Here is a 51,761-nt window from a genome sequence, read left to right on the forward strand (position 1 = left end):
AAAATTCGTTTCGTTTCGTATCATTTTTCGTTTCGTTTCGTTTTGCTTTAGTTTCGTACTTTACACGTTCCCCAGTTATTTCCCAATATCATGCTAGGACCGTTATCTATATAAGGTAGCTCAATATAGATTATGCCACATTGTCCTTGATTTTGAATTAAAGTACAGTGAACCTGTCAGTAATATATATACACGATCCTGACCACATTAAAGACTGCTGAACAAAATAATAAAAAATAGCACACGCACCACACGCATGCAGCTCGCACACAGGGGAGGTCGGTAAATATTACCATAAATGTTGATAAGGCTTTAAACAATAGAAATCAAGTCGAACACAACATATGTCATCTATTTCATCATCATCAAGATTTATAAAAATAACTAAATAGATGTGAATATGACAGTTTACAAAAACCACAATGTTTTCGTGTTTGGTGTTCTTAGACACCATAAACATGTAGGGCGTATGAATGTTCTCCCCTGTGCGGAAGTCCTTGTGATCTGTCCCCTTGCACACCAAAGTCTCTGGAATGTTAGTTTTCTACTCCTCCTTAGTACTCATCATTTAAGGAGTGGGCGACTGATTCACCCGTTGCCAGCATCATATGACTGGGTGGGATGTCCTGCTTGATGTCTTCGGCAGTATGTTTCATTGAGCTAGCACTATAATGTCGACATCAGTTTCGCGTAATCACAAGGAGACATGAATGAATATACCAACGATTCCCAAACACACACACATACACAACGCAAATGCATCTCGCATAGGGGAGACCGTCCTATAATGATCATAGCTGTTGATATGACGTTAATCAATACAAACCAAAGCCTTCAGTATGGCCAATGCTCGGAGTTTAACGCCCCTGTAGTTATGGTTATTATTAAGACGGACATATGTGGCAACACAAACAGAAGAAAAACCAAAAGACCATATTGTTGTAATAAGCAGATAGATATTGTCCTTTCACAACATGTCTCATTATACGCCCCTCACCTCACGCCTATACTCATGCCGATATGACAGAAATTACCAAACTCATTTTTTTAAATCTTCTTTTTTTTTGTTTTGTTTTGTTTTTGTTTTTATCGAAGTTATACTTATTTTAATAGCTCAATCCACATTTGCTGGCGTTATATATGTTTATTATTATCCCATGTTTGACCGAAGAGACGATTTCAACATTGTTTTCAGATATCTCACTTAACAGACGGATTTCAATATTGGGGAAGTATGTCTCATTCAACAGACGGATTTCAATATTGGGGAAGTATGTCTCATTCAACAGACGGATTTCAATATTGGGGAAGTATGTCTCATTCAACAGACGGATTTCAATATTGGTGACGTATGTCTCAAGCAAGAGACGAATTTGAATATTATCAAATGACTCACTCAAGACATGGATTTAACTATTGGTGTCATATTGTTCACTAAGGAGACGGAGGGACTTCAATACTGTTAAGAAAATAACTTGTCTTGCATTAAAACCATATTTACTCTAATTCAAAACAGCCATGGTCTTCGAATTTACAAAACGACAGATGTTCTCCTCACACTAAGGTGCATGCTTTTGTCCACAGTCTAGATCTCGATGACCGCCTTATCTTGTCCTTGCAGAGTTAAGGTCATCACGCGACTGTAAAATCAGCTGATTGGCTGATAAATAATCGTATATAGAACCATCTCGATGTTGGCAGGTATTCGGAAAATACATCTCTGAAGGTAAGTAATGTCAAAACGCTCTTGCGAAACTTATGTTTCATTTCACAGCGAAAAGAGATTGAATTGCTTCTAATATGAAGAACGGACTAAACGGACTCATTATATCACAATTTAAAAATGGGAGGATATGTTAAATTTATTTTCAGAACATTTTAAATATTATGTACATATGGTTTAAATATACATTTATTAATATAAATACTCACTGAACGTTTGGCACATACATGCAATTGCTATATATCGTATGGATATACACAGTTAACGTAAGGATGATTAAGCGCACGCACTGAAACTAGCAATTAGCGCAAAAATATTTTAGCGGAAGGCTTTAAACTAAATAAAATTACCACAAAAATACGTGTTTTTTACAGTAAACAAGTGTATATATATGTGTTAATATTATATATACATATATTTTACAACAATTGTTAAACAAATTATGGCAACATTTAATCATCTTCGGCCCGGATGGGAGCGAAAGAGATGTCTTACTGTGGGAGGAATTCTGAATATCCGAGAAACCCACATTGCCCTGGGGAACCCACATTGCCGGGCAGGTGACCCCATACTTTTTCATGTCCGCCTCGGGAAAAACTTGTGATTGTAAATCAATAGTATAACACATATGAAGCTACGGATAGAGTCTACTTGATGAATGTCAGCCCCTCCTGTTGAATCACGCTGTTAATTTCATTACAGCATAATGAATCTGTTGCTGGTTGTCGCTTGTTTGGTGTCGGTGAACGCCGTGCCATTGAAAAGGTACGTATAGTCAAGGGGAGGTCGAATCAAAACACTGCAATGGCGTATGCCATATACATATATGTAAATTCTGCTGGATACCTTCCCGTCTCTAATGATATTCGTCAATATATAAACAATATTCATACTCTTTCCTCGCTCCAAACGACACAAAACGCTATCAAGGAAGTTCAGTTTGGTATTATTTAATGTTTCCGATCAAATGTACGGATATGATAGATAAAAAGAAATTGAAATGGGTTTTTGCTTGTTCAATTTATACCATAAAACACTACATCTTAAGCTGTTACAGTAACTTAACATATTTACATGATAGGTGTGATTACGATTGTGTGATGAGCCTGGTGGAACATGCATACCACAGCCCGACCCACTTAGATCCTATCAGTACGTATGGCGTTTATAATGTCATGATATCCACTCACTGACAGTAATTTTTATAATCATTTTAAGCAGTACAAGTACATAAACGCAAAATAAGGTAAGACATTAATATTAATTTCACAAAAAATGAATGATCTCCCTTTCTTAATCAACAGGTGGATATCCAAATACCTTTGGCAAACGGGACATAAGGTAGGGCATTGTGTCGATATAGTTAACAGGCTTACACTGTATATCATTTTCAACGATATACCCTGTATGTTTAAAGATAAACATTTGTTCCAATTCAACAAATGAAATTACAAAAATACTGTTTTGATGATACACCTATCACCGAATTGTCAACACATCTGTTCTTTACCATTTGTGATATTTTCCTTTTGATGATAAGATCTTCTGGCCTTTGTAAATTGCAGCGCCTTGCTCCAGTCTTTGCAATCGTCTATTGCAAATGTTGGTACTGCCCTTCAGCAGACGTTTGGTGCTGTTCCCCAACATGGCTCCGAGGCTCTGTCTTCCATTATCCAAACCGGACTCCATCCGATAGCCGGACTCCTTAACGGTATGAATCATTCGACAATGCTCTGTGAAGGCGAAAACAGGGAATACAAGTCCTGTTTGGGTAGAATAAAATGCAGTATTTTATTTCATGCGAATTCTAAAATACAAACACTTACATATCAGAGAAATAGCGAGAAGTTTGTTCAATATTTTATATATATTCCTTGTTTTTGTATGTATAAAACACATATTGCTCAAATGATATATGTTTTAAATATGCGATTTTTGTTTAATAATATTTTAAGTAACATCATGTAGTAAGTTGTTAGCGACGAATGGCAGCTCCGGCTGTATGCATCCCATGGTGTTGAGAAACACATTGACTGGTTGACTGGCTAAATTACCACGGATAACAATTTGTGAACTGCTTTAAGTAGTTGTTATGATATGTTGCTAAATATGATCTTCAAATTATCATTATGATCATCATTATGTAATATATTCATATGTTACAGGTGTTTTGGACGGATTTCAGAAAGTCGACATGGTGGAACCACAAAAACGTGGAGTCAAGTAAGCTAACGGTTAAAGAATATTCTTCCTATCGCAAAATTATAAGTGAGGTGCAACGGCAGATGAGGTCACTCAATCGCGCTGTTTAAGTGTTGTCACACTATCATATCATTGATTTGACATGGTAGTATGAACCCCAATGCCATTAACTGATACTAGTTTGATAGTCGTATCAAGTTAAACGTCAAACATATAGCAATACCTATCCTTCTCATAAACTTTCCCTTCTCAATTTCCACACTTATGATACCTATTACCAAGAACTGTATAGACCATTTTCGTTTCACGCTTGTTGATATACCGGGACAATATAAGGTGCTTTTATTTATTCCTTTCGGTACATCATCAAGTTAGATGATTTGAGTCCTTTTCCTACAGATGAAAAGACGCCAATATCAGATTTTTTTTCTCTATTTTTCCCGGTATGGAATTATTTGAGGAAAGCTGTATAATTTTATTCCCATATTAGAAACTGCTAAATCGCACATTTTGGGATATATTTTTAAGAATCTTAGAAAACTTATTTTAGATCTTCAAACGGTTATGCTTTATTTCAGGGACTTTTTCTCCAACCTTGGACACCAATTGTCGTCCACGTTCACAGATATCGGTCACGCCTTCCAAGACACATTTACAGGATTAGCTCAAACTGCTGCCCAGCAAGGAACGGACCTCCTTAGCCAGGCCCTACAGGGAGGTGCCATGGTCGTCGCTAACGGCGCAAACAGTAAGCATACTAGCTTTATATGGTGTCTACACTGCATCAACTCTATATAAATGGAGCGTAAGGCGCCGTGAACGCTTTTCATTGTGTTTCACATCCTCGTAACTATCATCTTCGGGAAATCCAAAAGCTTTATCAATATTTTGACATAGAATAAGTTGCATGTAAGTGCCCCTATCTGGTGGGAAAATATGACACTGCTATGTACCCGTTAGATTAAGACGATACTATCTACATACTGTAAATGCTGATATTTTCGCGGAGGTTAATGTCGCGATTTAGATATGTATACTATACGCGTGGGGGTAATTTTCGCGATCAAACCACCTTCGTTTGTAGCTCGAGATTACACAAATTGATATCAAAATAATACGCGTGGGGGAAAATTTCGCGATCAAAGGACTCCGCATACTTAGCGTAAATTTCCTCCTCGCATAAATTAACACGTTTGAAGAAGTGTCCTGTCGATAAATATGCTACAATCATATTACCGGCTATCTTATCTAGTCAACTTCTACAGTTTTTTTTTTATCAAATCGTTGTGAAACTTTGTGGAAGAAATGATCGCACACTAACTAAAGCTGTGCATCTGCAATTATTTGTTTCGTATCCGCTATTCTAAGGTATTGTAAGGTTTGCTTGTAGACTAAATCTTGTCCGGCAAACTTGAAAAGTTTTAATCTAAACTGTTTGCTGATGAAGCCAGCACACACTTTCCAGCTTTTGATTTAACCATACATCTGGCAACTATCCTTCATTGTCTATGTTTGTTAACAGAACCCTGTGCAGACAAATTTTCCAACTTTTCATTAGAACATTTCGGACTTACAGTGTACGCACTCAGTATATATGTACACTGAAGTTGTATTCATATTGTTTAATCTCATGAACAAGTATGAATGTCATCATGTGAATGTAAATGAGTTGGAATCAGGTGTAGGATCGGGATTGGGGAGCTGGGAATTAGTCAACCATCTTCGCGACAGTACTACTTTAAATTCCGTTTACTGCAAAATCAAGCACGGAGTTGAGTTAAGATACAAGCCGTTGTCTACGTTGATGAGCATTTACAATCCACGTGGGTTATCTACAATCATATGTGATAGGGCGTGGTGTCATGTTGTCACGACCAGGAAAGACATTTCAAAGCGATTGCATTGTTCGTCCATCAGACGCGCCATCAGCACAGGACGACATCTTCAATTGTCCTAATGATGATGTAAATAAACATTATCCGCCACAATAAAGGAATTTTGTCATATGTTTATCACTCTGGAGGAAAACAATGATGTATTACCGATTCCCGATGTCCTTTTCCGATATATATATATTTTACTTTACTTTTATTTTGCTGTTATATAGTATATTTTATAATACAAAACTTATATACATGTGTGTTCCGTTTCAGCCCTTGCTACCAATCTTGCACACACAGATGCCCAGAAAAGGAATGCTCAGTGAGTGCATTTAAAATTTTAATGTTTTTATCTATAAAGATACTGACCTTTTTTCTTCACAAAAAGAAAAAAAGTGAATAAACATTGTATTAAGGTAATGCAATGGGTTCGATTTCGCATAGTTCCTCATCCTAATATATTTATGATACTTACAGCACATTGTTTTACTTGGAATAAATGTTAGCGATGACTAGACTATTACAAATGCTATGGTATAACAACCCTAATCTCCCAGTTACAGGTGAACCTATATATCGTATGAAGGTTTGTAGTTATGTCTTCCCAGGTGCGGTTGTACGTTTGCACATACTACCAAATATTGTATTTGTCTTACTGTTCTGTTGTATCTTTAAACAACATTTTTGAAATTGCATTGTTTCACTTACCACAATATATAGTTAGGCTAAATATTAAAAAGGTAAGAATTCAAGAGAAAAAAAAGAAAAAATATATAGATGTATTTTAACATTAACCCTATAGATATTTGTCGAATAACGCACATATACCACCCGCGTTAAACTTTTAGTTTGGTTGAAATCTGTATGAACTGATACCAATATCAGATTGATAACAACTTTTCTCAGTCTGTACATATATACTTCAGTGACTTTTTCGCAAACCTTGGACACCAACTGTCGGAGACGTTCACAACTCTCGGTCAGGCTTTCCAGGGCACATTTCAGGGATTAGCTCATGCTGCCACTCAGCAAGGCACGGACCTCCTTAGCCAGACTCTACAGGGTGGAGCAGTAGACAGTAAGTCTGGTATTATATATTCAGTTGTTTTCAGGACGACGTCACGGGCGATTAGTAGGTATTTCACGTGAAGTCAAACTGCCGTACGGTATGGAACGGATTTTGCAAGTCAGGTTCTAAAGGACGAGTCAAAGATTGTCGCAAACAGTTGCAAAGGTAATGTTGATTCTCGTATCCCTCAATGTCCCTTACCAGGTACATGGTATTATTATCGCAGTAAATGCTAGTTTAAGAAGAATTTGATTTGACCTGTCGACTACATTGGCCACATAGTATCAGTGATTCTGACATCAAGATTGGTTTACTCGACGGTTATATCAGGATTAGCCAAACAATATTAAAGTAATATGGAGTCAATGAAATAAGAAAAAACCTTGTCAGAGAGCAAAAAGAATGTACCTGTTGTATTATAACTACATGTTGTGCGCGGAGATTAATTTAGAGAGACGATGCAGGGTTTTTAATTATGAGACGCACTACAGGGTTAATTGCAAGACAAATTTCAGGGTTCATGACGGGGTACATTGTAGGGTTACTAACGTGATACAGTGCAGGGTTAATTATCGGACAAAATGTGGGGTTAATAAGGACACAGTGCAGGTTTGATTACGGGATACATTTAAATTTAAGTACTTATTTAGTATTCAGAGGAATAGCAAATACAATGCGCTATCTTTCACACCAATAGATGTCATGTGGTTGCCATTGCCGAAAAATGGGGAATAGTGGGGTATTAGTTAGCCATTGGTTCTAGTTAATTTCTGTGGTTTATTTTCCTTGATGTCTCATTTACACCCTTAATGTTTTCTCCGACGAAAAAACTTAAAATAATTACAGCTTATAAAGGTATTGACAAATTAAAGCAATGAAAACGAAACAGGATACTCACAAGCACGGACACGAAGACATATTTAATTCTTCACCTCTATTTTAAGAGGAAATACCCACGAAAAAACGAATTGGTATTATGTATATACATAGCTGATAAACAAACAGGCACAATGCATGAAGGCAAAAAACACTCAAGGACACAAGCCATGTTAATGTTCGCATTAATCGCCATTTATTTTCTGTCTTGTCCTGTACGTTATGCTCCAAACACATACACTTCTGAGAAAGAACGGATTTTTCAGAGGACGCTTAAAATATTTCTTTATACATTTATCAATTGAAATTATGTTTCAGCCCTTCAGCCTGCGCAGAAGAGGAGTCTTGGGTGAGTTTATACAGGCACACGTATTTCACACTGTACACACAATGAAAATATTCCTTCCGTCCATCTTCCGTAACAAATAAATATACATAGATAGCATCGTTTTCGATTGATCTTGAAAGCCTCCGCTATGAATGAATAACAATAAAGCTATCCCTTCAAAATACAATAATCATACGAGTCATTTAACAGGTTTCTTAGATTCATTCTATTTTCCTTTGACTCTTTTTTCAGTGATGTTTTGGGCGAATTGCAGCATCAGATTCAGCATCTTGGTGAACTCCTTAACCCCTTAATTCATCCTGACAGTAAGTATTTTGAATGTTTGAATGACATCTTACATTATTTTAATCCCATTATATCGTTTATCATTCTAATACTGATTTACGATACTTCCTTTTATATGCAATTTTTTCATGATGCTCACAAGCACGGACACGAAGACATATTTAATTCTTCACCTCTATTTTAATGGGCAATACCCACGAAAAAAACGTCATTTATCTCCAGAAATGTGTTTTCTTGTCCAAGTAAACAAATTCTTATTATGTATATACATAGCTTATAAACAAACAGACACAATGCATAAAGGCAAAAAACACCCAAGGGCACAAGCCATGTTAATGTTCGCATTAATCGCCATTTATTTTCTGTCTTGTCTTGTCTTCTACGTTGGTATGCTCCAAACACAGACACTTCTGAAAAAGAACGGATTTTTTAAAGGACGCTTAAAATATTCATTTATGCATTTATCAATTGAAATTATGTTTCAGCCCTTCAGCCTGCGCAGAAGAGGAGTCTTGGGTGAGTTTATACAGGCACACGTATTTCACACTGTACACACAATAAAAACATTCCTTCCGTCCATCTTCCGTAACAAATAAATATACATAGCATCGTTTTCGATTGATCTTGAAAGCCTCCGCTATGAATGAATAACAATAAAGCTATCCCTTCAAAATACAATAATCATACGAGTCATTTAACAGGTTTCTTAGATTCATTCTATTTTCCTTTGACTCTTTTTTTTCAGTGATGTTTTGGGCGAATTGCAGCATCAGATTCAGCATCTTGGTGAACTCTTTAACCCCTTACTTCATCCTGACCGTAAGTATTTTGAATGTTTGAATGACATCTTACATTATTTTAATCCAATAATATCGTTTATTATTCTACTACTGATTTACGATACTTCCTTTTATATGCAATTTTTTCTAAGATAATCGATATAAAACAATTCAAAACAAGATAATTCAACGAATTACAGTCCCCCACCGGGTTGTTATCTCGAGATCTTTATAGTGTAGGAGATAGAGCCCGGACAAGGTATTTGTGTAACGTAGGTCAGAGGTCAAAATATAGGTCACTGTGACCCGGTTTTGTTACGCGACACACCGCCTTCCCACAGGGAACTATACTACCAAGTACAAAGTTATAATCCTTAATAGTGTAGGAGATAGAGCCCGGACAAGCTTTTCTTTCTTTAATGTAGGTCAGAGGTCAAAATATAGGTCACAGTGACCCGGTTTTGGTACGCGACACACCGCCTTTCCACGGGGAACCATACTACCAAGTATTAAGTTCTAGTGCTTTATAGTGTAGGAGATAGAGCCCGGACAAGCTTTTTCTTTAATGTAGGTCAGAGGTCAAAATATAGGTCACAGTGACCCGGTTTTTGTACCCGACACACCGCCTTCCCACAAGGAACCATACTACCAAGTATTAAGTTCTAGTCCTTTATAGTGTAGGAGATAGAGCCCGGACAAACTTTTACTTTAATGTAGGTCAGAGGTCAAAATATAGCAAAATAAAGGTCACAGTGACCCGGTTTTGGTACGCGACACACCGCCTTCTCACAAGGAACCATACTACCAAGTATTAAGTTCTAGTCCTTTATAGTGTAGGAGATAGAGCCCGGACAAACTTTTACTTTAATGTAGGTCAGAGGTCAAAAAATAGCAAAATATAGGTCACATTGACCCGGTTTTTGTACGCGACACACTGCCTTCCCACAGAGAACAATACTACTAAGTATTAAGTTCTAGTGCTTTATAGTGTAGGAGATAGAGCCCGGACAAGCTTTTTCTTTAATGTAGGTCAGAGGTCAAAATATAGGTCACAGTGACCCGGTTTTTGTATGCGACACACCGCCTTCCCACAGGAAACCCACACACTAAGTATGAAGTTCCAGTGTCTTATAGTATGGGAGATAGAGCCCGGACAAATAGTGTGCGGAAGGAAGGACGGACGGACGGACGGACGGACGGACGGACGGACGGACAGACGGACAGACGGACGGACACAACGCAAACCTATAGTCCCCCCCGGATTCCGGTGGGGGACTAATAAATAAAACAAGATAAATACATAAATAAATACATAAAGGAAATAAGATAAATACATACTTAAATACATAAAGGAAATAAGATAAATACATAAATAAATACATAAAAGAAATAAGATGAATAAATAAATAGATAAAAAGAAAACTCTAGAATGTGATCCACTACGACCTGTATCGAGTCTGTTGCAGTTCGACGTTATTGATGTTAATGTGATCCATTCAGGTTGAAACCGTCAAAAAATAACTTAACGTGTTGATAGAATACTATAGAAACAACCAACCACGCAACCAAAACCAAATATTGTTTTATTTGTATATTTCAGAGGTTGTTCCTGTTCAAGCAAGAAACGCTGCGTAAGTTTAATATTGAAACATGGTGGAATCGGTATCCCTCGTTTTTCTGACACACTTTTAGGTTAGGAGTAAACATGTCATTGCAGCTCGACAGAATGATAAAATTATGTCGAGCCATATTGTATTGCTTGAAAGTGGGAGAGAGCAGTAAAGCCAAGATGTTTTAATGGAACATTTACTACGGGATAAGGTAAAATGATTTTGCAAGACTTCGCTTCTCATCTGCTATTACCAAACCCTATCTCAAATTTGGCTGAGCCCTTAATACATTGAATTATGTTTCGGTTTGAGGACTTTTGGAAAATATTTTGAAGAGTTATTTAACAGGCAAATAACAATGTTTTTCCTTCATCAAGGGACGATCACACTGTTGCTAAGTTTGATGATAATCGGATAATATTCGTGAGGGTTATTTCATGGAAACAGCAACAAACGAAATGTTTCGTTAATTAAGGGGCCAGAACTCGGCCCAATAAAGTCCGGACAAAAATGGTAATCACACTTTGCATAGCTCTTACTTCATATGACCTTGTTATTATGTTTCAAGACAATATATTCTTATAACTATTCCTTTTTTACGGAGGGGACAGAAAACGACGTCATTAGTTAATTAAGGTGTCATAACTTCGACAAAGTCCGGCAAAAATGATAATCATACTTGACTGATCGCTTAAAGCATTTGATCTTGTTACTAAGTTTGAAGTAAATCCGTTAACATCTGCTTTAGTTATTTTATGGAAACGAAGCGTGACGAACACAAATTAATATTACCCGTTTCGGTGAAAGTGGGGTATAACTACGTAACAGACTGAGGAAGAATTATTCTTTCTATAATCCTACATGTCTGGGATGCAGAAAGCACACACTGTATGTACATAGGATGCTAATCGTGTACCCTGCCGAATAGGGGGTTATACAAGACTGGTAACAAGACATTGATTTATAACGTATGTAAGACATTTTTTTCTGCTTTTCAGTGATTTCCTCAACAATTTGCAACATCAGGTTGAACAGCTGAGCAATCTCCTGCAATCCCATCTCCAACACTAGACAAAATGTAAGTTTCCCTTTTTAAAACATACATTGGAAGGTTAGGTGCTGGCACTCCGTCACCAAAAAAGTTATCTATCATGTTTTGTTTGATAATAATTATATTTCTTAAATCAGACAGATATTCCGAGATCATATTCCAATCATATTTCATAACAAGACGGTTACCCATTTGATGGTTCAAATGACATTAGTAACCAGTATTCAATGATATTTGAGCAGTAAATACATTTTTGACATAACCTGTAATAAATTACATTTGTAATCATGTTACATACACTATATACTATGGAACATATACACGAGCATATTTAGACTAGATATATATTAAATTTCTATTAAAAAATGGAGATTATTCCATATATTCTAAAGGATAGATGGGTTATGTTTGTACTTTTATTTTCTAGAGATGGCCCACTGCAACAGTCCAAAATTCATGGAAAACTGCACTATCAGAAGAAATAAAATAACGTAAACAATTTATCTTGAGATTTAATTATATTTTTATTTCCCTTAAACATTAATCAGTTTAACTGGTCACAAACAATTGAACTATAAAAATCAAAAAAACATGAGTGGATCAATGAAATAGCACTTCCAATACTTTTTTCTGTGATTGATTTCTGTTACATACAACCAAGTTAATTATTGAGGAACAAATCAACTTTGCATTTTAGCATATTTGAACTTCGTGACCTTTATATTCAAAATTTAAAACCAAGATGGCTGATTGAAAAAAAACATTTTGATGATTCTTATTCTAAGCAGTATGTAGGGCAATGCTGATTCTGAGCATAGCGGGTATTTAGGAAAAACTATTGAAAGATTTATCACATTCGATCCCTGTTTCATTTACAAAAATAAACCATGTCTTACGACCCCATGTACAAAACTTGGCAATATTACGAGGTAAGCTTTTAGACAGACAGATCTCTTGTTTTCAACATCATTACATAAGAAATAACGGTTTAATATTATTGTCAGCAGAGGTAAAGAGATTAAATAGGTATAAAACAGAAGAGCAAGACAACAGTGTAGTAATTGATTGCTTCAAAATTGTTAAATGCATGTCAAAAATGACGAAAAGACACAAATGTGTTTTAACCAATACCGATTTTAAATAATTCTTGCTATATCTGTATATTACAAATAAAATAAGTAATGTTGAGTAAAAAAATCTATCATTTAAACGGTAAATTCCTTGCGAAGAGAATATAGAAACAAAATGAACACTTTTACAAAGAGCATATAAATATAAGATAACAATCATACAGAAAATAACAAGAGATCCCAGAGGGATCTTGGCGCCCACCATTGAATGATCTTTATAGGTTCCATGTCAGATTGATCTTTTCTATACTTTCCCTTCCTCTAAGTCTAACTAATCTGTGTAAATTCAGAAACAGCCCTCTAGTACTTTTCAAACAAAGGGAACCTATATAACAAATTTAAGATTTAGCGATAATGGCTGTCTGTCGGCCATGTTGTTTTCAGATTGGTCCACAAATGCAATACCAGGGACCAAGGGGAACCTACATATGAAATTTGAGAAAGATCCTTTCAGCTATTTCTGAGAAATAGCGATAACAAACTTCAATAGTCAAAATTAAAGATGGCTGCCTCTCGGCCATGTTGTTTTCTGATCGGTCCCAAAATGCAATATGCATAATAAGAAACCAAGAGGAACCTACAAATGAAATTTGAGAAAGATCCCTTCAGTATTTTCTGAGAAATAGCGATAACAAACTTCAATTGTCAAAATCCAAGATGGCTGCCTGTCGGCCATGTTGTTTTCCTATTGGTCCCAAAATGCAATATGCATAACTAGGCACCAAGGGGAACCTACAAAAAAATTGAGAAAGATCCCTTCAGTACTTTCTGAGGAATCGCAATAACAAACTTCAATTGTCAAAATCCAAGATGGCTGCCTGTCGGCAATGTTGTTTTCTGATTTGTCTCAAAATGCAATATGCATAACTAGGCACCAAGAGGAACCTACATATGAAATTTGAGAAAGAACCCTTCAGCACTTTCTGAGAAATAGCGATAACAAACTTCACTTGTCAAAATCATAGATGGCTGCCTGTCGGCCATGTTGTTTTCCCATTAGTCTCAAAATGCAATATGCATAACTAGGCACCGAGGGGAACATACATATGAAATTTGAGAAAGATCCCTTCAGTACTTTCTGAGAAATAGCGATAACAAACTTCACTTGTCAAAATCCAAGATGGCTGCCTGTCGGCCATGTTGTATTCTGATTGGTCTCAAAATGCAATTTGCATAACTAGGCACCAAGACCAACCTACATATGAAATTTAAGAAAGATCCCTCCAGTGCTTTCTGAAAAATAGCGATAACAAACTTCAATTGTCAAAATCCAAGATGGCTGCCTGTCGGCCATGTCGTTTTCTGATTTGTCTCAAAATGCAATATGCATAACTAGGCACCAAGAGGAACCTACATATGAAATTTGAGAAAGATCCCTTGAGCACTTTCTGAGAAATAGCGATAACAAACTTCAATTGTCAAAATCCAAGATGGCTGCCTGTCGGTCGTGTTGTTTTCCCATTAGTCTCAAAATGCAATATGCATAACTAGGCACCGAGGGGAACCTACATATGAAATTTGAGAAAGATCCCTTCAGTACTTTCTGAGAAATAGCGATAACAAACTTCACTTGTCAAAATCCAAGATGGCTGCCTGTCGGCCATGTTGTTTTCCAATCGGTCTCAAAATGCAATATGCATAACTAGGCACCAAGAGAAACCTACATGTGAAATTTGAGAAAGATCCATTGAGTGCTTTCTGAGAAATAGCGATAACAAACTTCACTTGTCAAAATCCAAGATGGCTGCCTGTCGGCCATGTTGTTTTCCCATTAGTCTCAAAATGCAATATGCATAACAAGGCACCGAGGGGAACCTACATATGAAATTTGAGAAAGATCCCTTCAGTACTTTCTGAGAAATAGCGATAACAAACTTCAATTGTCAAAATCCAAGATGGCTGCCTGTCGGCCATGTTGTTTTCTGATTGGTCCCAAAATGCAATATGCATAACTAGGCACCAAGACCAACCTACATATGAAATTTAAGAAATATCCCTTCAGTGCTTTCTGAGAAATAGCGATAACAAACTTCACTTGTCAAAATCCAAGATGGCTGCCTGTCGGCCATGTTGTTTTCCCATTAGTCTCAAAATGCAATATGCATAACTAGGCACCGAGGGAAACCTACATATGAAATTTGAGAAAGATCCCTTCAGTACTTTCTGAGAAATAGCGATAACAAACTTCAATTGTCAAAATCCAAGATGGCTGCCTGTCGGCCATGTTGTTTTCTGATTGGTCCCAAAATGCAATATGCATAACTAGGCACCAAGACCAACCTACATATGAAATTTAAGAAATATCCCTTCAGTGCTTTCTGAGAAATAGCGATAACAAACTTCACTTGTCAAAATCCAAGATGGCTGCCTGTCGGCCATGTTGTTTTCCCATTAGTCTCAAAATGCAATATGCATAACTAGGCACCGAGGGAAACCTACATATGAAATTTGAGAAAGATCCCTTCAGTACTTTCTGAGAAATAGCGATAACAAACTTCAATTGTCAAAATCCAAGATGTCTGCCTGTCGGCCATGTTGTTTTCTGATTGGTCTCAAAGTGCAATATGCATAACTAGGCACCAAGACCAACCTACATATGAAATTTAAGAAAGATCCCTTCAGTGCTTTCTGAGAAATAGCGATAACAAACTTCAATTGTCAAAATCCAAGATGGCTGCCTGTCGGCCATGTTGTTTTCCGATTGGTCTCAAAATGCAATATGCATAACTAGGCACCAAGAGGAACCTACATGTGAAATTTGAGAAAGATCCCTTCAGTGCTTTCTGAGAAATAGCGATAACAAACTTCACTTGTCAAAATCCAAGATGGCTGCCTGTCGGCCATGTTGTTTTCCGATCGGTCTCAAAATGCAATATGCATAACTAGGCACCAAGGGGAACCTATATATGAAATTTGAGAAAGATCCCTTCAGTACTTTCTGAGAAATAGCGATAATAAACTTCAATTGTCAAAATCCAAGATGGCTGCCTGTCGGCCATGTTGTTTTCCGATTGGTCTCAAAATGCAATATGCATAACAAGGTACCAAGGAGAACCTACATGTGAAATTTGAAAAAGATCCCTCCAGCACTTTCTGATAACAAGAATTGTTTACGGACGGACGGACGGACGGACGGAGGGACGGACGACGAACCACGGACGCAGGGCGATTTGAATAGCCCACCATCTGATGATGGTGGGCTAAAAATGCAACAATACACTTATATTTTTCTCTAAATATTTGTAAACGACTGAAATACAACTTCTGGAAAAGGAGTTCAAAAGTCGCGTTTCACATGCATGTGATGTTAAAGTCTGTATACAGCAATGTAGAAACAGGACAAAAAACGCCATTAGGTCGAAAGGGACAGGAAATCCAAGATGGATCCCGGTGCCCACAAATGAAGGATCTTAACTGTGTTTGTGCAAGATCTATCATGAGTAAAACTACCATTTTCCGAGACTTTTGTAAGTCTCGGCAAGGGGACATAACTTAAGGTCTTTCTCTCAAGGGGCGAACGCTCAGGCAAAGGCCAAAGTTGAAACAATTAGCAGGAAGAGAAAATAAAATATATCTTCAATACAGTTGCCGCTCTTACGTGTACTTTCCCAAAAACTGTCGAAATCAAAGACGAAATCAAAAAGGGCCTCCTGTCAGCCATTTTGCTTTTCCAAATTGAATGGCCAAAATGAGGGATTCAGAAAAACGAACCTATATGTAAAGTTTTAGAAATATCCCTCTAATTCTTTTCATATAATAGTAATAACAAGGATTATTCAAGTAAGGAACGTGCGAATGTCGATTTGATTAGCTAGCATCCAATGCTAAGCCCAGTTATGGAAATTCAAGCATATGTTAAAATTACCAACGATGCGATAAATAAGTTATCATACACACGGCGTTAATATTAAGAAAGTTAAAATTAATATCAATAGTTTCTTATAATATAAACAGGTAAAGTTGATATGGATGTTGTGATGGATGTTAAGTAATATTCATTAGATTGCCGATTGAAAACAAAATCCATTTAATATAAAAATAAATGATTGGTTTTGTTTATTATTGTTCAAGTCCTTTTCACAGCTGTACTCATTTGGAAGGCTGCGTTATGTTCGTATTTGTGCCCATGTTAAAGCGCGGATGTGATGCCGACTTGTTGCATTAAGCCCTTAAAAAGACTAAAGCGGTGATTTTTAAAGATAAACATAATTGGATACCTTAAGGGGCATCTAAACAGCAAATCCAGCCAAAACAGTTGATATTTTACAAGGCTATACATCCCTACTAGGATGCAATTTAATAGAAGTAACTTGATAAAATTTTGATATGTATCATGTCAAACTTTGGGCCTTGCTGTTGACATTCAATTTGTTCAGTAGTTCGTAAATTTCAACAAAACATGGGGAAAATGCATGTTTCAGGGGGACATAATTAACTCATCCGTATCTCATTTATTGTGCAAAACAGTCATGTCGTTTTGCTCACAAGGGTCTAAAGCACACACTAGGAGCATTGGTTTGACTAGATTGGACTTTATGATATGTATTAACACTGATTTTATTTAGACCTTGAAATGCAAATGGCGGTTGTGAATAAGATCAGACAATTATGGCATATAAGAAGGTATTTCAAACGCCAAAAATGCTCATATTAGATACTATAGAGAACTCTAGACATGGCAGAAAGACTGTTTTTAGGAAAAAATGTTCATCCGTTGAGTTTGGGGTAAAAGACATATATTTCTGAAAAAGGCCCAAAACTCACCAGTTTGACAATTTGTCTTAAAATGGTTATTCTTACTATAATCAGATGTCTTAAATGTATGATATAGGAGCATTTTTAATGGCTAAAATGCCTCCCTTTATGCCCTATTTGTGTAATATCATCCACAGCCGCCATTTGCATTTCAAGGTCAAAACTAAATATGTGTTTATACCTATATAAAGTCAAATCCGGTCAAACAAATGCTCCTACCCTGTGCTATAGACACCTGTGAGCATAACAGCTGGACTATTTTTCAGGTTTGGTTATTTTTGTGGCTTAGAATTATTCCATGCTACAACTTACCACCAAGTAACTCTATAGAAGAAATTGTTAGCATCTACATCAAATTAGTTGTGATTTTAAGCCACTACATGTCCAAACAAACATTTTGGTATATTACATGACTATTTTTGTGCAAATTTTAAGCTATTTATTCGTGTTTGAAATTCAACATTATTCTGCTATATAGATGACCCTTTAAGCTTTTCATATATCATGAATCATACCTATGGTACGGTCTTCCTACTCAAGGATACACAAAATAAAGTTTTAAACATACTTGTTTAGACCCCTCTCGCATGATCTTTCATTAAGCCCCACATACACATTCGGTGGTAATGATGATGTTACTGAACGCTCGAGGCATCTTGTCCAAGCATTAGAAAAAATGTTTATTGAAACGGTGTATTTTAAATACAATAACTCATTAAGTATATAAACACATTCCAGCGATGTAAACTTCAAATTTTACAACAATTGCGAAAAAAGTTATATCAACTTATATCAATCACGCTTGCTGGCCCGGTTGGAAGCGCTCTAGGGTCTTAGTGTGGGAGGGAACTGGAATACCCAGAAAACACACACTTGGTCGGGCAGGTGACTCCTAACCTATTCACATTGATCGGGAATCGAAACCCGACCACCTAAGTGAAAGGCACTCGTGCAACCGCTGTGCCATCCGACCACCAAGTATTGTTACAAACAGTATATACATTGGTAAACAAAACTCACAGAAGTGGATATGTAATCAGGTTAACGTCCTATCAACAAAAAGGTCATTTAAGGATGGCCTTCTGTGCGTGCGATATGCATGCATGCGGTGAGTGCGTATGCGTGTTTTGGGAGGCTGCGTTTTGATATATTGTGTTCATCATTATATGACTAAAATCATAGAGACCTACAACAATAATACAATATCATTATATACAACATCTCGCATACATAGTCATACCCTATTTATATTCTGAACTGAACACACGTAACACCAAAACCGGATACTGCGACAGGACAATTTACACGTGCATCGATTAGTTCCTTTATTTCAATTTCCATTTTATGTCACACAAACACAAACCTCCAAGTTGAGTTGAGGGTAGAGACCTACAATGAGAAATTACAAAACCTCAACTATTGCCTATAGCACAAGAAATTGACTAAAATTGCCAACATTTGCCTTAAAATTGCCAACATTTGCCAAGAAATGACAACTATATAATTGCCAATAAATTGCCAATTAACAAAATTGCCAAGTATGCAAAAAATTGCCAATACATGGAAAATTGCCTATACAAGTTCAGGACTTGCCTATATATGCCTATAAAACATGTTAATTAATAAGGAGTTTAATCTACAATATGCATGTTATCAAATTTATTCTAATTTGCATGCATGTGGTGAGTGCGTATGCGTGTTTTGGGAGGCTGCGTTTTGATATATTGTGCTCATCATTATATGACTAAAATCATAGAGACCTACAACAATAATACAATATCAATATATACAACATCTCGCATACAGTCATACCCTATTTATATTCTGAACTGAACACACGTAACACCAAAACCGGATACTGCGACAGGACAATTTACACGTGCATAACATATTGTGCTGTTCTGGACAGTAAAAGCCTAAGTTCTGTTTTTCGATTAGTTCCTTTATTTCAATTTCCATTTTATGTCACACAAACACAAACCTCCAAGTTGAGTTGAGGGTAGAGACCTACAATGAGAAATTACAAAACCTCAACTATTGCCTATAGCACAAGAAATTGACTAAAATTGCCAACATTTGCCTTAAAATTGCCAACATTTGCCAAGAAATGACAACTATATAATTGCCAATAAATTGCCAATTAACAAAATTGCCAAGTATGCAAAAAATTGCCAATACATGGAAAATTGCCTATACAAGTTCAGGACTTGCCTATATATGCCTATAAAACATGTTAATTAATAAGGAGTTTAATCTACAATATGCATGTTATCAAATTTATTCTAATTTGATTTAAATTGAAATTGAATATAGCAAAATTGTATACATGGTTTGCTGTAAACACAGACATAATAATAAAATGACTAAAGAGATTCTGTTTTCACAAATCACAACAAGAAGAAGAAATTTGAATATCTTACAATGAAATGTGCCTGGCCACACATGCCTGACAAATAGGTTGTTTTATTTATATATATACATTGTGATAAACATAACATGTGACCTAACCCGACTGTAAATTAATACCATTTCACAGACTATAAATTTATTCTATATGACTAGAAATATTTCTATTTATCTCGAGCCAAGTATGAAGAGTCCCGAACAAATAAACTTTGAGTCATTAACTGTTATAGAGGTGTAACAAAGTACAAAAAAGGGTTGTCAAATGAAATTACAACATTTTTGAAACCATGTGCTTCTGCGAAAAATAGCATGATTCTAGTTCAATGCGTATGACATCAAAATATCAGCATCATTTCACCTCTAGAAACTTTACAAACATGGATCGATACATATAATCATAATACAAATGAATACAGTATGGGAAAGGGAAAGAACTTACACTATGGGGGACCTTTCCTTATATTGATTCCTGACGAAGCATTCTGGTTGACATGTTTGTTTTTTTTCACCTTGGAATTATTGGAATTATGGGTAATTCCAAGAATCGAAACCGAAAGTAAAAGTCAGAGAACGACAACAATACGTCGCAGTACCAAGCGAGGTAACTCTTAATGCTGACGTAAACTTTTTACATTAAAAGTATATGGAAGAAACAAGGACAAATATCATAATCTACCAATAACCGAAGGGTAACAGAACACATATGATATATTAAATACATATACAAACACCATAACTCCTTTTGTACATAAATAAATATGGTGACAATTAGGTATGTTAAATAGCAATATATAAATCCCCACCAATCTCAAAAAGATTGTTTCACATACTTCATATTTTCCTTAGGATTACAGATTTCACAAAATCTGCGATTTAGATAAAATCTTGTACATATTATTTATAAAATAATATACTTTCTTTAGTTCCGGGAAAGTATCTCACACATCCACATAGTCTGTACGACCAACTATTGGATGTCCCGTTCTTCGTCTTTTTGGTCACGCAGGAAGCGATATATCTTCTCCAAATCCATGATAAGAAAGGCTGCCATGATAGCGACAATAATAAACGCTATTACTGAACCAATGAGCATGCTGCTCTGTCGACTATCAGACGCACTACCAAGTGATCGCTTATACTTGGACAGGTTCTTCCGGTCTCGACGTAGTTCCCGGTTTAGCTGTTCCATAACAATAGCCATGTTACCTGGAGTGGTTGGAACTGGACGGAGTGTCGTGGTTGTTGCACTAAGGACCGGACAATCACATGATGGACGTGTAGCAGGATTCTGGACTGCTCGAACTACAAAGAAAGGGAAAATAAAAAAAAAAAAAAAAAATCAAACCTTCAGATTTTTTAACTTCGTGATTTGTAAGTAAAAAGTCAACGAATTGTAAAATAAACAAAAAATGTATAAACAAAATTGTTAGTTGATCTCAATGTTGACCTACTTACCATTACAATGGAGTCAGTGGGAGAGTTACAAGTACACAATATTTGCAAACACCGTGACCAATACATTTATTGCAAAAACCTTAGTAGCATCAACCTCAAGAGAACAAACATATTTTGTCAGATGTCATCACCGATACTCTTTTTCTTATAACAGGTCATTTAAGTATGATTAATTTCAATGAGTCTTCGATAGGAAGCCAGAACTCCTGGTTAACAAGTTTGACGCTATACCGTTGATGAGTTGGTAGGAAACACCTAGTATTTTACCAGTCGTTGGTATAAATAATTTTCTCCATTTATATTCATCCTTAACGTGATAAGCTAAATATGACTTACCTGGGCTTGTGACATCGCATGTACTAGAATCATTTCCAGGCCCAACACAGTACTGTCCGGTTGGTGAAGGGGCAGGGTTGTCACATGACCGGAAACGGAAACGCAGGCAATCAGACCATTCCTCCCAAGCACCCCAGTTGCCATTGGTATCTAACAATAAATGGATTCCAAACTGAGTACGCACCGTTTTCAAATACCAAATGATGCTGCAAATGTGAAATTCTTTAAAACTGGCAGTGAAAGTTGAAAAGCATTCAATTGAGATTTCACAAAATAGTTTTAGTGTTCAGAAATCGGTTCTGCGATATTAACCTATAATGTCGTATGTTCCGTTCATCGTATCTACAGAAGTAGCAACGCTTTAGTTTGTCCTCTGCTCGGAGACGAATACGCAAACCCGTCCCTATAAAAGCCCTTAAAATTGTTACACTTGCTGATACTCAGTCACTGACCGTTCACGCAAGCACACGTGCATTTCGTACCGCACGAACTTATCGATCACGTTAACAACGCACTCACCTGAGGTCGTGGACAGTAATGAATGTAGTACATTCCGGCTACCATCTAAATTCCTCTCAAAATAAAATTCGCATACAAATGATCAATGGCACATAATATATAGATCCAAAATAGACCATCAATGTTTCCTCGTACGTTCAGAGGCCCGTCACTACCGCATTTCTTTTCATTCGCTTGAGTTGTCAGTTTATTCATGGTATGTATTTGATAAAATAAAAGACAAAATATGCAAGCACATATATGGTTATGTTATGTGATCTGACGTTTTTTTGGGGCGCTGTTTGAGAACCACCTAAAGTTATCTTCGTCGACTTTGACGAGGACAAATTCATTCGGAATTCTTTTGAGAATCAACTGTCGGTTATTTCTACGATAAATCTAGATGCGTTCAGTGTGTGACAGAAATATTTCTTCAAAAGCAACACACTGTCTCCTTTCGCGAAGTATTTGTTTGCAGTTTCGTTTTAAGATTCATGCTTTTATATGTTAACAGATACATATTTAAGATGAAAAAAAAGAAACCTGTTTAAATCATATACAATAGCCTGCTTTATTATCGGGTATTCCGTTTTATTTTCTGTACAAATTACGCTTGCTGCTTGGTTTGCGTAGGGGGAAGTAACTCGTACACAATCTAGTTTATGCAGCATTGGAAAGTGAGTTAATAAAAATGACTCACCCGTTGAATACTGTTTTTAGTCCCGGAGTTTCTGTTGGCAATCGGTAGGTGATATCACCGACTGTTTCTTCATTTGATATTTAAAATCTAAGAATTTACTTGATTACCGTATTCAAATTCAAGTGAGCTTGAAAAAAGTAATTCTGCATATTTCAGCTACCCGTTTAAAACTACATACTATTTTTGTTATACTCAAATTTCTTTAAACTGGAAATCTATGTATAACTACCTTGTTTTTATACTTGTGTTGACAATGAAATATTTTGAGTCTTTTTCAGATTTTGCTAAAATTTTCTTTTCCTTTTTTTTTTCGCGGCGAGTCATTTGAATGTAATCTTGAATGTAAATCTTTGTTCTCGATTACAACCATTTTTGATAATTACCTGTTCAATTTCCTTAGCCATATTATGTTATTGGTATATTGTAAAAAGACGTTGGTGGTGGAGGGATCGTGAACGGACGCAGTGTCAGTGTTAGATGTGTCGCTTTGCGCGTATATTAAAAGAGTAATACTTGTTTGACTAAGCACTGACCTTTATATAGGGTTCAGATCCGGCTGTGCGTCTCCAAGCAGAGCACAGACTAAGATGTCGGCATTTCCTTAGATACGATGACCGGAAGATACTGTCATCACAGGGGGTATCTCAAACACGATTTCTAAATACTGAAACTTTGTGTATATTTTAGATATTAACTGGACAATTTTTAACTTACAATATCAACTTTAAACAATGATATCAGTCGTTTCAAGTGTCACTTTGTCACTCTGGTTTTAATTATAATACCTGGACAAGCAGTGTCTTTTTGACAAAGCCCGGAATCCTCAGAATCCCCGTCACAGGGATTGCCACCATGCTGAGGAGAAGGGTTTGTACAGGTCCGTGACCGTGTTTGCGTGCCATGTACGACGAGGTCAGAGCCCTGGTATGGATTACAAGTCATAGAACAGTCACCCCATGCTGTCCAAGTGCCCCAGTTCCCGTCAACTGAAAAGAAATGTCAAACACATCAAACGTAGCTTAGATGGTTGATATGGTCATTTTGCTTAAAGAATTGATCTACGGATTTTAGTAGAAAGTAAAAATATAGATATCAACTTCATCAGGTAGAGATGGCAGTGCTGTCCTTTTAAATCCCGTTTTGTTTGTTGAATACTTATCGAAACATATCCCCTCAAGAATTTCAACAAGGAGTCAAAATCGAAGAAAAAATGTAGGCATAAGGTCAATGTATAACCGATATATTTTGAAAAGTACATTTATTTGCTGCAATAAATCCTAAAAAGCTTATTTCCTGGATTCTTAAGTCCAAAAATGGGATTTTTCTTGGTTTCGTTGTGGAAATACTTATACCACAAATTATAAATGATGTAAGAAATATATCACATCGCAATTCTGGGAGGGCTCTACATGTAAAAAGCATGGTAACATAAAATAGCAACCCAATGGATCCACAAAAATATACATACAATAACGGAAAATGATGTCATTGGAATTCGACATTAATGGTTGTCAATTTAGATTGCAATATACAAATGCATTATTTTAAGACAAACTTACCTGGGCAGGGTGACTGCGAGGTACACGAAGCTGTGTCTTCACTGGAACCAGAACATGGGTCTCCTCCGTACATAGGCTCTGTACAGTTCCGCTGTCGCGTTTTCGTTCCTTGTACGGCCTTGCTATCGGAACATGTGATACTACATTCTTGCCATTCGCTCCATTCTGTCCATATGCCATCAACTATACAAATGTAAAGGATAGTTATGATCTAATAATCCAAACCGAGTGAGTTACATTACAAACCAGGACGTTCAAGTAACATATATTAAAAGGAATTCATAAAAATCGTCATATAATTGGGACAGGCTGCAAAACAAAGATTCTCTGCTCATGCACACTTTGACTGTGTGAAGAAAATGTTCTTGTAATTGTAGCGTTTTGCATACCTTTCATCAAATATAGGAAAGGTCTCGAAAAATAGATAAAAAAACAAAACAAAACAAACCAATCAGACTCTTAATAATCAAAATCGAAGAGGGATGCTGGTCATCTTATCTTGACGTACTAAGAATATCGTGAATCATCTACATATAAAGAGATTTGCTATAATTTCCAATCAACATCTATCAAACCTTGAAGCTGAATCAACATATTAAATAAGATGTCCAAAGGGCTTGCATCACTCTCCTGGACAGACATTTGTAAGATTATTGCAAAAACACTTTTAATTAAGTTACATTACGAATGCGTCTTTCATTTTGGGATTTGCTTCTCAGTATCATGCACGAGACTCAACACTGTCCATAACCGTATAATTTTCGCAAGTGAAAATGAGAATCACTCGCAATTAAGAACATGTTTAGGAAAAGACGGACGGATACCGTGCCACGGAATAATATATTAATCCTTTATATCAGACCAAGTAAACTGAAAACCCCGAGCAGTAGTGCTCTAAATACAGGAAAAAACAATACTAAAGCTTTTCACGGTGATGCTTTGTTTAACATGGCATTTTCTGTTGGCAAAACATAGTCGCATCTATTGCAGAAGAAACGTTTTCAATACAATATCTGTTTCAAGGAGGTCCTGTCATTGCAACCATCGTAAAATAAGGCATAGGACAAATTCAACTAGAACTGAATACGGACCATGGTGCATGTATATGAAGAAACTGTCCGACGAAGTACCAAACTTTCCGATATGACTACCATTGTGAATGAGTCCCCTGTCCAGAATCCATGTTATACAGGCAGTAGAAGGCCATAGTCGATAGGGAAATTCCAGCTGATTTCCAATTAGAAGAAGCAGAAGTATTTTAGATTTAGCCAGACTGGAGGCCGTCCCTTTCCTCTATCAAACAACATTACGCTTACAATTTTGTTGAGGACCAACCCAATTATTCGCAATGCCATACTCACTTCATCTAACTATGGTAATTAGTAATTTGTGTTCCTTTATGAATGTCTGTTTTCACATACCGGGATAGGGTAGCACACAGTCTTCGTCCGATACCCCGTCACCATCGTCATCTTGAATGAAAAGAAAATATGAATGTATAATGTTAGTGGAAATTTAAGGAAAAACAATTTAAAGTCACTCGAACAGGGTAAGGATTCTGCTTATTGCTTATTTTAATTAGTAAGAAACTATCGTCCTACCATAAATAAGATTCATTTCCTTTGTAACGACTGTAAGAAAACAATGACGTACATATATGTATATGTTAAACATTTGAATTGGTTTCTGGTCCAATGCAAGTTAAGGTCAATCCAAATTAAAACTGCTAAAGCTATTTGCATAGAGAGCATTTGTGCATTAAACCAATTTGTAGAAACATAATATAACCACAATTTATCTTTTGACATCACCCATCTTATGGCTAGGGATAGTGGCAGGTATCTATGGATGACCTTTGGAGATGAACGTCGCGCCAGGGAGAAAAGTTATGTATCCTGTCCACAGGGGAGATAATAGGACATGATGGACGGGTTTACCGATTTGTCAGATATGCTTTGAGCTCTGTCCCCTATCCGAGACATACCAGTCTATAAAACTGTTAAGTTACTATTCCTGCCTACTGCTCAGCATTTTGGGAGTGGGACAACTGGTTTACCTGATTTCAGTACAATGTGATATATTTTACATTCCGCTTAAACAGTAGCATTATAAAGACGGCTTTCGCTCCGATTTAAGAATTGGTAACTATCAAGTAACTCAACAACATAAAATATTGCTTTAAACTTGAGTAAAAATATGAGTATTTGATCAAGGTATTTACCTCCCTTTCACCAATTACATTTCAATATAGTAGCCAACCGATGTAGATATATATATATTTCCATTTGTTCTGTTTGTCCGAATTTTTAATTCATATATATATATAATTAATTTTCCATTGTTTGTACACAGAATGCGGCTTTCTGATTGGTTGATTTTTTTTTTTCATACCACTATGAAAAAAAATTCCGATAATGGCGCAAACAATGTGACGTCACAATACGACAATTGACGTTGCATAATGATTTGAGAAAAAGAATCGATATAAAACCAGTAAAATTGTACATAAAACATGTTTTAAATTCAAAAATTAATTATAAGCGTTGATGTCAATTATTCTTTAGTTCCGTAGGGGTATGAAAAACAATTGTTTGCAAACTTCTGTAATAATCCACTACGCAGATTCATAGTTTGCATACAAATTTTTTTTCATACCCCGATGAAACTTAAAAAAAAAAAAGACATCAATGCTTAAATATAGAGAAGATGAGAATACAGGCTTGTTATCCGATCCAATTCTATGATTGACTACAATAACATTTTATTGAGATAAAATAATAGCCTCCCGAATATACATATATTAGCTATTAAAACGACGTCCAACAAACCCCTTCAGGCCACATTGTGAAAACGTAAAATAAAACCTTATTCTATTCACTACATTAGCATCATTTTCCCCTTTTCTGAGGCTTATACAAGCGAACTGCTACCACTTGATCGTTCATATACCTACCTGCTCCGCTATTTTCTGCCGTACATAGTTCTTCGTCTACGAGACCATCACAGTCGTTGTCTATCCCGTCTGAATCCACACTGGCTGTAGGCGTACACGGCTACAGATATCAAACAAGAAATGTAAGTCAATAGCTATATCATATCCCTACGCATCATTTGCAATGTACACTTGAATAATACCATGGTAAAGAGAAACAAGTTCATACACACTCGTTATGTATGTCATTTACATTTATGGAATGAATTTGGTTTGGTTTATTTTGTTTAACGTCCTATTAACAGCTAAGGTCATTTAAGGACGGCCTCCCGTGCGTGCGACATGTATGCGTGTGGTGAGTGCGTATGTGTGTTTTGGGAGGCTGCGGTATGTTCGTGTTAAGTCTCCTTGTGATAGGCCGGAACTTTTGCCGATTTATAGTGCTACCTCACTGAAGCATACTGCCGAAGACGCCCAGAAGCACACCCCACCCGGTCACATTATACTGACAACGGGCGAACCAGTCGTCCCACTCCAAATATGCTGAGCGCTAAGCAGGAGTAGCAACTACCATTTTTAAAGACTCTGGTATGTCTCGGCTAGGGGACAGAACCCAAAACCTTCCTCACAGCGGCGAACGCTCAACTAAAGGCCAAAAGTGAGGCATTGTCAAGGGAGACATTAGGAAGAAGAAAGTTAAGAAACGCTCAACTAAAGGCCAAAAGTGAGGCATTGTCAAGGGAGACATTAGGAAGAAGAAAGTTGTTAAGAAAGAAGAGAAAAGATAAGATCCCAAGTTTAGTCGCCTCTTACGATCATGCAATGGGGGCAGCAGGTACAATTCTTCCGCCCTGCAGGAATGAAAATGGGCAGGAGATGAATATGGTGATTTCAACTGTTTGTTTTTTTCTTTCGCTTACCTTACACCATTCAACACCATGAATGCTATTAAGGCCAGCAAATGGAAAGTTAAAATGGGCAAAAACTAAACAACATCAAACAAACCGCATATGTGAAAATGTTTTATTTAAAAAAAATTTAAAAAGCAAGGTACCTTTATAAAAACAAAAGCTACACATTGTAACACAGGTAAACAGCCGGGGCTATGACCTGGCAGCGGTCGCTATGACTACGCACAGTGTCAAGCGATAGTCTGTACAGCTGTCGACACGGGTGACTAGCCCCGACATTTTTTTTTCTCCTCGTGGTGAAAAAATTCGTCCGGATTATTGAGGGAAATTTACTAATGAAAAGTACGTTCCGTTCCCAAAATGGGCTTCCGGAATCGGAATCCGAATTTCCGGACTGGTGAGTACAAATAACGTTACGGAAATCCGTTCCCGTGCATTTCCGTCCGGACTGCGAGTTTTCCGGACTATCGGCGTTCGGATTATCGCGGGTCCACTGTATATCATTTTATACTTATTATTTGAATATTTATTGATACACTAACGTATAGTTTAAAATGAAAAAGTGGCTATTGTTACAATCAGCTTTTAGATGCTTTTTAATGCTAACAGTTTTGAAAAGCAATTTAAGACTTGATATCACATAAAAAAAGCTCTTGTAGGTTGTAGATAAGATCAATGCAACCCAATAAAACATGTTTAACGGCAAGTGGTTCATTGCATGGTAGCACTGTTTAGTTTGCTCTATCACAAAAACGAAAACACGAACATACAGCAACTTCTCACATCTGACACATGTACTATACACATGCATCTCGCACGCGAGAGGCCTCCTTAAATGATCATAGATGTTGATAGAATTGTCAAACTATATAACAAACTCAAAACATTTAAGTATAGCAAGAAATGATAGCCTTGTCTGACACCTAATTGCAGTCTTAAAAGTGTGCGCCAAGGTGATGTCATTAGTCCTTCATTTTCAAGCTTTGAACATGGGGAAACTGTGCAATGGACATGTTTGACACACTCAACTTAGTGTTATGCAAGGATGTCCACTACAGCTACCAGAATAAATATCTAGTCATTTATGTGTTTATGGTTCATTTCATACCTCTTTAAAATGTGGGGAAAAAAACTAGACAAAAGGAGTATAGGAAAGAATGTAAAGTGTTAACTTTATTATGTATCTAAACACGGATAATTCCACAAGTAAGGTAGTAAAATATTCGCCCTTATCCTCTGATTCGATTTAACCGTGTGTTGATGAACGGAAATATGCAATGACGTAAATGACCCAAAATCATCGGTTGTCAACCATACACCTGTCCGATACCATGGGATAATGCAATATAAGAAACACATATTTTACACAGATTAATTTATATTATCCATGCACATAATCCGGTAAACTACAATCATCGTCTGATTAACACTTGCCATATCAAACACGTGAATACACACGAATATGCGCGTTGCGTAAGCATATCCGTATTATTCCACACTATATGGTAATGTACAGGTTTCATTAAGCATGACTAATTCATTCAAACATTTTATTAGGTGGTGACACACAAACTTTCATACAAAAACAAAATGTAGCAAATGTCGAACGCTGTTGTCCGTTTGTGATAGCGTTAAACATTACTAGCGTGTAATGGAAGGCGACCATTTTTCAGCCATGATTTTAATTGACAAAGGTATGTTTCATTTGGGAGTTCCCACTAATAGGAAATACGCATCCGCTCTATAACCATTCAAACCAGATACGGAAATTAAATGAATACGTTCAAATGAAAACGGGAGCTCTAATTAATTATTTCTCTAAAAAGAAATCAAAATACAACTGTAGAAATAAAAGCCTCACACAAAAAGGGGTAGGTATTGACGTAATTGTCAGAATCATATAACTAATTCATTTGCGAATCGATCACAAATACAAAGCTGGTATAGGCGGTGTAAACACATCAATGCTGGGTTACCTTGATTAGAAATAGTACAAATAAACACTTAAGTTTCGCTCATTCTTATAAATAAAAATAGCAATGAAATTGTTAATGAGTAGAATCTTTCAACATTCTATCACTATCGATAGATCTGCAGTTTGGATTCAGTGTTGGCCATATTACAATGAAGATGGTAAATATTTGCATTACGTTAGCTTGAAAGGTAATCAGCCATTAATAAGGACCAGATGATACCTCCTGGTGATGAACTTAGTTCTTGTCCGTTAGATTTGTTCATGTTTTATATTTATTTGCAGATGACAAGCAATAATAATATACAACATTTATATATCACAATTTTTTATCCAGGATTGAAAAGTTCCAAAAAACATGTGATTACCCTATATAAACTATAGTTAAGTGTACCCCCTTCCCAAAGTGAAATGTGAGACCCAAAGGTCAGGAATTGTACATTTTTTAGAGCACCTTAAGACCCACTCACCTTTGAAGAGCATGTGATATTACCATTAGTTGATTTTTAGAAGAAGATTTCTGAAATTTCTGTAAATTTGGCCTCGTCCCACGGGGCCAAGGGGACATGTGCTTTTCATCGATATCGGTTCAGGAGTTGTTTTTTTTTAAAAGTTGTCAAAAAGGTTTGAAATTCAACGGACGGCGCACGACGACGGATTGATGATGATAGCAAACTATCATTCTGACTCTCCCTTCGGGTCAAATGGCCTAAATCAACTTTTGAGGACGGACAGTTACAAACATTATGTGAACGGGTTCTATGTAGCTATAACTTGCAAGATGCATCATCGATGACTACATGATTCAATGAACAAACACAAAATTTCGACGAAATATAAGTTTCCGATCCCCTTAACGAACACACACACTATCATTGAAATCACCGCCATGACGTATTTGCAGTGTGGTAATATGTATGAATGTTTGATTCATTGCATGATATTCAACACGTTTGCCCATTGGAAACCAATTATCCTTGTGCTTTAATGGCATGATAAAGAGAACCAACAGTTGTGCTTAAATGACATGATATGGAGAATCCTTAAGTGCGAGATAATGACGCGATATACGTAACCCATATTTGTGTGTAAATGACATGATATGGATAATCCTTAAGTGTGAGATAATGACGCGATATATGTAACTCACATTTGTGTGTAAATGACATGATATGGAGAATCCTTAAATGTGAGATAATGATGCGATATACGTATCTCACATTTGTGTGTAAATGACATGATATGGAGAATCCTTAAGTGTGAGATAATGACGCGATATATGTAACTCACATTTGTTTGTAAATGACTGATATGGAAGAATCCTTAAGTGTGAGATAATGCGCGTCATAATGTAACTCCCATTTGTGTTAATGACATGATATGGAGAAATCCTTAAATAGTGAGATAGACTCGATCATATCGTAACTCACATCTGTGTGTAAATGACATGATATGGAGAATCCTTAAGTGTGAGATAATGACGCGATATAGGTAACTCACATTTGTGTGTAAATGACATGATATGGAGAATCCTTAAATGTGAGATAATGACGCGATATACGTAACCCATATTTGTGTGTAAATGACATGATATGGAGAATCATTAAGTGTGAGGTAATGACGCGATATACGTTACTCACATCTGTGTGTAAATGACACGATATGAAGAATTTTTAAGTGTGAACATGGTATGGAGAATCCTTCTGTATGAGATAATGAAAGCTGACGGTTTGTACCACAATATCTGACTAACTATATCCACAATAATCATTTTAAAATATACAGGCGAGTGTACAACACACTGTCACATACTTCGTTTATTTGGTGTTGCTTCGTTTAATATCATCCTTTTTACTCACCATTAGTTGGTCCTTTATGATCTTCTCAGTGTTGGTGGCCGTTAGAAATGTTTTAACTTAATAACTACAAGTTAACTTAACGTAACTGTATCATTCTGATAGGCCCTGCCCAACGGGGACCACGTCAATTGAATTCATATTAGACATTTTAGTCATTGGTAATGATAATAAATAATAATAAACCTAGACAATTATCTTCATAGCAGGGTTATTGTGTATTCGACTGCTAACAACATACCTTCGCTATGGTCGTTACATATTGAATTAACTCATACAATACAGCTTATCATACTTACAAGGTTGGCTGGTCCGAGGCGGAGTCCGACAGATACCCCATAACTCTCGTACTTTGCGCGGCCGTACAGGATCCCAGAGAAAGCTGCTATAGGCGACACATGGTGGATATGATGGTATCCATCAGTAACAATTATATAACATCCTGTCAAGTTGGTCCCTGGTATGTCCTGGAAGTTCGTATTACTTGGGAGTTCATTCCCGTCAAGGCGGAGACCAGTCTTCTGACTAGCCGGTATTATAAGCATTAAGAAATTCTCATAGCTGCCTTGGTCAATTCTTGGCGTTGTGAATATATAACCGGGCATGTACTGTTCCCTCGGGGCTATCAGAATCATGGAGGGATCGTGCTTGTCGCTATTGCTTGACTGGCTCAAGACAAATTGCACGACCATAATTGCATGGTTTGAAATGAATGAGCAATACCGTCCAGGCGAAATATGCAACATTTCAAAGTCTCCGGCACTTGCAAGTGATACCGACGTATCGTAACTGTCGGCGTCCTTTAGGCATGCCACCTGGATCAACGTAGAATCTTCACTGGCAACAACTTTGAAATAGTCCCCAACTGGCCTCTGAGGAATTGGAACAACGCTGTACGTTTTGCCCCACTTGTCCACAGAGAACAGCTGTTCCACTAAATGATCACTACTTATACCCGATTTCACTACTGTTCGTCGATTTCCGCTCAGGAATGTGATTGGTTTGTTAGAGGTGATCCGGGATCCTGTTAGATCTCCAGTGCTTTGTATCTGTACTGTACCGTACTTGTCCAAAGACACCTGAAACTGGTCACCCGGTTGATACTGATTCTGACCGAACTGTACAGGTTTCGCATTCGCGTTGTTTGAAAGTTTGATATCAACAACAGTTCCGTCTTGTGTTGCAACGATAGCGAACTGGCAGTGATCGTCGGGGAATTCTGTAACGGCATAGTACTCGGTACCTAGAGCATTCAGTGGTAGAGCTAAATAACCATCGCTTGTGTATTTTTGTCTATTGATAATAAGTAACACTATGCCCCCACTAGCCTGAACATGGATTCCTTTTGAGGATTGTTCATTTCCTGCTAGTTGTAATGAAATGTCGACTTCAAGTTTAACGGAGTCGTCATTTTTAACAGTAATTTGATGCGACAGCTGGTAGGATGAGAATGAAGGTGCTGTAACATTTACAGTGACTGGACTGGCGCCTGAAGGGAGTATAAACATCTCCAGTGGATATACTGGAGCTGCTTTTTCCAACGAGTTATCGTTCTTTACGTTCTCTGTATATGTGATGATATATTCATTTCCGGAATTGTCACCAGAACAGCATCCTTCCAAAAATAAAGAAATACAACATATATAATATTTCATTAAAGAACAATATAATTTAGGTTATAGTTTGTTCAGGGACGCCTCCCTTGTGCGCGAGAAGCAGCCCTATGGTGGATGTACGGTGTTTGTCTTCTTGTAATAGGGTGGAACTGATACCGACCTTATAGTGCTACTTCACGGACTCATACTGCATAAGACATTGAAAAGGGGTCAAATGTTGTAAAGTCAGTCAAGGAGAAACAAATAGTTTAAATCAATATATTTATCTCCATTTTTCTTCCTGTTTAGGACAATTTGTAGGGATTTAAAAGCCTTAAGAATAATTTATTTGTTTAACTTGGTCTGCACTAACAATAGCTGGTATTATATGATATACCTGCAACGAGTACCTTGTAACTTGCTACTCTTCACCATTGTCGTATGCAAGTGTGTATTGCAAATGATAAGTATTGGCTTACAGTTCAGCTGTGTACGCCTACGGCCAGTGTGAATCGAGACGGGGTTGACAACGACTGTGATAGTCTCGTAGACGAATATTGGTTTGGTTTGGTTTATTTTGTTTAACGTCCTATTAACATCTAAGGTCATTTAAGGACGGCCTCCAGTGCGTGCGACATGCATGCGTGTTGTGAGTGCGTATGTGTGTTTTGGGAGGCTGCGGTATGTTCGTGTTAAGTCTCCTTGTGATAGGCCGGACTTTTGCCGATTTATAGTGCTACCTCACTGAAGCATACTGCCGAAGACACCCAGCAGCACACCCCACCCGGTCACATTATACTGACAACGGGCGAACCAGTCGTCCCACTCCTTGTATGCTGAGCGCTAAGCAGAAGCAGCAACTACCATTTTTAAAGACTCTGGTATGTCTCGGCATTAACGATGCGGGTATAGACCTCAGCACAGTGTACAGCGATGATAATCTAGAGAATAAGATTTTGATTTCTTAAAAATGTGGCCTGGTGGGATTTGTGTAACGTCCCACCAACAGCTTATGTGTCTGTGAGTTGACTGCAGGTAGTTCGTGTGTTTGGGTAGGCCATAGTATGTTTATTTCATTTCAACAAAAACCGAAGCATATACATGTAGTTGATTTTGATAGGTTATTCCTATAGAGAAATCTTCTCCCAGAACATATGAATTGAAATGCAGACATATGAATTGAAATGCAGACAACCAGAACAAATGGACACATGGATCCGTCAATACATTGATATATCGAATTTTTTGATTGTAAGTAGTTGGTTAAAGGGAGGTAAAGACCTCTTTTCAATATCATATTTATACATTATATTGCCAGTCATCCCACTCTCAAAATGCTCAGCGCTCAGCAGGACCAAAGACTACCATTTTTCATAGACTATATATATAGCCTTCCTCACAGGTATAAACGCGTAACTAAAGGCCTAAAAGTGAGGCAGTGTCAAGGGAGGCTTTAGTAAGATAGTTGATTTGAAACAATACAAAAGATCAGATTCCAAATTTAGTTTCCTCTTACAATCATGCAATAGGAGCAGCAGGTAAAATTCGTATATCCTTCCTGTAGGGTAGCCCTGCAGATAGGGCGTAATAATTGTACCTACTGCCCCCATTGCATGATCGTAGGAGGCGACTAAATTTGGGATATCATCTTTTCTCTTCTTTCTGAACAACTTTCTTCTTCCTAACGTCTCCTTTGACAATGCCTCACTTTTGGCCTTTAGTTGAGCGTTCGCCCCTGTGAGGCTTTGGGTTCTGTCCCCTGGCCGAGACATACCAAAGTCTTTAAAAATGGTTGTTGCTACTCCTGCTTAGCGCTCAGCATATTAGGAGTGGGACGACTGGTTCGCCCGTTGTCAGTATAATGTGGCCGGGTGGGGTGTGCTGCTGGTGTCTTCGACAGTATGCTTCAATGAGGTAGCACTTTGAATCGGCAAAAGTTCCGGCCTATCACAAGGAGACTTAACACGAACATACCGCAGCCTTCCGAAAAACACATACGCACTCACCACACGCATGCATGTCGCACGCACGGGAGGCCGTCCTTAAATAACCTTAGCTGTTAATAGGACGTTAAATAAAATAAAAACCCAAACCAAACCAATCCCTGCAGGGTAGTTGTCCCCTCGTGTCGGTCTCGAGACTACGTATGAAAGTAAGAAATATAACAAGAACCGGAAAAGACACCAACTAAATTCGCATATTCAAATGTGTAGCACAAATGGGGAATATACAATTTCAATATACAGCGTTTTGGTTATTTTAGAGCGATAGGGAAGCATTAACCCACAGACGTACAGTTGGGAGCAAACTAAACTTGGTAGTGTAGTGCACTTCAGTGCACTACAAAAGTTAACTCCAGTTAACATCGTAGTGCACCTGAGTTAACATCGTAGTGCACTTGAGTTCACATCGTAGTGCACTGGAGTTAACATCGTAGTGCACTAGAGTTAACACTGTAGTGCACTGGAGTGAACATCGTAGTGCACTTGAGTTCACATCGTTGTGCACTAGAGTAAATACATACAAAGTATTTGATATACAATGCATAATCTCTTGAACATATAAATGTTTCATTAAAACAAAATTTCAAAAATATATATACAGGGACTAGTCCATGTATATTGTGTGTGTTCATGATGGTGTGTACATTTTACTTTTATTTCATATATGTTTATTACATGTATATAAGTATAATACATGTCACGTATTGGTAAATAGAATATAAACAAAAACTGACAAAATACAGGTATCATATTACATTAATTCCACCCATTACATCCATGCATTTACACTAAATTAAGATTAATTATAATTAAGGAAGCATGGAAAATACCAGTTTTGGAATTAAAATTAAATCGATCAACATCAAGCAATATTGATTCTGCCTTCATTGAAACATATATTGTACATGCAACATAAATGTTATAGTTTGTATACCGTCAGGTATATAGTCTTTCCAGACCAGGTAAATCACACAAAATGGGATTATGACTGTTATTTTGTTGAAAGGTGTGAAAACACAGCTGAGGAATCTGGCACAAGGAGTCCAGCTGTTCTGGGCATGGCCAAAGGGCATTAAGCTTAATTAAGGGTTTACCTGTACAGGTACTGTACTAGTCATGCATGGCTACCCCTCCCCTAAACACTCATGTAATTATATATAATCAGTCCCCAATCTAATTTTTATCGTATGTACCTAGTAAGTGTATAAATTAGTTTCCCCGTTAAAATTATTGATTATTATTGAGAAATAAAAATACTGGTTTGCAAGTTTATATAATTTTATAATAAGACTTTCGAGATAATATTATCAAGGTTTTTAAAATCCAAACAAAAACTTTTGAGTTTACCTGTCGTTTTGATAAGTGTCACCAAGCTGTGTGTATTAGAGTATGGGTCAAATCCAAGTGTCAAAAATTATAGTTACAGTCATGCTAGACCGAATGTCTGCATCGACTAGATCTTAAAAATAATAGGTAAAACAAATATGTTTATAATTTGATTACTTTTTTCATTACTTAATACATTATTATATTTATAAGATTATAAACAAACGAATTTTTTTTCAAATGTCTATGGAGGTTAATTACTTATCATTATTATTTTGCTGAAATGATTGATTACAAAATGTTGCATTTGACCGACCACTTTTACATGGAATTTACCTGGTGGTCACTCGGGTGAGGTACGGACAAAAGCCCCCCCTAAATTAAGATTAATTATAATTAAGGAAGCATGGAAAATACCAGTTTTGGAATTAAAATTAAATCGATCAACATCAAGCAATATTGATTCTGCCTTCATTGAAACATATATTGTACATGCAACATAAATGTTATAGTTTGTATACCGTCAGGTATATAGTCTTTCCAGACCAGGTAAATCACACAAAATGGGATTATGACTGTTATTTTGTTGAAAGGTGTGAAAACACAGCTGAGGAATCTGGCACAAGGAGTCCAGCTGTTCTGGGCATGGCCAAAGGGCATTAAGCTTAATTAAGGGTTTACCTGTACAGGTACTGTACTAGTCATGCATGGCTACCCCTCCCCTAAACACTCATGTAATTATATATAATCAGTCCCCAATCTAATTTTTATCGTATGTACCTAGTAAGTGTATAAATTAGTTTCCCCGTTAAAATTATTGATTATTATTGAGAAATAAAAATACTGGTTTGCAAGTTTATATAATTTTATAATAAGACTTTCGAGATAATATTATCAAGGTTTTTAAAATCCAAACAAAAACTTTTGAGTTTACCTGTCGTTTTGATAAGTGTCACCAAGCTGTGTGTATTAGAGTATGGGTCAAATCCAAGTGTCAAAAATTATAGTTACAGTCATGCTAGACCGAATGTCTGCATCGACTAGATCTTAAAAATAATAGGTAAAACAAATATGTTTATAATTTGATTACTTTTTTCATTACTTAATACATTATTATATTTATAAGATTATAAACAAACGAAATTTTTTTCAAATGTCTATGGAGGTTAATTACTTATCATTATTATTTTGCTGAAATGATTGATTACAAAATGTTGCATTTGACCGACCACTTTTACATGGAATTTACCTGGTGGTCACTCAGGTGAGGTACGGACAAAAGCCCCCCCCCCCCGGACATTAGCCCCTAGGACAAAAGCCCCTCCGGACAAAAGCCCCTTCACACTAATCAAAAAGTGGACAAAAGCCCCTTCATAAAAAAAAATGATATTTATTTTTTTAATGATTTTTAATTGCTACATATGCATATGTCATCAGTGGCTTCGGCAAAAGCCCCTTCATAAAAAAAATGATATTTATTTTTTTATGATTTTTAATTGCTACATATACATAACATATGTCATCAGTGGCTTCGGCAATGTAAACAACCGGTTCCAACAACAACTATTTGAACTGTTACATAAATAATAAGCTGTTACACAGTTGTTTGGTAGGTTTTTATTGATGTTGTGTTCTCCTGGAAAGAAATATATCATTAATGGCTTCATTGTTTCTTTGATTTTAATCATTCCTAAAATTAAACTTTTCTTATTACAACGCAGAGCAACATGTTTGGTTAGGTACTTATTATATTATAATTTGAGACACTGCAAATAGGGATCAAATGTTTATTGCTTTTGTAGGCATTTCTTTGATTATCAATATTTGCAGTATATTAATTAGGAAGTCAAAAATTATGTGTAATCAGTAACAATATGTTCATCATGGAGAGTTTCCTGAAATTTTTAGCTTACTTAATAATATAAAGTTTGAAAAAATAAATTATGATGTTTAACCACAGACATATAATGCTACACTGACATTGAACCAAGAACCTTCATTTTCCACACAATTATTCTCCAAACTTCAGAGATAAAAACAACAATATATATATATATAATATAATTTCTGTTTTTCAAAAGTACAGATTTATATAAAGTATACCAGCTAAATTTCTAAAGAAGGGGCTTCTGTCCGGGGGGGCTAATGTCCGGGGGGGCTTTCGTCCGGAGGGGCTTTTGTCCTAGGGGCTAATGTCCGGGGGGGGGGGGGGGGGGGGGGGGGGGGGGGGGCTTTTGTCCTACACTCATTCATTACAAGACCAAGGTGTGAAAATTGATCTGTTGGTTAGACCTTACCTGTAATTATCCCCTATTGTTCTACTCTCACACCTGTAGTCTCACCTGACCAAGAAAATACTTTACCTGTATCGTAGTTCAGAATGTCTTACCTGATAAACGCTGGGTGTCGTATATTGATCAATAAGAATGCAAATTTATTAATACTTACATTTAACGTTGGATTATTCACTTTGACTTTCTTTTTTGGTGGGGGAGATGGGCACAACAAGGTACAACCGAGAAGCCACAGGGAGATTAACTTGTTCCTCAGTTTGAACTGTTTTCATAATTATGTAACGCGACTCAACTTAATACAGTTCTGTGAACAGTATACAATAGTAAACAGTGCTTGGTCAATTGTTTCATATTTTGTATCTGCAGTAAACAAAATTGTTTTTGTTTTCACTGAATTTTCAGTTTCATTATTTAAATGACAATCAAAATGCAGTATTGCTAATTAGTATATGGATGAAATCTAAAATGATTTCTCATTTTATAACAAACATGGCTTTCAATGGAGATTACTTATATATATTTAATTAGGTACTCCTTAATTGATTAATAATTTATATTTCATGAATATAACTATAATTATAACATTGTATGTGAAGGTTTCAGGAAAATAAATTAATTTGTTCGTTTATCTTATACCAAACAAGTAATTAATGGCTTTCAATGGAGATTACTTAATATGTATACATAATTATAGGTATACTCCCTAATCAATTAATCATTTATATATCATGAATATAACTATAATTATAACATTGTATGTGGAGCTTTCAGGAAAATATATAAATTTGTTTGCTTATTCAATATAAAACAAATAATTAACATAAGTTGAGGGGAAGCTACATACTTTTACATTCAATGAAGTATACAGTGCCACTAAATCCTAATAAAATCTTAACTGCAAGAGACTGATACCAGTCCAGTACCCTTGGGGCCCCTAGACCACTGCCATTCATACCTGTTACATATTAATTACCCTGTGTGGTGTGGGTCACACCTGATCAGGCCGGTTTCCCCAATTAACTCCAAGGGGTCCATTTATAGCAGGCATTATACCGATACCTTATCTAACTATAGGTATCCTCTCATAATATGTAAGTTAATAATTGACAAGATGAATGTACCTGTAGTCAGGTTTCATTAATACATCATTTACAAACATGAAATAAATATAAAATCAAACCACTAGAATGTCATGAAGATGGAACTTAAATATTTCATATTGTTTTAGCATAGTATTAAAAATACACATTTCCTGCATCTGGCATAGATTGAATTCCTCTGGCCTTTATACGTTAAGACTGACATTTTGACAGAATATATTATATTTAAGTCTAAATAAGAAATCTCTCTGTCAGCAAGTCTAAATTAGTACTGAGTCAGAAGGTTTAATTGTGCTACATACACGAACATGGGTAGCTAAACCTTCAAAACTTGACTTGCACACATAATATACAACACATCAAATCATATAGCTCATAACAACATTTACCCAAGGACTGAAGTGCACATCATAGTGCACTTGGGTTAACATTGTAGTGCACTGGAGTTAACATTGTAGTGCACTGGAGTTAACATCGTAGTGAACTCAAGTGCACTACGATGTTTAGTCTAGTGCACTACGTTGTTCACTACGTGTGCACTACGAAGTGCACTTGGTACCAAGTTTAGTTTGCTCCCAACTGTAGATCCCTTGATATATATATATATGAAATATATATATATATTATATTACCATTAAATGTCTTAGTACTGGATAATGCCTGCCTGTTATTTATGTGTTGGTTCCGATAATTAGCTTATCTGGGTTGTTTTCCGGAATAATTCGCGCCACGAAACAACAGTTATGGTGTCATTTGATTCTGTCACCAACGCATTCTTAGAATTTGACACCCTTTAAAAAATCATACGTATCATATCCGCGCTACTTTATGGTTAATCGCAAAGTTAAAGTAGCTTTGATATGAAAATATTGCTTTTTTACTGTATCAGTAACATGATACCATTAATCTAGTAAGCCCCTTTTTGGTTACACACTTACATGTCAAGAAAAGACACTCCAAATTGAAAGAGTCCCTAACCTAAAACAATAACGCCTGAACAATTTTTAAATCTCCGATGAATGTCCCTTTTCTTAGCGTTCTTACTTAAAAAAAATCGAAACCGGACAATGCCTAAATTGCGATCATTCGGAAGCCACTTGTCATTGGTCATTTGCCGAATCAGGTAAACAAAAATCGCATTAATATTCACATTTTCAAAATATATCTACATAAGATATTTGATCTAAAACCAACATTATTTTAATTGCGACCAAACAGAAACCCATCTATGCCAGCAATTGGTTTAACAATAGTAAAAGGAAATCGAATTTGTGTTTATATTACTATGTTTTAAACACGTAATACACCTACGTCGAACATGCCAAATTTGAACAAAAAACTTCAAGTTCGACCAATCACAACCCATCCTACTATATTTTTTTTCAATCGGCTAATGAAAGTGTAATATACAGAGTTCGAAGTGCCATGGTGCATCTAAAACAACAACAACAAAAACATACAAACAAACAAACAAAAGATAAATAAATAAATAAATTTCAACCATGCAGAAAGTTCGATTTGGTTTTCATAATGAAAAATGTGATGCAAAAAGTTGCTTCAAACACATTTCTGGTGGAACATCAACGACATTATGTGCCCATTCCTCGTTGTTTGGACTTAAATATCAATTTAGTAGTAGAGAAAGTATAGGAAGAATAATGGATATAAAAATAAAGTTTTACTTACCTAAAAGAATCCGACATAACCATGTCAAAAGGAACAACACCCGAGTCCCCGCCATGTCAAACGACGTGCTGGTCTCTATAGGACTGGCGAAACCAATCAACAAAATTTCAATAGACCGTGGCTACCACACCACGCCGCGTATCTATTGCAGTCATGATATTTATTGCTCAATATAGGGTATAGCATTCATGCGTTGCAAATATAAAGTGATCAGTGACGTTAATTTTTAATGCATTCAAATAAGATGTTTTTTTCTTGTTTACCAAATCATGTTTACTTCTGGGAATAATATTATTCATAGGCAATATGCTTTATACATGTTATTACAAAATACATAATAAAAGTAGAAAATCAATCTAATTAAGGGCGCCGACTACTAAGCTCATTTGAAGACACTGAACATCAAACAATGGAATCAAGGAAACGCAAAGCGTGGCATTATCCCCCGTGCCCAGCTGTTGGTTTACAAGCCCAAATATGACATATATATATATAAATCCTAATTTATACCGACAGTTTTTTATGGAGTTGCGTGAACCAGGTTTAGCGTTGAAGACTGGAAAAGAAAGGAAACCGTAGTTTTGCCGTCTTGATTATATTTCCATAGAAACAGAAATATATATATACAAGTAATGGAAAAAAGAAACGGCGCAACTAGGGCTTTTAGCGAATATAAACAGAATATTTGTTAAGTTGAGTGGAACAGTTTTGAAGTAAAAACCCGAAAAGTCCCCTGAACGGAAGGACGGAGGTAAATTCTTAATCCCCTGCATACACGTTGAGCGTAAGATTAATAGAAGTTTGGGAGTGAGATAGGGGGATCTCCATGACCTTAGATGTTAATAGGACGTTAAACAAAATAAACCAAACCAACTCCATTCGTGGGGAAGATTCTTAAGTTGTCTGATTCCCAAGGGAGTGAATATTTGTTTTTCTCTGACTCTGCTTACCCTCGTATGTTTCTGATATTGTCGTGACATCAGTGGAAGACAATGTTGACATGACGTGATTGAATTGTCGATGTGACGTCATTGTATTCTTGCCGCAACATCATACAGTGGTTGAGAACGTGTAAAGAGCACGTGTAGCCTGTCTCAACCGTAGGGTTATATAAGAAAATCTCACACCGGTACGATTGTGGCTATCCCTGTCTAGGGTAAGAGAGAAACATATACTATGTATCCATTTATAATTGGGCAGCAGGCATTTATGAATTATTGCGGCCCGTTAACACTATAAAGGTCACAAGGGCAAGACAATCGCCAGTAAAAATGGGGTAAAAACAACACAACAAACAAAACATGTATACATTTTGATTTATATATATATGAGTACCATCGAATTTGGTTAATAATGAAAAAAGTGGCTTTGGTTACTCAAATCTTGTGATAGACCGACAGCTTTCAAATTTTGGTTATGCTAACGGTTATGCAAAAATAAATTCACGCTTGTTTTGCTGATGTAAAAAGTTTCTCCTGTAGGTTGTTGTCCATGGTCATCACTGGCACTTGTCCATTGGCGATATAATGTGGTCGAAACTACCGTGTCTTCCTGTCACCGTGTCCGGGTGGATATTGTAGTTTGATGACATCATCATCAATGGTTATAATTCGCTTGCTGTTCAATGCTATCGAATCAGCCAGAACAATATCAATAGAGGAGTCAGAAAATCAATTATGTTTTCATGCTAGACATTTATTAATTGAAGCGCGACGACCAGTCTCGGCGCATCCCTTGCCATGACATATACCGCTGCATGTTTTTTATGACATTGTATTAATTTGCAAATATGGGACATAGTTTACTTCAATAGATGGAAAATGTACAGAAAATTTTCATTCGTACTGTTAATGTACCCAAAATATCAAACCATTTCAACAAACTGTTATAAAAGATGTGACCTTCAATACTTGTCATTTTTATTGTTTAAACATTTACAAATGCACGAGACCACATTGACATACTGTTTTACATTTGTCGTTTGCTGCCTCCATATTCAACACTTTAGGCCCTTTTCATCACCGACGAACCCTAAGAGGACGAGACATTAATTCATGTTGTACTGTAGCTTAACTCAATTTTGAAAGTTGTTAATATTTATTGTGTCTTTTGTACAATCCGTTCATCACCATATATAGCCCTTATGTTATTGTGTGCCCAGATCGTTAGGTATACAATTACAGCTCTGCGATATTAAACAATGTTATTGACGCCAATAATATGAAAAATAAAACACTTTCTTTGTCCAATAAGGGTGTTTAACGTCCCGATACATAAAATGGATACAAATTATAGATGTCTCTTTTCAAATAACCATCAAACAAATCATTCGGAGACAATTCTCAGCTGTATCGACTATTGTCACTAGAGTACCGATATGATTGTGTACTTGCTTCATTATCGTTAATTTTTAATTATCAGACAATATAATACCATCACTCTAGCATGAATCTTTTGTTACATTCCCTATCATTAGTGATTCCCCTGGCCTAGACATATCACAGTCCCTTACATAGAAGTTTCTACTCCTGCTTAGCGGTCAGCAGTTTGGGAGTTAGAGGTCTGGTTCGCTCGTTGTCAGTAAAATGTAATCGTGGTGTCCTGGTTTAGTATTGTACCGTTCCCTATGAACAGCTAATTTCATGTCGGCCTTCCTTGTGTGTGGGATGTATAAGTGTATTGTGTGTATTTTGGAGGCTGTGATATGTGATGTTTTCTCCTTGTGATATCGCAGAGCTGATGTCGAATGTATACAATGTAGTGCTATCTCACTGAAGCATACTGCTGGGTGTCTCCGGAAGTATAATGCAATGAGATAGCATTCGGCATCATAATGAGACAAATACTAACATACTGCATGTATTTTGCTCAGAGATACAGAGCGTCCTTAAATTCCATAGCTGTTGATAGTATATAAAACAATACTACAAAAAACAAACCGTAGCTTTCTAAAACAAAAACACACGGGAAAGGGTGATCCTAAATAAACAAACCTGTTGATAGGACGTTGATCGATACTAAATCTAAACGTTACGAGTTACCGTCAAGAAGATGTCACGATTCTGTGTACATGTAGCCCTGCACGTACGACGTATTGCATGATCGTAACAGGCGGTGAAGTCAATTTAGAGCGCGTGAGGTCAATGCCGTTTCTAATATCCATATCCTGTTGAATACGATATAAATTTGATTTTTAACCGTTCTATCCATTTAGAGAATGATGGGTAAAATCTAAACAATACCATATAGGAGGACGTCCTTGAATAGTACATAGGCTTATATTTCATATGCTTAACTGTCTAAAGCAGTTTTTCTAAGGGGGGGCGCCTAATTAAAAAAAATCTGGAAAACTCTGCCGTTGTGCATCCGCACTGGAATATTAAGCCACCCATCATACGCTTTATTTTGATATCACGTGACACTTTAGACAACCGTACATCAGTTCGCCAAAAATTACACCACTTCGGTAAAAATCAGATCGATTGGATAAAGCTTATAACAGCATAGCGAGCGATGTAGGTATACCGTTTTCGTTGTGATGATAAACCACCATTATAGCCCGTTTTACCTCCGTTTCTTATGTTATGGTTACCTGCATAGCTAGTAAGTCAGCTAATAATAGCATTGAAATAGTACATACAAACAGTATATCTTACTCAAGCACAAAGTCGCATAAATATGGGCATCAAAGGGCGCAAACACGTGTGCCGTGTTTACAAAATGATGTGTACATGAATGTAAATGAATAAAATGGTTAAAGAAGAGACATATACACGGTATACTTGTAAAATCATTTATTGTGGTTCGATAAAGTAATATTTAGTTATAAAATGTAGTCTGTGATTTGTCAGCCAGGTTACAAGTGTAACTTCGAGTATAACTTCATTACGAAATTATCAGTATGTTGAGACGACTATCAGTATATCCTGCAGAACTTTCCAGAAGCAATGTGAATTCCTCGTTCGATTCGACTGATGCGACCTCCTTCGGTCTCTAGTTGCCGATATTTGCACGATTGTTATGGCTTTCGCTATCTTGTCATGTCCTCATTTTCTCGCCGATTGACCCATTAGCTAATCGCTAACCGTGTACGCCATTTTCGTTTCTGTTCTTTAACCTGTCTGCGTATGCTAGTATTGATCGTCGTTGGCGTCGATTTAGTTTTGCACTTCGGGTCGAAGTGACATTTTCATATTTTTTTTTATTTTTATTTTTTTCTCAAAGGGAAAAAAACATTTGGGCCACACACTATTGAAATTTTGAAATTTACATTGCTGGAAACCCTTCAGGGGTTCATCGGGGTCCATCCTCGGACTATACTTATTTCTTTTGTATAAAAAAATGTCTTTTTCAATTATCACGAAGCAACCCACCTCCTGAATAAAGACTTGCATAAAAATATCATTTGGCAAATGAGCGGGAATTTTCAAAAGTTTTTAAAATTTTCTAAAATCAAAAAGAAATAAGTGTAATATCCATTATATTAGAGTCATTAGAGGGGGAAGTCTTCATAAAACCACAAAGTCATAACAGCTCAATGAAGCAACGGCACCTTCCAAAAAAATGATTATATCAAAAGAGATGTTCTACCTGGTAATCGGTAACATCAATTTGGAAAATGTTAAATGCAACGGAGACTAATTCATATGATAAAGACGCAAAATCCGTCTGTAGTCCTCGAAGGCTGTCGATATGATACCATTCTGTTTCACAAACGTTTACCCGTAGAATGTGTGTCAGGTGCTTTCATATGGTGTACGAGCAGGTGCGTGCCATTTCTGACTTTTTATTACAAACGTAAATAGCAAAAACCTCCCAACAATTATTTCATAGTTAATGAAAATAAATGTGTAAATATGAGCTAATAGTTTACATACACGATCTCATTATCATATGATGACGTCAGGTGGAATTATAAGAATGCAAACAAAAGCAAAAATGTCGTGTACATGTACTTGTTTTCATACATCTGTAGCATAAACTCATTTCAACGACGGAATGCACATTTAAGAAATGTGTTGAAGTGAGACCATCCAATCTTTGGCTTGGAAGTCATTAATGTTGTCATTGAAGGGTTAATGTAGTGGAAAGGAAAAGGACATTCCCCTTACAATTGTTGGCATCTCCTTGGAATTATTCCTCATAAAATCTGAGATAATAATCACCATTCTTGTAGAGTTCCGAACGAATTCCCGGAAAAGGTAGTATTTCCGTATTGATTGGATACAAAATAAATCATTAATTGGCAGCTGGTTAAGAAATGTGTTGAAGTGAAACCATCCAATCTTTGGCATGGAAGTAATTAGTGTAATCTTTGAAGCTATAATGTAGTGGGAAAGGACATTCCCCATAACAATGAAGTTTGCCTAATTCCCCATAAGTATAGTATTGTTAGTGAAAGGGAGTTAAAGAGAGAGAGAGCAATACTGAAAAAAGGCTACATGCTCTCAGAAGTATATTGATTTTCGTAATTTATCCCACGGCTCATATAATGAATAATTGTGTTATTTTGATTAAACCTAAAGGCTATAAGATCTGTGATAAGGCTCTTAGTACGAGTAGTTGAAGGGATCTACATAACTAAACTGACGTTCTCTCTCTACCAAATTCATTAATTTTATCTTATTTTGACAAGATCGCTTTCTAACTAACCTCCTGGGGGTCAAATAGGCAATTGCCACAATAAATGTATACCGGATAATGATATCGGTTCTAGCTTTTTTTTCACAAAATCCCTGTCAGTGAATATTCTATCTGCTTCGTTTCTGGAGTGTTTTTGGTCAAGCGTCAAGCATTTATATAAGAAAATGCTACCTTAAACGGATAAGAGTTTTATGGTGCCAAGGTCAACCCCAAGGTCACCGTTTATTTTTGTAGATGTTCTTTGGAAACGCTGTAGTTAATTCATTGAAATATTTTGATAAAACCTCAAACACTTTGAAAGATTTGAATACCTAAGAAAACTGAGAATTTCCCTAGTTCTCTTCTAAATGATAAAGTAATGATTGCTCTATGATATCATTGTTACCTGGTGACTTCATTTCTTGATACATTTGAATTGAAATAATTTTGTCATCTTTCGGTGCGTATTGGTTAATGTTGTGAATCGCGAAGAGATTTATATCGCTGTTAATATCTTGTTGCCAAATAAAGACATTTGGAATTAACACTACAGCTATATTTTCAGAAGATTACATGACCATCTTTTAATAGTTTTCAGTTTAGGTTTTATCTACACTTTCGTACTTCCTTATTGAACGTTGCTTTATTGAGTACGAGAAGAACAAAACCGGTTCGTTTTCTGAATCGTACCACTTGAATCCAAGATTGCAGATTTTTTTGTTTCCTTCTCCACTGCTCATTTGACCATGGCTGTTGGTGTCACCCTGGACACGTCCTCGTATGACCCTTTCAAATTGTATTTCCTTGTCATCCATTTTCCTATAACCATAGCTGTTGGTGTCATCCTGGACACTCTCCTGGACCATGGCTGTTTGTGTTTCTATTACACCCGTCCTCGTATGATCGTGGTTGTTGGTGTCACCCGGGATATTCTACTTTTTTAAAATTCACTCTAGAGTGAGGCGTGGCTCTCTAATAATACTTCTTCCACTTTTAGGATTTTTCAAAAATTTAAAATCAAAAGCAATTAATCATACCTCTGCAAAATAAACTGACCATATTCAAATGAGGTTTCCAACATTGCATACAAATGTATTAGTATGTTATTTATGTGTTCATGCTAGCTTTTTGGATTTAATATTGCGTTCTTTATTTGGGTCAATAATCACGTGATTAGTTGATTTGCCTAAGGCATGCATCTTGATAATACAACACAAGAAGCCGATCACTTGTCTCAAAGGGAAGAAAACATTGGCCTATTGAAATTTTGAAATTTACATTGCTGGAAACCCTTCAGGGGTTCATCGGGGTCCATCCTCGGACAATACTTATTTCTTTTGTATAAATAAAATGTCTTGCATAAAAAATATCATTTGGCAAATGAGCGGGAATTTTCAAAAGTTTTTAAAATTTTCTAAAAATGAAAATAAATAAGTGTAATATACATTATATTAGAGTCATTAGAGGGGGAAGTCTTCATAAAACCACAAAGTCATAACAGCTCAATGAAGCAACGGCACCTTCCAAAAAATGATTATATCAATAGAGATGTTCTACCTGGTAATCGGTAACATCAATTTGGAAAATGTTAAATGCAACGGAGACAATTCATATGATAAAGACGCAAAATCCGTCTGTAGTCCTCGAAGGCTGTCGATATGATACCATTCTGTTTCACAAACGTTTACCCGTAGAATGTGTGTCAGGTGCTTTAATATGGTGTACGAGCAGGTGCGTGCCATTTCTGACTTTTTATTACAAACGTAAATAGCAAAAACCTCCCAACAATTATTTCATAGTTAATGAAAATAAATGTGTAAATATGAGCTAATAGTTTACATACACGATCTCATTATCATATGATGACGTCAGGTGGAATATGTAAGCATGCAAACAAAAGCAAAAATGTCGTGGAAAAAATCCTAAAAAATACCTCATCACATCAATTTACGCACTGGCAGGCGGAAGCGACCAAACACCACTAGGCAAGATATTGGTATTTACGCACATATAGACCAAATAAGAATGACCTTCATGAGGATTCTCAATTTTATTACAAAAGGATTTTTTTCAGAAAATAATACTAATGAATGACCACTGCATTATAATTATGAGCCAACATGCTTTCCGACATTGTTAGCGCAGGAATCTTAACAAAGTGAGCAGTCCAACACGGAAGTAAAGAAACAGAGACGTTCAATTCTAAACACTTAACAGAACAGCATTTACATCCGTCAGGAAAATCGCGAGATAGTATATTTTTTTAAATTCCAGATAATTTACCTTATTACCATGAACACCGAAAAATGTCGCTAGACAAATGCATATGAGTAATGAGCCCTTATAATTTGTAAACATTCAGTACACATCACGTCGTTCCAAAGTATCAAAGTTCCGACACCTTTAAATTGATTGTCTCTTACGATCATAGAATGGGAGCAGCAGGTACAATTCATACTCCCTACCTGCAAGGCCAAAAGTGAGACATTGTAAAGGGAGACATTAGGAAGGAGAAAAATGTTCAGGAAGAGGATTAAAGATAAGATCCCAAATTTATTCCGCTCTTACGACCACGCAATGGAGGCAGCAGGTACAATTCTTACTCCCTACCTGCAAGGAAACAGGCCGTCATAAAATGAATTTAGCTGTTGTTTGGGCATTAAACAACACAACAAAAAGTTACAGCTGTTATCCCAAAGGGATGGCCATGTCAAATATGCCATTAAGGTTTAATCAACAAGGGAAAACTATGAAAATACTTAAGTTGTATCTGGGTGGGAGGTAAAAATGTCGACGTAAACAAGCCTAGTAAATTACAGTTAATTATTAATATACATGTGATCATATACATGTCGCTAATTATCCATTTAAGGCCCAAAAGTCTATTGACATTTCTTTTGGTTGCAAAATTAAAATTTTATACATCGTTATCATGTCTCTTGTGATGATTTATCATTACGGTACAATTTAATTGTCCCAAAGTGACGTTGAGAGTTTGTATTTGATTTAATTATGCATGATTGTTCTCGAAAGTATACTTAATAAAATTGTTATCCTTTTTAAAAACGACCCTACAATGGATTTTGCTGTGACTTTTGATCGACAGGAAATGTATATGGATTTATTGATTAAATTTCTTATTTGTATGATACATCCATTTGAAGATTCAAGTTTTTCCTCGTAAAATTTATCTTTCCATATCTACAACTAGAAAACCTTTATGAAATATATCATTTATAATTTATTCAATGGGACTTTGGTTAGTGATGCAAACAAGATAAATTACAACGATATCTTTTAAAAATTTATATCAATGACGAAAGCAAAGTTGTGATTAAATCTTCAGACAACATATAGGTTTCATTTCACTGCTTACAAAGCATTAATCATTAAAGCATTGCTAATCTACTAAACCACGCAGATACCGATACACAAATTGTATATGGTTAGATTAAAATTTTTATACATACATATGTGTATATATATCAACAAATGTTGAAGGTGACAGAAAAAAGTATTGTATATCAAAAAATAGTAATTGACAACTGGATTGTCAATTATTATTTTTTGATATGTATATATATATATATATTAATATAAGTTGGTATAACTTGTTTCGCAATTATTGTGAAAATAAGTTTACATATAAACTCTTAATGACTCTTTCATCAACTATACAAACGTCATCAGGGCCAAAGAATATTGAGTAAAATGGACAAAAGACGAAACATCAAACAAACGAAACTTGTAAATACATATTAATATACTCACGTTTAGATTTAAATTAAAAAGAGGCTATGA

The 51,761-nt window shown here is 36.2% G+C and overlaps 2 protein-coding genes across 3 annotated transcripts; one reads left to right on the forward strand and one right to left on the reverse strand.

The window, feature by feature from the left end:
• Positions 1 to 1,678: 1,678 nt before the first annotated feature.
• Positions 1,679 to 12,327, forward strand: LOC117341915. Of its 2 annotated transcripts, XM_033903773.1 has the most exons (16): positions 1,679 to 1,726; positions 2,426 to 2,488; positions 2,805 to 2,875; positions 3,028 to 3,064; positions 3,289 to 3,434; positions 3,889 to 3,946; positions 4,504 to 4,673; positions 6,079 to 6,127; positions 6,732 to 6,883; positions 8,069 to 8,099; positions 8,331 to 8,404; positions 8,870 to 8,900; positions 9,130 to 9,203; positions 10,764 to 10,794; positions 11,772 to 11,851; positions 12,252 to 12,327. In XM_033903773.1, the coding sequence occupies exons 2-15, from the start codon at positions 2,430 to 2,432 to the stop codon at positions 11,842 to 11,844; spliced, it is 1,056 nt and encodes a 351-aa protein (XP_033759664.1). In that variant the 5' UTR covers positions 1,679 to 1,726; positions 2,426 to 2,429; the 3' UTR covers positions 11,845 to 11,851; positions 12,252 to 12,327. The 2 variants fall into 2 exon arrangements, with proteins under 2 accessions (XP_033759664.1, XP_033759665.1); XM_033903774.1 differs by lacking the exons at positions 8,331 to 8,404; positions 8,870 to 8,900.
• Positions 12,328 to 19,021: 6,694 nt separating this feature from the next.
• LOC117341914 lies at positions 19,022 to 42,399 on the reverse strand. The gene is made up of 8 exons (XM_033903772.1): positions 42,339 to 42,399; positions 32,634 to 33,949; positions 27,617 to 27,716; positions 26,085 to 26,135; positions 24,664 to 24,846; positions 23,890 to 24,090; positions 21,907 to 22,056; positions 19,022 to 21,417 (listed from the first exon to the last, which is right to left on the reverse strand). The coding sequence occupies exons 1-8, from the start codon at positions 42,391 to 42,393 to the stop codon at positions 21,083 to 21,085; spliced, it is 2,391 nt and encodes a 796-aa protein (XP_033759663.1). The 5' UTR covers positions 42,394 to 42,399; the 3' UTR covers positions 19,022 to 21,082.
• Positions 42,400 to 51,761: the final 9,362 nt, after the last annotated feature.

This window comes from Pecten maximus, chromosome 14 (genome assembly GCF_902652985.1).
Source record: "Pecten maximus chromosome 14, xPecMax1.1, whole genome shotgun sequence".
Taxonomy (NCBI): domain Eukaryota; kingdom Metazoa; phylum Mollusca; class Bivalvia; order Pectinida; family Pectinidae; genus Pecten; species Pecten maximus.

Bases quoted from the DNA above. Each gene is read 5' to 3' on its own strand.
- LOC117341915 (XM_033903773.1), top strand. From the start codon at position 2,430: ATGAATCTGTTGCTGGTTGTCGCTTGTTTGGTGTCGGTGAACGCCGTG. The intron at 2,489-2,804 runs GTACGTATAGTC...TTTACATGATAG, and splicing joins AACGCCGTGCCATTGAAAAG to GTGTGATTACGATTGTGTGA. The intron at 6,884-8,068 runs GTAAGTCTGGTA...ATTATGTTTCAG, and splicing joins ACAGGGTGGAGCAGTAGACA to CCCTTCAGCCTGCGCAGAAG.
- LOC117341914 (XM_033903772.1), bottom strand. From the start codon at position 42,393: ATGGCGGGGACTCGGGTGTTGTTCCTTTTGACATGGTTATGTCGGATT. The intron at 24,847-26,084 runs GTATGTGAAAAC...ACATTTGTATAG, and splicing joins CTGTGTGCTACCCTATCCCG to TTGATGGCATATGGACAGAA. The intron at 22,057-23,889 runs GTATTATAATTA...ATTTATTGTTAG, and splicing joins AAAAGACACTGCTTGTCCAG to ATACCAATGGCAACTGGGGT.